The following is a 72,089-nucleotide window of genomic DNA, read 5'->3' on the forward strand; positions in this document are numbered from 1 at the left end:
TAGGAAGTTTGAATATCACTCCTCCTTTTAAACCTCACAACAAGTATGTATTTGTGTCTGACAACTTGCTTTGTCTTCACTGTGGCAAAAATGGGCATTTAAAGGCAGAGTGTGCTAGCTAGAGAAATTCTCATGAAAGGCTCTCTAATTATGATGAAAAGAAAAAATTATCAAAAGAGAGACCTGGTTCTCCAAAACCTGTTTCAAGTGATAGATTTTCAAAGAAAAAATCTGTCTCTGCTCCAAGGTCCTTTGTCAGAAAGTTTCAAAAACTGCCCTATTGAACTAGATTCAATCTGATCAATCCTTTGTCTGCCTTCTGGGAACTCAAATTGAAATGGGTTCCCAAGCTAAACAAGTGATTCTTGATGCAGGTGAGTGAGAGGAGCAGCAGTCAATGTTGGTATATGGATAGTGGATGCTCTAAACATATGACTAGTGACATCAAAAATTTCCTCTCACTCAAGACACTTCAGGGAGGAGGTGTCTCTTTTGGTGATGGAAAGAAGGGGTACATTTTGGGAGTTGGTAAAGTGGGAAGGTCTCTTGAAGAGTCAGTTGACAATGTGTATCATGTGGATGGGTTGAAGTACAGTCTCTTGAGTGTGTCTCAAATTTGTGAAAAAGGAAATGAAGTCAAGTTCACTTCTGAGAAGTGCACTGTGGTCAGTCTAACCACATAGAAAGTGATTCTCACTGCTCTCAGAAGTAAAAACATGTATGTGGCAAACTTAGAAACGTCTCATGGAGATGATCTGACATGTCTTAGCGCTCAAAATGAAAACGCTGATCTTTGGCATCGCAGGCTGGGGCATGTGAGCTCATCTTTGTTGAATAAACTGATTTCTAAGGACCTGGTCCAAGGTCTGCCAAAGTTGAAGTTTGCTGAAAATAAAATATGTGAAGCTTGTGTCAAAGGAAAACAAATCAGATCATCCTTTAAACCAAAGAAGCAAGTGACCTCATAAAGAGTTTTGGAGCTGTTACACATGGACTTATGTGGACCTCTGCAGGCTCAAAGCAGAAACGGCAAGAAATACATTCTGGTGATAGTTGATGATTACTCAATATATACATGGACAAGATTCCTAAGATCAAAAGTATTTACACCTGAAGAATTGGGTGTATTCTTCAAAATGATTCAAACTAAATTGAATCAAGTGATTTGTGGGATTAAATCGGATCATGGAACTGAGTTTGAGAACTCAAATCTGGATCATTTTTGCATGGAGAATGGTACTAGCCATAACTTCTCTGCTCCAAGAACTCCTCAACAAAACGGAGTGGTGGAAAGAAAAAACAGAACCTTGGTGAACATTGCCAGAACTATGATTATTGAGTCAAATCTTCGTCAAAATTTCTGGGCTGAAGCTGTCAACACTGCATGTCATGTTACCAAGAGGTGTTTGATAAGAGCTGTTTTGAATAAGACCCCTATGAGCTGCTCAACAAAAGAAAGCCTATGCTGAGCTATCTTAGGGCATTTGGGTGTAGATGTTTTGTGCTGAACAATGGAAAGGATGATCTGGGAAAATTTGATTCTAGAAGTGATGAAGGAGTGTTTGTTGGACAATCTTCATCGAGTAAAGCATACAGAATATTCAACAAAAGAACTCAGTGCATTAAAGAAAGCATTCATGCTGTTTTTGATGAAGATGGAAACTTAAAAAGCAATGGATCAAATGATGAAGATGATGTGTCAAGCTGTTCAATTCACAGAAAATTGAAGGAAGTGAAGCTAATGCAGAACAACAATTGAAAAATGACTTTGATAATCAAAATCATATTTTACCTGAAAAGGCTGATGAAGTGGAAGAGTGTGATAAGGTACCTGGTACTACTCTGAATTCCAGTCAGAGTACATCAAACTCCCTAGAAAATGATGACACCCTTGATGTAGAAGAACATGCTGATTAGCTCAACCAGTCTGCTCTAAGACTAGGATGGAAACATAGTTCATCACATCCTCGTGATAATCTTATCTCTCCCTTGAACTCTGGAATTCATACTAGATCAAAAACAAGAAATCTAGTTGCATTTTCAGCATTCATATCATCTATTGAGCCCAAGAATGTGAAAGAGGCATTAAGTGATGCAGATTGGATCAACTCAATGCAAGAAGAACTTCATCAGTTTGAAAGAAGCAAAGTATGGTACCTGGTTCCTCGACTTGTAGGCAGAACAGTAATAGGAACCATATCGGTTTTCAGAAACAAGCTTGATGAAAATGGAGTGATTACTAGAAACAAATTCAGGTTGGTGGTTCAAGAATACAATCAAGAAGAAGGAATAGACTATGATGAGACTTTTGCACCTGTTGCCAAGATGGAGGCTATTAGAATTTTAATAGCCTTTGTTGCATTCATGTGATTCAAGTTGTATCAAATGGATGTCAAAAGTGCATTTCTGAATGGAGATCTAAATGAGGAGGTATTTGTCAAACAACCTCTTGGGTTTGAAGATGCTGAGCTATCGGATCATGTGTTCAGATTGAATAAGGCTCTGTATGGTCTGAAGCAAGCTCCTAGAGCAGGGTATGAAAGGCTGTCAAAGTTTCTACTGAAAAATGGTTTCAAAAGAGGAAAGATAGACAATACTCTGTTCTTATTAAAAAGAGAACAAGAATTACTTATTATTCAAGTATATGTGGATGATATAATTTTTGGAGCTACTTCAGAACATTTGTGTGAAGAATTCTCATCATTAATGGGAATGGAATTTGAAATGAGCATGATGGGTGAATTGACATTCTACCTTGGTTTACAAATCAAGCAATCATCAAATGGGATTTCAATCTGTCAGGAGAAGTACATCAAGGAGCTGCTGAAGAAATTCAATATGTTCGACTCCAAACCTATTGATACTCCCATGGGAACAAATTCCAAGCTTGTAGTAGAGGAATCTGATCCTCTTGTAAATCAAACCATGTATAGGGGAATCATTGGATCCTTTCTATATCTGATTGCTAGCAGGCCTGATATTGTCTATAGTGTTGGAATGTGTGCCAGATTTCAAGCATGTCCTTGTGACTCACACTTGTAGGCTGCAAAACGTATTCTTAGATACTTGAAGAAGACAAGGGACCTGGTTCTCTTCTATCCAACAGGTGACACCTTTGATCTAGTTGGCTTTGCAGATGCTGATTTTGCTGGTTATCAAGTTGACAGGAAGAGTACTTCTGGAATGGCTCATTTCCTTGGATCCTCACTCATTTCTTGGGGAACCAAGAAACAGAATTCAGTGGCACTTTCAACAGCTGAAGCTGAGTATGTAGCAACAGCTGCTTGTTGCTCCCAATTGTTATGGAGAAAGCAACACTTGGAAGATTTTGGCATAAACATCAAAGCTATTCCTCTTATGTGTGACAATACTAGTGCTGTTAGTATGGGAAAGAATCCAGTCCACCATAAGAGAACAAAGCATCTTGATGTTAGACATCACTTTTTGAGAGACAATGTTGAGAAGGGGAATATTGTGCTTACATATTGTCCAACGGAAGAGCAAATTGCAGACATCTTCACCAAGGCTCTCAGTAAAGATCAATTTGAGAGAAATCGACTGAAGTTGGGCATGATGATCTCTAAGTGATGTCCTTAGCATCCAACAGTTGAATTCCCCTGATGGCTAAAATTGCAGTGCAGGTATCCTTTGTGTGAATAAGTAAATATCTGGATTAAGATATTTTTTTGTACCTTTTGTAGGTATACTTTCAGGAAAGATTGTCTTAGCAAAGACATGACTAGAACATCTGGGGAATGAGGATAAAACTGTGTCATGGTACCTGGTGACTGTCCAGGTTAGCATTTATACGTTAATTTTAAACTGAAAATTATGACCGTTGATAATGCCACGTATCAGTCATCGATCATTCTGACCGTTAGTCCCATCGCTTATCCCTCAAGAGACACGTCAAATCACGGACCTGGCACCGTTTCAAGTCTTTTTAAACCCTCATTTCTTCTTTTTGAAATTCTCATCCGTCCTTTAACATTCTTTTTGTTTTAAGAGGGAATTCAGTAAAAGTTAAAAGACAAAATTTGTTCCTTCTTCTTCCTTCTTCTGTTCGAAAAGCTATTTTTTGTTCTCATTCTAGTTAAAAATGTCTGCTCCTTCTTCTACATTCAAACAAATGCTCTCTGCTCTTAGTGAAATAGAGCCCATTGCTTTCTACTCTCCTTCTGCTGTGGAGTCCAGATCCAGTGCTCCTTCAAGTTCTCAGAGAGATACACCTCACAATCCGTTCTACTCCATAGATCTGAACAACACTAGCTTGCCTACCAGACCTGGTCCTTCCCAAGAAATGCAGCCTGATAATCTTTTTGAAGGAGATTTGCCTAAGCATAAAGCGTCTGAGTCTAATATCTTGGAAGCAAGTGAAGAATTAGTTATTGAAAGTCTAGCTATGATGCGGGAAGAGGCGATGGCTGAGCAAACTGAAGCTTTGCAGAGGGAAGAGGTAAGAGACACTCAACACATTTTTGATAAAACTCCAGACATTGGAAGGTATCTTTCTTCCACCTCTTAAGACTCTGAAAGTGAGGAGGAAACCCTAAAATGGAAGGTTGAGCGAAGAGAGGGTGAAATGTCTAGGAAGGGAAAAGAGAAGGTTGTGGAAGAGGCCCCTAGGAGAAGACCCACTACTAGGTCTGTTGCTCAAAAATTGATGGCCGATGCCTTAAAGGCCAGTGCACGTTCTACGACTGCAATTAGAAGTGCCAGAACCTTTAAGGTATCAAACATCAAAATGCCTGAGTCTGATGTTGTTGAGTTGTCTGCTGAGGAAGTTGAAAATAAAAGTAAGAATTAAAGTTCAGGAAACAAAAAGGCAAAGGATTCGAAGAAGGTTGAAAAAGCAAAGCATAAAAAGAAAAGTTCTGCAGGAAAAAGAAAGAGATCACAGGGACCTGGTGCCCAAAACAGGAGTGATGAGAGCGTCAACATGCAGGAAGTTGTTGACAGCCTGAGAAAGCAAGCCATCTTGGCTGGGAGAGTCTTTGATATGGGAATAATCAATCTTCCCGGCATGGACTCTCTTCATGATATGGTAGAAATTCAATCATGGCTGCATTTGTTCAACAGAAAATCTCCTATTCTCTATGAAGAAGAAGTGCGCGAATTCTATTATAATATTAAATTCAAAGAAGATGGGAGTATTCTCACAAGGGTAAATGACATTGCTGTACATCTAGATGAGGGTCTGTTGAGCAAAATTCTCATGGTATCTAGAGAGGGGACGGGGTCTGTGACAGGAAAAACTTTCTCTACTGAGTTTGTATCCTTGGTTTCTAAGATACCCACAACCAAGGTTGCTGGGATTTTAAAGAAGGTAATGAAGAGCGAGTACCAGTTGGTGTTCGAATTTGTCAACAAAGTTCTCCTTCCTCGTACTAAAAAAGGACTTCAGCAACTTCTACTGACTTGTTTCTGATGGAGATGTTGTGCGGATTCGAAGTTCTGAATCTCCCAGGTCATATGCTTGAGCACATCTACAAAACCGTCATCGAGAGGAAAGAGGTTCATGGAATGGGATACAGATACTTTCTCACAGAAGTATTCATGTATTTTAAAATTCCTCTCAGTGTTGGCAAAGTTGGGACGGTGAAACAAACTGTTTCTGAGAGTACCCTGGTCGAGTGTGAGTGTATTGAAGGGAGAGGCAATCCCAAGAGCAAGATGGCTCAACTCATCGAAGATCAGGATCAACTCAAGCATGAGGTTGAGGAGCTCACTGTGCGTTTGAGTGGTAAAGAGGCCGAAATTTCCATACTCAAAGCAGAACTACTTACTGCACAGACTGAGGACCTGGTACTTCCGTGGTACAAACTCTGTAGAGAGAGAATGCTGAGTTAAAGGCTAAGATCACTGCCTTACAGGAGAAGGAGATTAAAGATAATGATGATGCCAATGCACGACTCACTCTCATCATCCAGTCCTTGTCTAATCAACATCCTCCTTCCTAGCCTGTTAAAAAACCTCCCCCGTGTCTTTCTCTTTGTGGCTTATCTTTGTGTTATTGGATTATCAGTTTGACTTTAATGTACTAAATGTTATTGTAGAATGCTTGTTAACTTATTCCTCTGTTGTTCTGGTTATAATCTATTGTGATACTTCTCTTTTACTGATTGATTCCAATCGAGCCTTGATCTTATTCAGTACTACTGTTGACATCATTGGTTTACTGCATATCTTTTTTATGATGCCAAAAGGGGCAAGTAACACTGGTAAGTAGCTAAATGAATATAGTGAGGGGGAACAAAGGGGAATACAGTGAGGGGGAACAAAGTGAGGGGGAATATATAGTGAGGGGGAACAAAGTTGTAGTGGTGTTTGAAACTATTGTTTGTAATCATCAAAAAGGGTGAAAATGTTATTTGCAGTTTTGATGATTCCACAAACTTAGGGACCTTGTAAAGGTACCAGGTTTCTTACTTGAGTGTTGAATATGAAACAAACTCAGGGACCTTGTAAAGGTACCAGGCTCTCAATGTGACGAGCCGGTTGACTGCCAGCTGGAGAAGGTACAGAAAGTAGGTGCACTCTTCCCAACGGCGTCAGAAAGTGGGACTTCTCCAACTAATGGCAAAGAGTTTAAGGAAAGTGACTTGTCCATATAAAAGGCACTTTCCTAAACATCACTAGTAGTTTTTGCAACTTGACAAAGAACTTTTCAACAACTCTTGCAAAGGCTATTACAAAACAAAGCGGCAGAATTATTCTAACAACAGCAGAAATCCCTGGAGCATTCAATGTAGTTGTTTAAGAATATATTCTCTTGGTCTTACATTGCTATTCCTGAAACTATAAAGGAATCAGTGAGTAGTGTTGAAATTCTAATTTGTCTAGGTGTGATAGCTTAGTGGGTAGATTTATTGCTACTTAGGCTTGTTAAGCAATAGAGATTATTTCTTGAACGTGAGATTAAAAATTCTTATCACATTTGTTGTAATCGTGTTTCAATTTTGCTTCAGAAGATTAGTGAAAACGATTGAAAATCCTGTGAGACAGGTCGTGGTTTTACTCCCTTAAGCAAGGAGGTTTCCACGTAAAATTGCTGTGTTGTTTAAACAGCATTTAACTTTTTGTTTATACTTATTAGTGTTTCAAGGGACCTGGTCCATTGACTGATAAGTGAAGGCACATATTCTATCATTTATCATATACATATCATATACCATCATAAACATATTCATACATAAGAACATCCTCCTAAGACTTCCCTCAAGGCTAACTAGCACAATTTTTAGGTAGAATCCATACCCTTACCTAGACTACGCTAAACCCCTAAGGTTATCTTAGGTAGAGTTCATTCCTTTATTTAATTTTATCTTTTGGGAACATGTTGTCCTAACCGAAATAGACCACATGAACTAATGTGGAATCTGGTCTCATGGAACCCTACACCAAAAGAAGGCGGACTACTTTCTAAGGTAGTGCCAAAACATAAACATTGCAACTACGTGGATCCACTAGGTACTATTCCTATGGGGGAAACATAGTTCAAGAACTAGGAGATATAGTTGGGACCCTCTTTATGCTACATGCATTGTAGTCTCCAATCTCAAGAGTACATTAGTGATCCTACCTTCCGTATGTGGGAAGGGACACTCCTCAGTCTAGTTCACTCTGTGCTACGCTAGAGTCCCTTTTGAAATGTCATTAATGTCTTTATTAATCATCATAGCTTGTTGTAGGTCATGGGGTCTAAACCTTTTATAGACATTATAATCATCTTAGCTAATTAAGAATTTCTTTACTATTGTCCTTTCGTTACAATTCATATAGGTGAAATTAGGACATTAACATTTTCATATCATGATAAGGCACATTGGTAAATCATTAACCATACTTATAACATTTACATCTTAGACAACACCTCATAAACCATAGTCAAGACATTTCAGTTAAGCATAATACCACCCTATCAATCCTAATACAAGGCATACTCCAATATAACATCATGACTTAATGACAATAAACCATAATTTGAAGTAAAGGATAGGGATCATAAGACTTACCAAGTTTTCTTCATAATTCATGATCATGGTCTTACCATCAACCCTTAATTCAACACAATGAGGGTATAACATCATCATAATTAAATGACCAACATGATAACAAGGCTAAAAGAATCACTACATCACAATTCAATGCTAGTTCATAACTTAAGAAAACATACTTAGGTCAAAGTCATAACATACTTCATAACCTAGATCACTTCCCAAGCACTAGAACGATAGGTGGTATATAAATCACCCTAATTCATTCATCATTAGTACAATAACATCATATAGTATTAATTCAACTAATAACCAAGTCAATTGAACCAATATAACACAATTCATTTCAAGATCATCAGACTAGGTTAAGGGGTAAAGGTCATCTTCTATAAAGAGACCAAACCATCAACATATATAATAATTAAGTTATAATACATGTTAATCTATTAATAATATCCAAAATAAATCATAAACAAATCACTTCACAAAATCAAATTTGTATTGGATGAAAACCCACTTAAAATCCAACTTTTGAAAATAATTTGATGGAACCCTTTGAGGAAAGAGGTCTCAAAGTGGAAAGAGATACCATACCTTTATAATTGATGAATATTGATGGAGTAAATTGACCCTTTCCATCCCTTTAATCTACCTGTAGCTTGGTCTTGAATGGGGGTTTCTTTGGGAGAGAGAAAGAAGAGAGAAGGAAGAGAGTTTTGGGTTTGGGAATTATGAGCTTTATGTTAGACTAATTAGGTTAGGGAGTTTATATAGGGTGTTAAATAAGTTAATTATACCTACCTAATCCCCTAAATAATTAATTAATTAATTAATTTTAACCAACTTAAAACGTGCAGAAAACTTTGTCCCTCACAGACGACACCACGATCAACGGATCGTGGGTCAATCGTCGACCAGCCCCTCCTTCCGCGCTGCACATCCGTTGGTAAGTCCATAGTGTGGTCTAAATGGACCATTAGCCAAAATGGATAAGTTTTGGTCGAAGAATGGCATCGACGGCTCGTCTATCAACCTAGGCCTCATCGTTTCCCTTCGTAGGTGCACACTGCCCAGGCAGTCTTTGACCCCATTATGCAAGGGTCCTCCTCAAGGGCCCTTTTTTGGTCCCTCAGAAGTCATGCCTGGATGTTTCGACTTTGAATCAACTTAAATAAATCTTATACACCCCCTCAGCAATTTTCATCTTTTTTTCGACTCTGAAAAGCTAGTCATATAGGCTAAGGCACGCTAGTACCTCCTTGAACTAGTTTCCGAACGTCATGGACATTCTTGAACGTTTTGGTTTCTAGACTTCATAAATGACTTATATTCATTAAATATAGACCTTAAAACAGTGTCTAGACCTTATGACACTTATGTTACGCTCTGGAACACGTCTTGGAGTTTTGAAGTGTTACGTGAACTACCATACCTTATTAAGAGAAACCAACTAAATTTGGTGAAGAAACCACTCAAAATCTTTAATACTAGCTCTACCTTAAGTACAAGCTCAAATGGAGTCTCTAGAGATTTTTCCTTGGGTGAGGGGTTTTGATTTTGAAAAGTGAAGTCTAATTTAGGGTTTATGGTTATAAAATAACTTAAAGTACCTAATAACCCCAAAAACAACCGTCTACTAGTTAATTAGGACGTCGGGTGAATTTCCCAATTCACCCCTTACTTGGGCGAATTACACGCAGAATTACAGGCCCAAACGACCAACCCCATCTACTAGGCATCGTCTTATCGACAGTCCTTCTTGGTTGGTGTCATTTGGATCAGAGGTCCCTTATTTGGGGTCCAAGCTCTCACAACTATGTGTGAAGCCACAACCCCATTTGACGGGGCGTCACTTGATGAATAACCTTTTGTTTGTGGCCTTGGTTTGGGGCTGCTTATTCCAACTTAATGCCAACATTTGGGTCCTTCTGAAGGACCCTTAAGGTGGTTCTTGAGGAATCGTACCCGGAAGTTTCAACCCTAAACACGACTCAATAGGTGCTAAGGTCCCTTCCTATCAATTTGAATAACAAAAAACACATAAAACATGCAAAGGTACACTAGCACACATAAGACTAGTTTCCAAACATATTGGTCATTCTTTGACGTTTGACTCCCAAACTCTTTAAAACTTACATGTGAAGTTATTCTTCATCATTTTAGCACATCATTAACTTATGAAACACATGGAAAGATCTATTTTAACCTAGTTCATTTTGAGGGTCGTTACATTTCCCCCACTTAGAAAAACATTCATCCTCGAATGACACTAAACACTTTCAAGGACTCATCTAGAAACTCACAGCACACACTCATCATGAATAAAACATCATATTTAATGCACTAAAATTACAAGGAACACCACCTTCACATCATTATTCACTCTAAGCAACACAAGAAAATTGGAACTTTTTCCACAATTAAAAGTACACACACACTTCATCATCTTTTTTTGCATTTTTGGAGGAACTACCTTCTCCAACATTCGAAATTCTCATCATATCATTATAAATCTCAACATATAATAATTTTAAATCACACATTGACATCTAGACATAGTGACTCATAAGGAAATTAAGCAATTATCATTAGGTGCACATTGGCATGATAAATATAGATTAACTACCAATCTTCCCATGTAGCTATGATATAACCAAAATCATGCAAAACATCGTGCCACAAAAGGTATTCATAACATGAGGAGAAACGCAACTCATACTCATATTGAAGAATCCAAAATATAACCAAACTACTAAGAATTTGGTCTCAAGCTTGAGTAAGAATAGAAGGGAAAGATAAGGATATCAACTACCTTACTACTCAACTCATTCTCCCTAACATATGGTTAACTCATCTAATGAACAAATCAAACAAACCATAAGGTACTATGACTCACCAAGGCCCTTATTGCAAATTAGCTCCTTTGCACATTCTTATGAATACTTGTTAAGACCCTTACAAAGCATCTTGAAGGTCTCATACTTCATAACCCACTATACCTCTCATATGGTGGGAACTCATACAAACTTAACGTGTGAACATCAAGACTACCAATAAACCTTACTAGCAAAGCATATAATCCTCCACTTAGGACTTAAGCTTAGACAGAATCTCTTGACATCACCTCATTCAACTCTTAGGCACCACATCACCCACACTCATGTAGTAAAAATCCCTCTTTTTCTTTCTACCTATTCAATTAGTTTCATCTTGGAACCAAATCTAGCTATATGAATTCTACCATTTAGTAGCATAACCTCACAATTACCTTTGTAGGTAAGCACACTATTTCTCCTTCTTAGGGATAAGCCTACACAAGAACTTCAATGCAACACAAAGACATCATGAAGAATTTCTCATAATAAAGGGAAACTTTCAAATCTTACTATCTTCCACATTTTCAAACACCCCTCAAATCTACACCATAACTTTATACTGTCATTACACATAACTATATGGTAACTCATTGTCCCCCAAAAAGACTTAATTCAACCATTATTACACTTATCAAACTAGAAATACTTCACAACAAAACTTCCTAATGCAATACCTCCTATCTCATAGATCTCACATAGCCCAAAATAGTGTCAACTCACAAATTCTTCCAAATCCACCTTCACATATGCACATCTTGTCACAAAACAAAAATAAGCATCAAGACTCACTTTTGTCCCTCAATTCTTGAGACATGATCCAATCAAGCAATCATATCTTGAAGACCACCGAACAAGGAAATAAGAAAAATATCTCATGGAGTTAAGCTCTATGGCACGACACAAGAGTAATGAAGAAAGAAAAACTTCTATCGTCCAATAGCCTGTTGCTAATAGATGTGTCGTGACTCACACCGATGAAAAAGACTCTACTAGACATGTCTTGTGAGTCTTTGGACCCTAAAATATGTCACAAAACTTTATTCTCTAATATAAAGTTTGTAACGGCCCAAGGGTACACCCTTGAAGTTACATGGCGTACTTGCCTCTTAGCTATTATTAATTATTGAGGTATGAAAAGTATCGCAGAATTAAAGCTTTTCACAACATATCTAAATGAAAGTCTTTCATACAACAAAAGGAAAGAAGTCTAATTATCACAAGCAACCTTAGACACGACTTAACATATATGGTCACAGACCATTACTTTGAGAGAAATATACTATGTCTTATAGAAGTCCTTAATGAAATAAACTAAAAAAAACATGTTTCATGTCCTCGAACATATGAGGATATACAAATCTTGGGAGAAATCTATATTCGAAGCTTCACCTTCTAAGAACTTTCAATAGTCAGAAAAAGCGCGGATGACACTTGTCCTGATTGATTGTTTTGAAGTGAAGGGCTTTTTCCTAATAATGAGTACAACTTCACTTGCTTCCCAGCTATATTTTTAGAAAAATAGAAGAATACGAGTTAGTACAAATATTATACTAAGTATGACAATATGCAAAAACATGCTTAAAGAGGACATTTTAGTGGAAACATACTTTTCATGCTATTTTTATAAAATAATCATGAATCAAGTGTACAAGATAGTACATATGTCATCTTTTATTATATAAGGTAAAACATCCATGATCTTCAGTATTTAGTCACATTTATGAAGTAATCCATTTATAATTTGATTTTCCTATCCAAACCTATGCTAAGACTCACCTAGGGAAAATATGAACAGACTGCCCGTACAACCTCTTCAATACACACCTAAGTGACCCTTAAAACTACTAAAAATAACCATACTTCATTCCTACTCAACAAGTAAACATTCCTTACTAAAGGTACTAGAGGAACCATACATGAATTTATGAACTTCACATAAAGACCATCCTCTAAAACAACCCCCAAGTCACAATCAAGCAATATGAATGTAGCATCCCATACTACTACTCCCACCTTAGTGCTCCTTAGGAATTACATAGGCTAGGAACATCATATTCAATCACTTTAATTTCATTCATAATGTTAGACATAAGATCAACATGCTTCATTGACATTAGACTTAAAATCGACTTACTTCATTAACATTATATAGCAACCCATTCATACATATTTATATAAGGACACACCAAGCCTCCATACAAATGTCTATTTGTGCAATGTATAGATTACATATCATTCAACCACCTACCCTAAGTAGTACACCCTTAAGTAGAATTAGTTTATTACCTTCATTTTTGGGGCTTGCTTTAACCGACATAGACCATTAGAGCTTCACCTGGTATCCCGGTATGAACCCCTATCGGATGAGGGATCCCTACATGCCTAAGGTAGGGTCACTCTTTTAGCCTTTACATTGATCTCCAATATCTAGACCTATGAGGGCGCATAGTTAAAAGATAAGGACATTGTTTCCAAGAACCCGAACTCAACTGATGAAGAGCACTTATCTCAAGAGGTACATTGGATACAACATCTTTACACACAAAGAGCATCAAACCCTTATTCAAATACTCTCGGTGCTAAGCATAACTCCCCTATGGATTCTTACAAATTCATTACAATCATTAGGTATAGGTTACGAGATTGTTACTAACAACTACATCTTAAATCACGGTGATTACCCATCTCTAGAGGTTACATTTTAATACTACAACTCAACTCACGAAGAATATCCAACCTCCAACCGTTCTTTGGAAAGCTCTTAGGGAATAGTGAGGTTCCTACTAAGCATTTCATCTTAACTCACGAAGAGTGTCCACCATCTGGAGGCCGGAGTAGGAAAAGGTACCTCTGCAGGTATCATCTCATAATCAATCTCTGTGGATTCGCCCAGCGCAGCTGCTCTCATCAAGTCTTCCTCCTCCCATGTTTTCTCTTCTTCTATACGCCGTATATCTTTTGATGATGGAGGAGTGACCTAAATTTCACTCTTCTTGTCCCAAGGGACCGCAGCACGCCGACACAACTCTATAGCCAAGATTAAGAAATGAATGGGCGTTTGTCACGATTTGGCCCACATGACCATCTTTTGCTTAATAATGATTCCCTGTTGAGCCAGTTCTTTGCTATGGTTGGTTATAGACAGACTGCATTTGCATGACAGAAAATGGAAACATGATGGAGTTGGCGATGAATATGAACCAGCACCCTGCAGGTACATCAAAATAATTCTTCTCCATCTGGGTTCTCGTATCAATCAACTTACGGGTGGTACAAAAATAAAGGGGGCAAGCCAGCCCTTTAGGTCATCCAGATATTAAGATGTCGAGAAACCCTTATACTCCTAATTAATTCACGTGGCTCTGTCAAGCAATGCATTTATGTGGTCATTGTTGCAGCCCATTCCTTTTCCCGTACCACTATAGACTTCAACAGCCTGAACGTACTGGCCTTCTTCTTCGCCTAAGGAATTGGATCACCATAAGCAAAATATAACTCAGGGACACAATTGGCGATATATGGACCTTAGGGCATTGTGAAAATATCAAATCAATGATATCGGAGTGTGTCCCACAGTAGAGAGTATCTTCCCTCTAACCCCTCTGTGGACACAATTTCTCATCTAGAATAATCCTCAATCCCTTGGATTTTAGTGTAGTGATTAGTCGAAAAGAGGAACCTAAACTTGTGCAGTAGGAACCAAAGTCAATGCAGAAGAGGGCACTGCATGAGCAACATGGGGAGTGGCTTCTAAAACTCTATCCAAATCCTGGCGAGACTTGTAGAGAATTGTCATCGAGCTTGTAGAATACAACCTAGGAGCCAAATGAATCCCCATAACTTTCGGAATCGTGCTTTGGTCTCTCATCTTCAGGCGCCCTTCCCATGCCTTTTCCTCCCTTATGAAGTGTTCTCTTCCCATTTTTAGGAGGGTTAGATTCCCCTCATTTATAGTTATGCCCCATGCTCTTTTGTAGTGGAATGACCCAAGAGTATACCGTAGAAGTTACACGGCATATTAGACCTCTCGGAGGCCTTATACAAGCTCTTATACATCTTTCATCGCATATATATGAAAAGTAGGGGGAATTAAAACTTTTCAACTCAATTTTCAAATTCTTTATAGAAATATAGGAAAGACTAAGGCTCTTTCATAAGTCATCTAAGACAAACATAATATCCTAGGGTCACGACCCATATATAAATATTAAAAGATAGCTATAGTCTATTACAATGTCTTTTGAAAAAGGAAACTAATCATAATCTATGTCCTTGAACCTATGAGGACATACCAAGTATTCTTGAGAGAATTCTAATCACAAGCTTCACCTCTACTAGAATCCTCTCTTGTCACCTACACTTGTAGAAATAGAACAACACATGGAATTTGCACATTGAATGTACTAAGTAGGTTAACATGCAAGAAACCCATGCTAAAATAGACATTTATTTTAAGATATGCTTTCATGCTCTTTTGATATAACTGTGATAAAACAAGTGTAAGGACATCATCAAGTCAATATCACATATAATACATGCCCAAGTAATCCATAATATGACCATAATTATTTAGAACCCATTAAAGCATCTAGACCCCCTACTTAAGGCTATCCTAAGACTCATTTAAGTAAGACAAAAAGAGAACGCTCATACATCTTCTTCAAGCATACCTAACTAATACTTGTGACTACCTAAAGTAAGAATATTCTATACATCACAATAACAAATATTTCTATATTCCTTAAGCAACCAATTTTTATCATTTAGCCTCTCAACATATGCAAGACATGAACTTTCCTTTTCAACACATTCAATAAAGTCAACAATATTCATTTAAAGCCATTTAATAAAAAAGTAATCAAGTAAAAGCCTTCACCTAATTGTCTTGGAGGTCATAGGAAACCAACTTAGCATCTTCCAAGCCTACTCATGTAATGTATAGATAGCATCCCATTCCACCACACAAACGTTGTAGAACTTATCTAATAACTAAAATTTACATACCATATGATGAGAATAGACATTAACCGACATATACCGTACTAGCAAGGTATGAAATCCGAAGTCAACCCTACTCGAAGGAGGGTGTTCTACTTGGCAAGTTAGAACTAGTACACATCCCATGTTTGCACGTGGTTAAGGAATATCAAGGGATCCTTTTTACTCTAGTCTCATCTTAAGTAGAGATACTACCATAATATTTTTCACCCGGTTCTTAGCCTTAATTCTCGTAGAGTAATCATTCCTTAGGTGTAATAGAAAATGTACCATCAGTAAGACATACCAACTCATAATACATTTTCTTCACAAGGATGGGTCCACTAGGGCTAAAAACCAAGGACTATTAGGATAGAGCTTATGAATTACTTAGAAATGGTTTCATGCCATTCCAGACAACCTACCTCTAAGTCCATCATTCAACTCAAGAAGGCACCATTACGGTTTTGCACTTCAAGGCTTTGATTAACCTTCTTTTCCTTATTCAAGGTTACAGATTCTTGACCTTCTTTTCATATTCAAGGTACTCATTCTTAACCTTGGTTCATATTCAAGGTCCTATATAATTCATCCTTAAAAGGTCACCATCTTAGGTCTACTGATTCTAGACTTTAATTCAATATTCATTCATACACATAGATGACAAAGACGCCTAAGCCCACTAAGTCAAGAGTTCACATTCACATATCTTTCATGTATCAAGTAGAGGGACCTAAGTCTACCAATCAAGACACATATTATCATATCATGTATAGAATGACATTCATGTACCATATAGGGACAACATATGCTACCTAAAAAGATACCTATTACCACATAGAGACTCATCATAGTCTATCATACTCACAAATAACCATTTAGAGGAATCATACTTTGACCCCACACATGCAGATACACAATGTCATCCTTCACATTGATCATCTATACAACTTATTACATAGTAATAGAACAATTCACATAATAATGCCGACAAGGCCATGCACATAACAAGTAAAACAATTACGCACCGCAACCATAAGTGGATAATACCAATCAATGCTATTCAATATCTATTCTATACAAAATAGATGAATTAAGTAAACTCACCACCTTCCATATACATCATCACCATTCCTTAGCCCGTTTCAACAAATTCATATTACAAAAGCTTTTACCAATAGAAATGTACAATACTGAACCAATATTCAATCCATATAAGTGATCCAACAATATACAAGATAGATATCATCATTATAAGGCAACCTATAAACAATTTTATCATGATCAATACATAATTCAATAGAATAATACAATCTACACATGAATTCTATAATATTTAGTCATGATTTATTCACCCACTTTAGAGCTTAAATTGGAAATTCAAGGAATACATGCGTTCATGGAAATTTTGATTTGAAAACTACCAATTAACATCAATTACTTCATGAATCATTGATTTAAACCTTTTCATGCAAGAACCCATGCTTAGAATTCAAAATACGATTTCTATGTTTTTGAATATAAAAAGACTTTGGAATTGGCTTCTTGAATAAATAGAGAATCAAGGATGAAATAACAATACCTTAATTTAAGAAAATCCACGAAATCGGGTTGAAAAACTTCGTGAATTTAGTCATGTTACTTGGAGTTTCAAATCTTCAACAATGGATGTTTTCATAGAAGGAATTTGAGAGATTTTGTTTTGGGTTAAGGGTTTTGTTTTTATTGGTGAATTTGGGGTTAAAATGACTCTATTACCGTTTCTAAATTATCTCCAATGTACCAAAAAGACCCCTACACTTATTGCACCTTTTAACAAAGTCTAAATTGACTTAAAAACAATGCGACCAAAATCTAGGACATGGATGCTCTTTGCGGGGACACTTCAAGTTCTTGGTTCTGTTATTATTTTAAAGACAGAATGGTTCTTGTTTGACCGGGGTCGCAGGGCAAAATTTTTTACCTTTAAATGTGCACCACACAATGCGCCACCATCTCCACAAACAGGCTGCCCGACAGCTTTCTTGGCCAACGTTTGGGTCCTCCTTGGGGACCCTTAGGATGGTCCTCGAGGAGTCATACTCGTACATTTTAACCCTTTACATATCAGTCTATGTGTAGTAACCATCGATACACAATTTCATCCTTTTACAATAACCCTTTACATATCAGTCTAGTTTTCGGACGTCTTGGTCGTCCTTGGACGGTTCACTTCCAAACTTTTCAAACTGACTTCAAAAGCGATTAATCATGTCTTTAACACCTTATTAACTCATAAAACACATGATATGCTCTAATTTTAACATAGTTCTTTTTGAGGGGTGTAACAATCTTCCCCACTTTGACACCATTCGTGCTCGAATGGCATTTCAAGCACTTTAAACACTTACAATACTTTTAAGAGATAAGGATTCAAGACTATCAGCTCATAACCATACCACATCATATACAATACACATAGTTAGGAGGAACGTCACTCCACCTACAAAATAGACTCAAAACACAAAAAGAAAGTAGGAATATCATCATCGACAACTTATGATGCAATAAGACTCTACATTTTCATATTATATATGAGGAACTTCCTTCTTCACATATCATCATGCTTATCTACAACATTTTCGTGCACAAAATGCCAACTTTTCATTAAAGCAGAATTATGCAACATTTTCATGTACTTGAATGTAAAGCATACTTACAAGTTCACATTTGTAACATTTAAGCAATTCATTATCAAGGTATGACAATACAAGACACAAAATCATGTAAGATAATTTACCATAAAACCATAAACTCATGAAACGATTTCACAATGTAAGGAGATCAATGTAATTTATTTTCACTTAAACTCCTAAACACATGCAACATGCTACTAAAAGTTCTAACTCTCAAGCTTGAATAGAATAGAAGAGAAGAGACAACAATCCATAAAACAACTATTCATCATACTCCCCCAATTATAAGGAACCCATATAACTCAAAAGAGAATACTATAACTTACCGGTACCTTAATCAGGATTCACATTTGTTCCCTTATCTATTTGGAAGTGATAAAAGTGATTCTTCTTATTCTAGAGGCAATAGTAGGACAATCTATCACCTTGTGATCATCCTTTCCACAATATTAGCACCCACTAGTACCGGCTAGGCACTTTCCAAACTACTTCTTCCAACAAAGGAAACAAGTAGGCTTAACACTTTGAGGACCACTACCTATTTCATGCTTGACCTTAAGAGCGCTAGGACCATCTTGATTTGGAGCCCTCTTCTTAAACCTAGGTTGGTTTTGCTCATCGAATCTACCCTCTTCAAATTTCTTGAAATCGTACTAAGATTGGACTCTTCAACGAAGCATACACCATAAGTCTACATAGGTGCACGCCATTATAGAGCATATCGGTACGACACCCTTCTTTCACAAGGTCGAAAACACCGGTAATAAACCTACTCATCTCATCCTTAGGGTTAGACACCAAAAATGGGGTATACTCAGACAATAGGGTAAATTTCAAGGAATACTCCTCAACACTCATGTTACCTTGCCTAAGGTTTATAAAACCCTAAACATTCACCTCTCTCTTCACACAGGGAAAGTACTTTCCTAAGATGCTTCCTTAAACTCTTCCCATTCTATAGGACCTAATTCAACCGGTCTATTTCTTTCCATTGTTTGTACAACACTTGCGAAACTTCCTTCAATTTGTATGAAGCTAAAACCGCCTTTTCTCTAGATTCACCCCTATAGAACTTAACACCTTATAAACAACATCTAGAATACTTATGATCATCTCCCACCTTAGAACCAACGAGTATAGGAGGATTAATCCTCACAAAATCCCTCAATCTAGAGGTCATAGTGATCTCAAGAGAATTCATCCTATACCAACATCTATATTCACTTGAGTTGTCATGGCTCGGGCTATTGTAAGAAGAGCTCTTCTAATCTCCCCATTAGGTATCTCCAGGGGATCTACTGGAATCTCATTCCCTTGATAAACTATAGGGGCTTGTTAATATTTAGGATCTTGTTTACCTTGTGGAGCTTGTCTATCTTGGGGAACTTGAACACCTCAGGGAGGAACTCCCTCAATTACCACTTCCTCATCAACTTTTCTTGCGTTTGTCCTTCTCGTGTTCATTTCCTATAAACACAAAAGAGTAGATTTGGAAAGGGTACTTATGACCTCAAATCTATGGAATGACATAAAAATAATGAAGAAAGGGAAACTCTATCGCCCAGTGTTGCAACTCACACCAATGAACAAGACTCTACTAGACGTGACTTTGAATCCTATGGACTACTTCATAAATTTTTTCTCTAATACAATGTATGCAATGAACTAAGGGTATACCCTAGAAGCTACACGGAGTATTCGACCTTTCAGAGGTCTTATACAATCCCTTAGACATCTTTAATCGCATAGATATGAAGAGTAGTGAGAAATTAAAACTTTTCATCACAATAGTCAAAATATTTAAAGAAATATAGAAAAGCCTAAGTCTCTTTCATAAGCCATATTAGACAAATAAAATATGTTAGGGTAACGGTCCTTACATCAATTTGAATGTTTGATATAGTCTATTACAATGTCTTTTGAAAAAGGAAACTAAACATAAACTACGTCCTCAAATCTATTAGGGCATACCAAGTCTTCATGAGAGAATGCTAATCCCAAGCTTCACATCTACTAGGGTCCTCACTTTCCACCTAAACTTGCAAAAACATAACAACATATGGAACTAGCACATTAAATGTACTAAGTAGGTTAACATGCAAAAAAATCATGCTAAAAAGGACAATTACTTTAATATATTTCTTTCATGCTCTTATGATATAAATGTCATGAAACATGTATAAGAACATCATCAAGTAAATATCACATATAAAACATACCCAAGTAATCCACAATAGGACCATAATCATCTAGAACCTATTCAAGCATCTAGACCCACTACTAATGGTTATCCTAAGACTCACTTTAGTAAGACAAAAATATACTGGCCATATACCCTCTTTAAGCACACCAAGTAATCCTTGAGACTACCTAAAGTAAGAATATTCGTTACATCACACTAACACATAGTTCCATATTCCTTAAATAACTCTTTTCCATCATTAGACTCTCCACTTATGCAAGACATATATTTTCCTTTTCAATATTTTCCATAAGTCAACAATATTCATTTAAATCCATTTAAGACACAAATGATCAAGTAAAGGACTTCACATAATTGTCTTGGAGGAGCTAGGGAAGTCACCTAGTATCTTCATAAGCCTAATTGTGAAATTTATAGATAGCGTCCCATTGCACTACCCACACTTTGTAGAACTTATCCAATAACTAGAGTGTACATCCCATATGATGAGAATAGACAATAACCGACATCGACCATCCTAGCTATGTATGGATTCCGAAGTATACCCCTATGTGAGGAGGCTGTAATATGCAACTTTTACTTGTAAGGGTCTTCAAAGCTAAAAAGTTACTCATATCTTTACTTGCTCCATATAAAAGAGTAAAACTCTCGTTTTATAAGTTAGCCAGGTTAAAGTGAGAAAAATATTGTGGGGTAAAGGAAATAGTTGTCCAGATTTTTTTTATCACATATGTTTGGACATTTTGATGTGTCACAAAGTCCAACCCTTTAGTTATATTACCTGGATGTAATTTATGAAAGGTCTTTCCCCTTAAAAGACCTAATGGTTTCATTTTACATTTTGGATATATAGTTCTCATCTACGATAACATTGGTATGTTGCATGAAACTTATATATCTTCTAGACAGTGCGACCAGTTCTGGGTGAGTAGCAGTTAGTTTATTGTTGAAGAATATTGTGCTCATGTCAATTTGATCTCTTTTAAATGGATGACGAAACAAGTTCTAGGTGAGTAGCAGTCAGTCTATTATTGAAGAATATTATGCTCAAGTCAATTTGATCTCATTGAAGTGGATGATGAAGATGTTTTGAACTTTTGCAGAAGTTTCAATACATTATGCTTGATTTTGTGAAATATATTCATTGCTAAAGTATATTGAACTATTGTTCGAGTACTTTGTGAACTATTGTGTACACATACATAACATATTTCTTTATAAATATGTGTAAGTATACAAGACCTACTATATTTTGAAATTTATTGAAAATCTACATATTTTAGTTACATATTGTATGTTTCTTGAAGTTTATTTGAAATAAACTTCGATTTAATTACTATATTATTTTGTGCTTTAGGTCACTTGCATATATGATTGTGTGATCATATATGTAATATATGCAATTCAAAAGTGTTGTTGTCGGACGTCTTATGTTAACATTACACTTTATAAGTGTTTCTCTAGATGAGATATAAAGTCACACTTTATAAGTGTTGCTCTACATGAGATATAAAGTTACACATTGTAACTGTTAATCTAGATGACATATCAAAGGCAACAATTTTGAAGTGTGACCACTGCAGAGGCAACACTTTTAAGTGTAGTATAGTAAAAAAAAGGTGTTGCTAATGCATCACAATAGAGAGTGCCCTTATACGTCTTTGGATATGATTTATAAGTGTAGCCAAAGACGGAGACATTTAAAAAGTGTTGCCTAATGTCAAAGGTTACGTTTCTTTAGGCAACCCCCTAAAAAGTGTTTCTTAAAGTCCAATACTGTAGCCATATATAAAAGTTCACACTTTTTGCTCATTTAGGCTACACTTTAGTGGGGTGGCCGTAGGCCTAAAATAGTGTAGTGATGGCCTCCCATTTGAGGAATTTCACTAGGATGAATCCCCCTACTTTCTATGGGGCCATAGTTGAGGAAGACCACCAAGAGTTCATTAATGAAATCTACAAGATTTATATGCTATGGGTTTGAATACTAGTGAGAGAGACGAGTTAGACACTTACCAACTCAAATATATGGCCCAAACTTGGTGCGTCCAATGGAGAGACAATAGGCCTTAAAGGGGTGGACCGGTGCCATAGGACATTTTCGAGAAGGCTTTTCATGATTGGTTCTTTCCTATGGAGAAGAGGGAAGTCATAGTTGAAGAATTAATCAACCTTCATCAAAAAGGAGCTATGAGTGTACTTGACTAATCTTTCAAACTTACTAAATTCTCAAAGTATGCTCCTTTTTTGGTTTCCAACCCTAGGGATGAAATGAGCCGCTTTGTGATATGAGTGTCAGATGACTTGAAATAAAAATGTCGCTCGGTTATGCAACATGATAATATTAACATTGATCGTCTCATGGTTCATGTTCAACAAGTGTAAGAGACAAGGGTTAAGAGAAAGAGTAGAGATGCTGAGAGAGCAAAGTCTTTTGATGGTGAATCTTCAAAGGTTAGGATTGATATCCAAGATAAGCCTAGGTTCAAGAAGATGTTCTATAATCAAGTTCCTTCCAGGTTCCCTATGACTCGTGATGACAGGGTTTCAAACCCTAAGTCTCAAAAGGGAAGGGGTACTAGTTCAACAACCAAAAAGCCAACTTGAGGAAAGTGTGGCAAGAAGCATTATGACGATTGCCTCGTTGGGATGGACAATCGCTTTGGTTGTGGGAAGATGGACACAAAGGTGAAGGATTTCCCAAATTTGAAGGGTCTAGAAAAGGGTAGTGGTCAAGCTCAAGCAAGTGGTTCTACTGTTGATGCTCCGAAGAAGAACCACTTTTATGCTCTGCGCTCTGGAGGTGAGCAAGAGAAATCTCCTGATGTAATGACCGGTATGTCGAACGTATTTTCTAATGATATATGTGCTTTACTTGATCCCTGTGCTACTTTGTAATTTGTTACACCTTTAGTAGCTAAAATGTTTGACATTTTACCCGATATCTTGAGCGAACCTTTGTTGGTGTCTACTCGGGTGGTGATTTAGTTGTTGCAAAAAGAGTATATAGAAATTATCCTATAATGTTTCCCAATAGAGTTACTCAAGTTGAACTAGTAGAAATTGATATGTTTGATTTGGATGTCATTTTGGGTAAGGACTGGTTGCATGCTTGTTTTGCTTCAATAGATCGTAGAACGAGGGTGGTGAAGTTTAACTTTCCAAATGAGACAATTTTAGAGTTAAAGGGGGAAATTCTATTACTAGAGGTTGTATAATTTCTTTTTTGAAGCTTGTAAGATGATCTCTAAAGGGTTTTTATACCATATAGTAAGCGTATAACACCTCCAAAAATTAATTAGGTGAAACTAGGTCCTAATGTGTGTGACATAAAGTCTTGAAGTCGTAAGATGGTGAAAAATGATGTTTGAGGCAGTGTTTCGTGATTTTGGTTAAGTTAGAAGTCAAACGTCAAGGGATGACCAAGACGTTCGACGACTAGTTACCTATGTGCCTTAAATAATTTCATGTGATTATGTGTGAGTAATGAGTTTATAAGGTAATTATATGGTTGATAGTATTGTTTAGAGTCAGAATGTTAGGTTTGGTAAGGTTTGGAGGTCAAACGTCCAAGAACTTCCGGTGACGTTCGAAAGATAGCCTTAAGACGTCCTTGTGTGTTTTGATGTGTTTTAGCATGTTAAGTGGCTTGTTTGATGTTGAACTTGTTTAGAGATGTTCCTAATACTTATACGTACGTGTTTAGAAGTTTAAGGTTTGGGTAAGACTCCACCTAGGACCCACAAGGGGCCCTAGAGGGAGGACCACATCTTGGAGCTCAACACTACGGGCAGTGGCAATCAATTGCCCCAAACGACGGCCAGTCGACAAGACGACGGCCCGTCGATGGATGGAGTTGATGGAGACATGTATTCTTCAGGTTGAGGATCTTCAGAAGCTACAAACGAGCCCCATCGATGGGGCATGGTCTCACCCACGGACCGTCAATGCTAGGGCGTCGATGATGCTGAAAAATATGGCTGCTTTGTATTACGACTTTGGGGTTTTTCGGAAATTCACCCCAAGTCTTATAAAATATGAGGACGATTATTTTAGGAGTATTTGGGTATTTTAAGAGTATTTAAGTTATCAAAATTTCATTTAAACCATAGCACCTTGATCAAAACTCCTTTCCTCCCAAACTTTCATCCAACACCTCCATGAGAGCTCAAAGTGAAGATAGAGCTTGAATATGGATCTTCAATGGAGTTTATTCTACAATTATCATTAGATTTTATAATAAGGTATGGTATTTCTTAATCTAAAGCTTTCTATAACCTTAGATTCAATTTCAAAGATTATTTTCAAATATTTAAAAAAGATGGAAAAGTCCAATTTCTACTCTAAGTCTTGGGTTCTTGCATGAAACGTTTTCAAACCTTAAGATATGATATTATTGATGTATAATAGATGTTTTCCAATGAAATTCTCCACGAAACCTTTACCTTCTCAAATCTCTCAATTTGACTAAAATATGGGTTGTGTTATCATGCTTTGATATTAATGAGTTCATGTGTAGATTGTTATGGCTCTAGATTTATGTATAGATGATGATTGTATGGTTTATAGGATGTTTCAATTTGATCAACTCAGTATTTTATATTCTTAGATCCATTGAATATTAAGCTTATTGAATTGATATTGACATATTTTATTAAAATTCTAGTGTAGTTTCCTATCGGCTACTCATGATGTAAGAATTGTATTCAACAGATGTCTAATTTGTCTTAGACTGATAAATCTATATTGAATTTACCTAGATTCATTGAGTATTATAATTTATGTATTGAATTGAGGTTCATGGCCATGTGTAAGGGCCTTATGGTATTGAATTGGACGATTTAGCTTCCGATTGAAGTGGTCAGAATTAATGGGTGGTATGCGGCCCTAATTATGTATAGATTTTTTATTGCAATTATTATTGATATGGTACACTTATGGTGGCGGTTCTATGTGAATGATATGGTCTTGTCGACGTTACTTTATGTATTATGATAATTATGGCCTTGTCGGCACCACTTAAAGTATTATGATGATTTGTGTAGTTGATTTATGTGAAGTATGAACATATCTATCTAAATATGATCAATTTTAATATATATGTTCTGCTATTGATATTAGGTGATCATGTTAGACTATGACTATGTCTTTGTATGTGTAGTCTTAGATTTCATGCATGATTGTTCCTACTTGAATATGAGTGTATGATTGTTATATTGATGATGTTACAGTAATATATAGGATAACATAAGGATGATAAGGTTCATTACTAAGTGCTTTCAGACTGATATGCTATATGAAATAAAGTAAAGTATATTGTGTCTTGTTTTGATAGACTTGTGTCCCTTACTTGATACATGTATGAATGATATGTGAATATGAGATGTCTTGAATAGGTAAGATTAGTGAACCCTTGTCATGTATGAATGAATGATATGTGAGACCTTAAATGATGATAAGAAGGTCATGTACGTGGAACCTTAAGCCTAGTGGTAAGGTTATGTTATGAACTTCGAGTCAAGAGCCGTAATGGTATTATTCATGTATTGAATGATGAACTTAGGGTTGATTGACTGGAATGACATCATATCATTCTTAGGAAAGTTATGATGAGCTATGTTAGTTGCCATTGAAAGGTAGACCTAGTGGACCTCTTTGGTAGGGTGAATGTGATTGGGTTATGAACAAGATATGGAACTTCTTCATGTGATCCTTTAATGTCAATTAATCTATGAGAAGAAAGGATAGCACCAAGTAAGTGTGTTATGGAAAGTAGTTCTACATGAGAAGGAGACTAGAGTACAATGTATCTCTACATGAGAATGAGACTAGAGTGCATAAAATCCCTTCATATTCCTTAACCATGTGCCTACATGGGATGTGTTCTAGTTATATCCTTAGCAAGTAAAACACCCTCATCAGAGTAGGTTAGAACTCCGGATTCCATGTTTATCAATCATGGTATATATCGGTTATTTCCTATTCTCATCATATGGTATACCTACTAGCATTAGAGAAGTTCTATAAATTTTAGGCGGTGCTATGAGACGCTATCTAGAAATTGCATAATAAGCTTTTAAGGTGTTAGTTAGAGTCCCTAGGTCATGTCCAAGACCATTACTTGAATGGCCTTATATGATGAATGAGTCTTACATGAACTAATAAATGTAATGAATTTAGTTAATAAAACATATAAAATGAATAAGTACTTATCTAGAGTAGTTATGTGTTGTCTATTTAAACTGTGAAGGGGAACAAGAATGGTTACTTCGTATCTTACCTAGATTAGTCCTATGAATGACTTTAATTAGGGAAGATGGTTGACTGTGTAGACATGATCTAAGCTTTAGGTAGTCTTAAGGAATATTTAGATAATCTGAATAAGGTCAATCATGGACGTTATTTTATTGATTTACTTAACTTGATTCCCTAATGACAACGTTGACCCAAAAGAATGTGAAATTTGAGTGGTCGGAGGTATTTGAAAAGAGATTCCAAGTGTTGAAGAATAGGCTTACCTCCACTCAGATATTGACCCTATCGGAGGGTACAAAGGGTTTCATGGTATATTGTGATGCATCCCGAGTTGGGTTAGGGTTTGTTCTTATGTAACACGGAAAACATATAGCCTATGCTTCTAGGAAACTCAAAGTTCATGAGAAGAATAATCCGACTCATGACCTTGATTTAGCGGGCGTGGTGTTTGCCTTGAAAATATGGAGGCATTATATCTATAGTGTTCATGTTGATGTTTATACGGACCATAAAAGTCTTCAATATGTATTCACTCAAAAGGAGTTGAATCTTCGGAGAAGGAGAGGGTTAGAGTTAGTGAAAGACTATAACATAAGTGTTCTCTATCACCATGGCAAGGCTAATTTGGTAGCGTACTCTCAAAGTTGTTTGTCCATGGGAAGTGTGTCTCATGTGGAATAAGCCTAGAGAAACCTAGTGAAAGATGTTCGTAGGTTGGCTCGTTTAGGTGTTCAGATTGAAGATTCTCCTGTAGTGGTACATCATAACTCCGAGTCCTCTTTGGTGGTTGAGGTGAATTCTAAGCAGCACCTTCATCCATTATTGATGTAGTTTAAAGAATTGGTTCTTGGAAAGATGAATGAGTCATTCTCCCAAGGGTATATGGTATTCTTAGGTATGAAGGGAGAATATGTGTGCCTAATGTGGATGATTTGAGGAGTAGGATTCTTGAGCAAGCTCATGGAGCCCGTTACTTTATTCATCATGGTTCTACAAAGATGTATCATGATCTTAGAGATGTGTTTTGGTGGGATGGACTAAAAAGAGGATATTGCAAAGTTTGTTGCAAAGTGTTCCAATTGTCTACAGTGAAAGCCGAGCACCAAAAGCCGAGTGGTCTACTAGAAGAAATCTAAATTCCTACTTGGATGTGGGTAGATATTAACATGGATTTCGTAGTTGGTTTACCTCGAAGTGCGAAGCAATATGACTCTATATGTGTGGTGGTGGATAGAATGACGAAATCCGCTCATTTTATTCCCGTTAAGTCTACTTATTCGGTGGAAGATTATGCAATAATCTGTATTGACAAGATAGTAAGTCTTCAAGGGATTCCTTTGTCCGTCATATCGAATAGGGGTGCTCAATTTACATCTAGGTTTTGGAGATCATTTCAAAAAGGTTTGGGTACTCCAGTAAATCTAAGAACCCCTTTTTATCCTCAAACGGATGGTCAAGTGGAGCGGACTATTCAAACTTTTGAAAATATGCTTATAGCTTGCATCATTGAATTAAAGGGAAATTGCGATGAACATTTTCTTTTGGTTGAGTTCTCGTATAATAATAGTTATCAATTCATCCATATTTTTTTGTCCTTGTGAAGCTTTGTATGGTAGGAGGTGTAAGTCTCCTATTGGGTTGTTTGAGGTAGGCAAGTCATTGCTTCTTTATCCCATTGTGATCTAGAAGACCTTAGAAAAATTATAAATCATAACGAACCGGTTGCAAACAGCCTATAGTCAGCAAAAGCCTTATATCGATCATACAAGAAGAAATGTGGAGTTTGAGGAAGGTGATAAAGTGTACTTTAAAAGTTCACCAATGAAAGGAGTGGTTAGATTTGGAAAGAAAGGGAAGTTGAGTCCTCGTTATGTGGTTCCCTATGAAGTCTTGCTAAGGGTTGGTAACGTTGCTTATGAGTTGAAGCTCCCTAGTGAACTATCTTCAGCTCATCCGATTTCTATGTTTCTATGCTTAAGAAGTGTATTGGTGATCCCGAGTCTATTCTTCCTATTGATGGTGTTAGTGTAAAAGAGAACCTCTTTTATGAGGAGTTTCTGGTTGAAATCCTTGATCATTAAGTGACGAGGTTGAGGAACAAAGAGGTCACCTACGTAAAAGTGTTATGGAGAAACAACCTAGTTGAGGGAGCAACATGGGAGGCCGAGGCCAACATGACGTCCCGTTATCCTCATCATTTCCTAATGAAGGTTAGTTGTTCTTACTAATAATGAAATCAATGACTAAATTTTAATTTTCTTTGATCTTTGGTGAAGTTTTGCAAAAAATATTCCTGTTACAGTGAATTACAATGAAGTTGTGCATATAGGGTTGCAAATTTGACATTCTTCTTGTTTTGAGTTATGTGGTGCATTTTGACACGGTGAGTCTCTATGAAATGATATTGAGCATGTTGGTAAGTAGTTTTTTGGCATAATTGACTCATATATGGTATGTTGAGCTCATGTTGTTGTGAGAAGGAAATTCCTCATAATATGATTTTGAGCCTTATGTGTGGTTATTGAAGTTTTGAATTGCTATGAGTAAATACGATGATTAATGTTTTAAATCTTGTTATAATGTATTGTTGTTGGTTGGGCTACTAGTCTTGAGTCTATTCCTTCCTTCCAAATTTTTTTTGTGTCATTCAGGGACGAATGTTCCTAAATGGGGGATAATGTATCACTCGTAAAGTCTAATACATGTTCTAGAGCCTAACATAGGTGTCAAAAGGTTTAGACACTGTTCTAAGGTCATAAATAATGAAAACTTATAATTTAGGGAGTTCCGAAATAAAAACGTCAAAGAACGTCCATGACGTCTGAAAACTAGCTCAAGAGGTGCTAGTGTGCCATAGCCTATTTGACAAAATTTTAGAAGTTGGAAATTGATTAAATTAAGTTCAAAGGTGTATAACAGTATTAGAGTTAGTTCATAGTCGAAACGCCTGGGTACGACTCCCCAAGGACCAGCCAAAGGCCCTTGAGGAGGACCCTTACAATTAGGCAAAAGCTGCCAAAAAGCAGTGTCCAATGACGGTTGTAGGCAACACTCAATTTCCAATCGCCGGGACGTCGATATCCACTGTAGATGGTAACTCAGAAAAGTTTGAGAAGGGCCTATTTTTGACAGCCTCAGTCACAAACGACTGACCAACAGGAAGGTTGGTCCCTTGGCCGTCATTTGACAAACGGAGCATTGATCGTGGTCTCGTATGAGAAGATTCTCTTTAGCTGCACGTTTTTAAGTTAGAAAAATTAATTAATTAGGTGGTTAATTAATTAGTTATGGGTTAAGCGAGGTCTAAACAAGTTAGTTAACCATCTATATAAAGACCCTAACCTCATTAACATAACCAAAACCCTCATAATTTCCTAAACCAAATTGCTCTTCCTTCTCTCTTCTTTCTCTCTCCCAAGTAGAAGAAAACCACAGAAGGTCAAATTCAAGTGGTTATAGGGCTGCTAAAGATCAAATTTTATCCATCAAACTTCATCAATCAATAAGGTATGTGATTTCTTTCGTCTTTTAGATCTCTTTTCCCAAAGGGTTCTTTTAAATTGATTTCAAAAAGCTGAAATTCAAGTGGGTTTTATTCCAATATGAAACTGATCTTTTGAGTTGATTTGCTTATGATTTCTTATGGATATTATGAGTATATTATCATGTATTATAACTCTGTTGTGTTACTTCTTGATTTATTCGTCTAAATGGTAGAAGATGACCTATTCCGCTTAGACCTAGGTTGTGATCTTGAATTGAACTATCTAGTATTGATGTAATTTGCTTGGTAATGTGTGAATTACTATCCTATGATGTTATTATGTCAATTTATGTATAGATTGAGATATGTTGTAATCCTATCATGCAAGTTCTTGAGTAGTTGACCTAGGTGGTGAAGTACATCATGAATTCGACCTAATTCTTTACCCTTGGGCTATGAACTCGTGATGAATTGTTGTGTAGTGTATCAATTGACTTCATTGTCATGTTGGTTACGATTATATGATTAGTTACTTCATTATTGGCTTGAATTAGATGGTTGATGGTAAGACCATGAAGGTAACTTGTGAAGGAGATTGGGGTAAGTGTTGTGATCTTAACTCTTTACTTCAATAATGGTTACTTGTGATTAAGTCATGGTGCTGAATTGAAGTATGCCTTATGTTACGATTGATAGGGTTGGTATGTTGTTTAATTGAAATGTCTTGTTTATGGTATGTGAGGTGTTGGCTAAGATGTAAATGTTATAAAGATGGTGATAAGTTATCAATGTGCCTTATTATGATGTGATATGTAAATGTGCTCACCTCACATGTATGAATTGTAATGAAAGGAAAGTACTCATGAAATTCTTATTGAGCTATGATGATTATATAACGGATATACCCTATGACCTAAATTAAGCTATGATTGTTAATAAAGGCTTAAAGACATTTCTAAACGGGACTCTAACCTAGCACGAGGTGAACTAGAGTAAGGAGTGTCCCTTCGCATATAGCGAAGGTAGGTTCACTAATGTACTCATGAGATTGTAGACTATAATGCATATAGGATAAAGAGGGTCCAAACTATATCTCCTAGTTCTTGAACAATGTTACCTTCCATAGTGCTAGCTAGTGGAATCCACGTAATTGCTATGTTCATGTTATGGTTCTACCTTGACAAGTAATCCGCCTTCTTTCGGTGTAGGGTTTCATGAAACCGGATTCCACATTAGCTCATGTGGTATATGTATGTTAAGGCAAGATGTTCACAAAAGATAAAATGAAGTAATGGAATGAACTCTAACTAAGATGACCTAAGGGGTTTAGCCTAGTCTAGGTAGGGGTATGTGACTCTAGCTATACATTGCACTAGTTAGCCTTGAGGGGATTCTTTGAAGGATGTTATTATGTATGTGCTTGCTTATAAAATGTAAATGATATGCATATGGTGATGTTACATGTTAATGACACTGTGATGTTAGTTATTCTTACGAACATGTGTTTGGTCTCTATTGCTAAAGTATGATATTATGTACTCTTAATTATATGCCATATGAAGTTGGACATTGGTTATGGTTCTTTTTAGGTTTACTTGATTAAGTAAGGTTATGGGGCTTTGCTTAGTCCTTACAGCAGTGGACTGAATGAGGATTCATAAGTTATGATCTTGCTTTGTTATAATGTGATGAACTTTTATTCATGTTTGTTGATGTTATGACTTGATGATAGAGTTGTATTTGATTATGGATTCAAGTATGTTGATATGCATGTGGCTTGATTAAGTTATGGTTTTTGGTCTACTAGAATACATGGTATTGACTTAATGAATATGTATTATTGACTTGTATTGGTTCTTGAATGTGCATAAATATTTTAAAGTAAAAAATCATGCTTTATTGAAATGTCCCTTTTAAGCATGATATTATATAATATGTGCATATGGTCTCATACTTAGTACATATGATGTGCTAACCTCATTTCTCCCTTTTTCCAACATTTTAGGTTTCAGTCGTTGAAGGGCGTGTGAAGACTTTTGAAGAAGACTTGGAATTCTCACTCATCCAAGTTGGGTAGGTCCTCATTTTCCGAGGGTAGTGCCACTATCAAGCTATTGATGTTATTCTAGTTATAAGACTTTTAGTTCTTTCCCTTTCATTTGATTACTAGATATTATATAACCTATATGTTTCTTTATTACATTGATGTATGGGCTATGCTCAGTTATTATACTATTGTTGATATGGTTATGAGATGACACATCCATTTTGAGACCAAGTTATATCTTTTATGTATGTATGTGCAATAAAAGTATAAGACTATGTAATCATCTTATACGAAAGGTCTATGTATCTCGATATGAATATATTATGTGTATGCGAGAGGTCTATATGTTAACCTTATGATATGTAGAAATTTTTAAATTTTCATCATTTTAACATATGAATGCAATAATGTAAAATAAGAGGCTAGACTTAGTCCTCTCCGAGGACGAGGACGCCGGTTACGTCTAAGGGTTGCTCCTAGGATGTGACACACTCGCTTCATAGCCTTTATTCTCATAGAGTAATCATTCCATTGGTGTATTAGATAAGGTACCATCACTTGGCCTTAAACAATCATAGTACTTTTTCTTCCCAAGAATGGGTCCACTAGGCTGCCAACCAAGGACTATTAGGATAGCACTTATTACTTCCTTAGAGTTGGATTCTTGCCGTTCAAGCCAACTACCTCTAATTCCATCATTCCACTCAAGAAGGCACCATTACAGTTTAACACTTCAAGGCTTATATTAACCTTATTTTCCTTATTTAAGGTAACACATTCTTGACCTTCTTTTCATATTCAAGGTCCTCATTCTTAACCTTCTTTTAATATTCAAGTTCCTATATTTTTCATCTTTAGAAGGGCACCATCTTATGGCTACCAATCCTAGACTTTTATTCATCATTCATTCATACGCATACACATACATGACAAAAAGGCCTAAGCCTACTAAGTCAAAATTAACATTCACATATCTTTCATGTATCAAGTATAGGGAACAAAGTCTACCAATCAAGAAAAGTATTATCATATCGTGTATACAATAACAGTCAAGTACCATGCAGAGAAAACTTAGTCTACCTAACAAGATCACCTATCAACACATAGAGAATCATCATAGTCTATCATATTCACATATAACCATTTAGAGGAAGCATACATTCACCCTACACATGAACATACACAATGTCATCCTTCACATTGATCATCTATACAAACTATAAGATAATAATAGAAAAATTCACATAATAATGAAGACAAGGCCATGTTCATAGAAAGTATAACAATTAAGAACCTCCACCAAAAGTAGAAAATACCAATCAATACAATTAAATATCAATTCTATACAAAATACAGGAATAAGGTCAACACTCCACCTTCTATTCATCATCATCACAATCCCTTAGCCTCTTGAACCAATTAATATCAATGATCTAACAATATACAATATTGATATCATTATTATAAGGAAGCCTATAAACAATTCTGTCATGATCTATATATAATTCAATATCCCAATACAATCTACACATGAATTCTATAATATCAAGCCATGATAAATTCACCCAGTTTACAGCCAAAGTTATGAATACAAGGAATACATAGGTTAATGGAAGTTTTGATATTAAAACCACCAATTAACATAAATTACTTCATAATACATTGATTTAAACCTTTTCATGCAGGAAACCATGCTTAGAATTAAAAATTGAATTACTATATTTTTAAACATCTTAAAAAGCCTTGGAATTGGCTCCTTGGATGAGATAAGAATCAAGGATGAAATCATCATTCCCTAATTTAAGAAAGCCACAAAATATGGCTGAAAAACTTGGAGAATTTGGTCTTCTTCCATGGAGCTTCAAAGCTTCAACGATGGATGTTTTGGAGAGATGAAATTTGAGAGCAAGTGTTTTAAGTTAATGGTTTTGTTTTGTTTTTAGAATTAGGGGTTAAAGTTACTCTATTGCCGTTTTTATATAATCCACAAAGTATCCAAAATACCCTTATACTTATTGGACCTTCTAATTAAGTCAAATTTAACTGAAAAACAACCGACCAAATCTGATACATGGTTGCGTGTCGCAGGGACAATTCCAAATCGTGGATCTGGAATTAATTTGGAGACAGAATGATTTTTGTTGGCCCTGGCGTCGCAGGGAAAACTTGTTGCCCTTTAAGTGTGGGTTGTGCGACGCACCACCACCTCCACAAATAGGCTGCCTGGAAGCTTTCTTGGCCAACATTTGAGTCCTCTTTTGGGACCCTTAGGGTGGTTCCCGAGGAGTCGTACTCGGACATTTTGACCCTTAACATATCAGTATATGTGTAGGAACCATAGATACTCCTTTTCACCCTCACACCATACCCCAAAACTCCATTACAAAAACCCTAATACAACACTAGTTCAAATAGACTAGTTTCCGGACGTCTTGGTTATCCTTGAACGTTTCACTTCCAAACTCTTCAAACTTACTTCTATTGTTCATGTTTTTAAAGCCTTCTTTAATCATAACATACATGATAGTATCTAATTTTAACCTAGTTTATTTTGATGGTTGTAACATGCAGGGCGGCATGTTCATGTTTGTTCTAGCCATATTTGTAAAGCGATTTGAAAAAAATTTAGAATCAGGTCAAGGATACTTAAAAATAACTGGTTGCAGACAGCCTCGTCAAACCGGTCAAGGAGTCATCAGATAACTTAGGCAACCTAAATAAGTCTTAACAAAAGGATTGGCTAAATAAATTTCCAAAAAATTGGCATGTCGGCGATGGGAAGGACCTTTCGGCAAATCTCCAAAGTCATTCGGCGGGAAAAGATTAGCCCGCCAAATATTAGAATGTGTTTTAGGGGTTAGGGGCACATAAAGGGTAATCAAGGAATATTTTCTGTGAATCGCTAAGTTTACTCGGCGAGCTCAAGATTCTCGCCAAAAGAACCAAAATCACTTAAAGCATCAAACTAAAGGCGATCTATGGGGCTTGACGAAGCACCGAGTTGTTCGACGAGCTTGACCCACAACGCCAAACCGCCCAACGTGCCATTTCCACCCCCCCCCCATTTTTTGAACTCAAACATGCATCCCTGGGAAACTAAATCAAACAAAACATATTCTCAATTAAGCTCAGACCTACTAGAATCATGCCACGAGGGTACTTAAACATCCCCTAATTTGTCCAATATTTGCCATTTAACGACTTTGTTCCTTAGGAATGACATCAAAAGGTCCATCCTCTGGCAAAGCATATCATTTTGCACAGTATTAGATTACTTATACTTCACCCGACTAGACCCAATAGCAAAATAGCACAAATCCACAATTTATGATCAGTTTTAAAGCATAAAATTGGGAAATTAACAATTCATGCAATCGAGGCATGATATAAAAACTAATGTAGTCAAATATTTACGCTTTCAGATAGGCTCAAAACACATCAACACAATTTTACTCATTGCATTTGATAGAAATTGCTAATTTAGAGGTTCGGGCTCAGAAAATTAACTTTTAAAGCCTAATATATGAATCTACAAAGCTAAGTTGCATCATATTAATCTTCGAATACATAATAAACTACCGTAAAGAAAGAAAATTCAAAAATATTTGTAAGATATAGTGCGGATCTGATTGTATGAAGTTAAAAAGTGAGGAAATGTGAAAGACTTTTAATGTTTAAACCTTTGTCCTTTGAAAACCATTTAGTCTGTACACTTTATGGGGTATTTTTTTTCATGCAGAACCACTCGGCGACATGCTGAGTAGCTACTTCCCTTGTTTAGTGTTGCAGAACCTTTAGTTAATATGGGGTCAGAACAATAGACAGTGTCAGGCTCGTCAACCTATTTGACGAATCTCTAAATTTTCTATGACCCCGCCAAGTCTTACACACTTCTTCCTCATGATTTCTTGAATCCAACGGTTGTCCACGTCAGACTCGCCGACTTGATTTTAAGCTCGCCAACATACGTATTTCAAACACATCGCAGTTTTTCACATGCACAATCACCACACATTATTCTAAAATTTAAAAAGTAAAGCAATAAAAATTGAGTTTTCTCTCATAAAGTGCCTTAGTTAACGTCGTGGCACGACACAAGTCCCTGCTTAAACATCATTCTTGGGGTTTTCCATAGAATAACTAGGTGATCTCCCTTAATATTTCAAGTTTAAATGAAAAGAAATTTGACCCTTTTGGGTCTCCAAGTGCTTTATAGAGAAGAAATAAGAGGTCACCGTCTAGTTAAGGTTGGATATGTCTTCCTTCATCTCCTTATAAAAATTTTATCGAACCCTTCAACCTTGTTGAGATACGATAAAGCATATCCTGAGCCCAAACTCTTTCCTTCTGAGTGGAATATTAATCTCGTCACTCTCTATCACGATCTCTCGAGCCATTATCTCTAGACCAACCTTGGTTACCAAACTTGAATTTGGGTAGTTTACACAATAACCACCTCCTTGATTGTCTAGGTAGTTCACTTCCTCATTGTACCTTCAAATTTTGCTTTATTGGGATTTACACAACCAACATTGATAGGGTTAACATTCCTAGTACCAACACCCGATGACATTTGTGGACAATATATCAAGGGTCATCATCTTTTTCATGTTTTGTTCCCTATATTAGTATTTCTCAAGGTGCTTCTTTGTGAATTTTAAAGTGATACGGGATATCTATTCTTCACGAGTGTAACACACACTGTCAATTTTGGTCATACAATGCAAGAGTTGGTCTGCTATAATGTAAGGTTGTTGCATTAAACTTCCCGGAGAAAGTTTATCAGCCACTCCCTTGTTCACCAAATCAAGGCTCCTGTAAAAAATATTGCAGAAGAATGTTGTCGGACAATCCATGATTTAGGAATCACAACACTATCTTCTTGTACCTCACCCAAGTCTCATGAATCAACTCACCCTCCTAACGCTTGAAGCTTAGAATGTTCTCCTAAAGGACCATCATCTTTGAGAGACGGAAAAATTAAACTTGAAATATGGTGAAAAGATCTCCCATGAAGTGATAAAATATATTGGTAAATCTTCCAACCACTTGCACGCTTATCCAATTAGAGAGAATGTCATCAACCACAACCAGACTTATTTTTAGGAAATGTTTTTGAAAGCGAACGGGCTACAAAAATCAAATAAAATTTAATGTGCTGATGACGGTCTACATTAGCAAGCCCACCAAACAAAAAATTGAGCTAAATGAACTGCAACATGGTACTTGTGATGTGAAACACAACATTTCCTTCGATAGTAGGTAAACGAAACACCCCAACATCACACATTTTGACTGGGTCATTGTTGTTTATGTCACATATATTATTTTAACTTATTGAGTCATTTGGATGACCCACTCGGGTAGCTTTACAACAATTGACACTTAACTTTTCTGTTCTAAAAAACAACACAATAACCAAAACAAAAAGTAAGTAGATTCAACTAAAACTAACAAGAATAAAACTCAACTTCATCAGAAGAATCTCAAACCACTACACTCCTCGACAATAGTGCAATTTTTATTGGATAATGTTATAAAGACATTTCATCTAGTTCTATGCACCAACGCTCGTTAATCAGTGTAAAACACTACTGAATGAGTTGGAGTCGAATCTCACAGGGACCGGTACGTGTTTAAAATTCAATAAGGAAGTATGAACATGCTCAAATCAGTCATATGAACAATAATTATCGAATAAGAACATCATTCAAATCAGTGGTAAAATAAATATCAAATGGGGGGGGGTTTGGTTTGTATGAATTATCAACAAAAAACAATGGAAAATATATAAAGAACAACTCTAATAAAACGAGTTCCTAGGATGTGATTTGATTATAGGCTTATATAGACAAATGTGCAATTAAAACAATTATAATAAGCTAGATAGTAGGGAGTAAGCTAGGCTATGGAGGAGGTAAGCTTTCTTTCAAACAATTAACCTCGAATAAAGTCGATTTTTCTCGAACATCAATAATCATGACAAATAAGAACAACCCACACCTTAGTCCATTCGCTGTCTAGAGCTAAATGTGTGGTATTGAGTTTACTATTCACACTCTCGAGATCAACCCAAGTCAAGCCAATACCCACTTTCTATTAATTAAGAACCTTAGTTCTAAAACCTCTCTTTAGAGCGACCTAAGATCAAAAAGCTAGAACTTGCATTTTATACTACAATTCTTAAATTAAACCACAATTTGTTATGAAACTATATGAAATTAGAAAAAGAAGAAAGTAGGAAAAAGAGAAAAAACTTCTTATTTCTCTTGAAGTATATTTAGGATTCATAGATCTTTCACAAATCTTATTTACAATGAAGGAAAACCCTTTATTTATAGGAAAAACCTTACTTGGTCCCCAAGTAGGATTCCTAACCATATCCTACAAGGACTCCACATGATTAGACATTCACTATAATACAAATTGTTTATAACACTCCCCCTAAAAATGTCGGTAGATTATGTGCCTCGTTAAAACCTTACGAGATAAAACCTAGTAGGAAAAAAATCTAGTGAAGGAAAAAGAGTACACATATCTAATAATACGCATTATGGAAGCCTCATTAAAAACCTTACAAGGAAAACCCATTGGGACAAAACCTTGTGAGGGAAAAAGAGTACATCGCGTATTAACTCCCCCTTATGAGAAAATCAATTCAGAGACTATAATCTTCGTTTTCCAAGCTTGTGCACCATCTTCTTGAAAGTTGTAGTTGATAGAGACTTGGGTAATAAATCAACAATAATGTTACTTGAACATACCTCTTGCATGTTGATATCACCATTCTTGGGAGCTTATGAGTGTAGAAATACCTTGACGAAATATGCTTTCTTCTATCTCCTTTTATAAATCTTTCCTTCAGGGTCAAAGATTTCTGCAAGTTCCTTACTTCAACTTCTTTAAGCAAATAATCTATTGCCAAGAGTTTCAATTCTAGTCATCAACTTGCATAATATGCTCTACACATTTTGAATCTATTTAATCCTTACGCAGATGATAAACAAGTTTTCCAAAAACTTGTATATGCTTTAGATTTTAAACCTATTGGATATTTAATTATGTCAAGTAACAACATTCAAATTAGATGTATTACATCTTCTAGTGCCTAGATTGCCAGTCAAATAAGCTTTACGCTTACCAAGATACATCATTCCACTTTTCACTTGATAATCATTTCTATACAAGCATGCTTTAATAGATGTAGAATTCATATCCTCATAATCTTTTACAATATTGCGCGCTATTGTATTAAAGATATCGTCAACGATATATCATTTTGCATTGATTCACAATACGACAAACTTATTGAGATCTCATCACTTCATTATTTTTAGGTAGCTACCCCTCTAATGAGGTTTCATAAAGTGTTATGTCGTAAGCTCTCCAAGAGCACATTGTCTCCTTATTATGATCATTTTGATTCTTTGATCCTCCCCTTTTTCAAGGATTATTTTATTTAGAATTGATTAGTCTATCATGCTTCATGCTTCATGCATGTCATAGACTTTATCCTTAAGGGACATTCAATAGATGTATTTACAACTCTTGTGTTGCTTCTAATCTCCCTCTTATGTTAGACAAACTAACATATATCTCAATCTTTTGGATAATCTATCTTTGTGCATCATAATATATTCATTAATCATATATTGCACATCAAAATTATCAGATGAAAACTATTTGGTCCCTGACCATAAACCAATTAACAGAAAAATTGATCATAACTTATTGGTTTGATTCATACAATTATGTTTGTATGTAATATCATATTTCATATCAACATATGAAACTTTATTTTCATAAACAATGATTTTACTATTTTTGACATTTAGTATCACATCATCTGAAATATTTATCAATATTATCAAGATAAATTTTCTTGATTACATATTCCGAAATTGTGTTCTTAACTCAATTATTTTTGCACAAACAATTTTGTGAATGTCAAACTACATGTTGACAACAAAAACACATGTGATTATCTTATAGATGCATCTTTTTATCATATCACATGATAGGTGAACGGGCCCATATTCACCTTTTATACTTTTCAGAATTTAGGGATTTAGTGCCAACTTTAGTTGATCCAATCAACTTTATCACGAGAACAAACAACGTAAAGAATTCTTGAAGAATCTTCTAATTTTTCAATGTATGTCCATTACTCAGTATGCACAAATTTGGGATGACCAAATTATTCATGCCAACTAATAAAATTATTAGTACTCGTAAACTCCAAGTTTACTATGTCATGTGCCTTTTGCTTTAGTAAATTTCTGATTTACTATTATATGAGTAAATTTAAATTTTATTACTCCAAGAGTAATTTTTAGATTTATTTTTTCTCAATTACTTTACCCTTTAGGTGAATCGTGATTCCATCATTGAATGAACTAATCTGAAGAAAATTGTGCATGTAAACATATTATTTGTGCCAACATTTTTGCAAACATAAAGTTGCGAGATAATAATAGGCACACATGAGACCATATAGAAGAAACATTTATTATGACCATTAAATCTAAACAATCCACTAGGTGGATGACTAGGTCCACAAATATTTGTATACGTTCCTAGAACGCAGAGAATTCAATTTCAACTTTCGTTTATGATGGTCTCACAATTACCTTGCCTTGCTAACAATCATTACAAGAAAATTCACGTCTAGAATGGTGGCTTATCACCTCATTCACTCTAAAGAATGGATTTGTATTTTTACCATTTATCAAAGGCTCTCATTCTTCATGAATGGAACACAATCATCTAAGTACATCAAATTTTGATAACTTAGTACCACATTCCATATTCATGTGCATCATTTAATCAATTGTCTTCTTTTAGATATTTATGCACTGCTACATTCACTTTGGGGAATGGATCTGCTTTAACGAGATATATTTTATGACTAATTTTATCACAAACTCATTATTTTCCTTAGTCATCATAATATCATCAATATGGTGCATTGAGACTCAAACCCAACGTCTTATGTCATAAATCAATGAGGGACTTGAATCCAACATCTTTCATCACAATGCATCAAGACTTCTGATGTCTTACCCTCTGGGTGAGATTGGACGTAAATCCATCGTCTTATTCTTTTGGTGCGATAAAACTTAAATTTATCGTCTTACCCACAATGAGGCTCAACCTCAAGCCGTCAAAATAATTTAATTTTATCACTTTGATGATCATTAATATGATCGTACATTATAATTACACACAATTGAGATTATTGAATTCTTATAATCGACATTAGTAGTTAATAAATATAGCAATAGATCACATACCTCTTATAAAGGTTGAAAACATACCTTTCACTAAATTGTGCTATTAAAATAAATTATGAAATTCTCTTCCCAATCGATTAAAATTAAACGTATAAAGAGTCAACAAGTCTCTTTAAATACTTACTTTAGATAGTATTTCCAGATTTGTCACATATATAATTATAACATAAAGATAAATCATATCTTGAAGATATAAGAATCTTATTGCATAACTTATGCAAGATCTCTTTTGCACTTTTCCCGTCTTCTTCATAATTCTTTAAGAATAGAACAATCGTGCTGATAACGTGTTATGAAACTATATGAAATTAGAAGAAGAAGAAAGTAGGAAAAAGAGAAAAAACTTCTCATTTCTCTAGAAGTATATTTAGGATTCATAGCTCTTTCACAAATCTTATTTACAATGAAGGAAAACCCTTTATTTATAGGAAAAACCTTACTTGGTCCCCAAGTAGGATTCCTAAGCATATCCTACAAGGACTCCACATGATTAGACATTCACTATAATACAAATTGTTTATAACACAATTAATGATTAAACTCACTTATAAATAGCATTTAAGCTAAAAATTATCAATAACGAAAAACTAAATAAGTGCATAATTACATAATTACATCGCATTAACTATGGTTTTAGATAGACATCATATAAGTAAAAAAAGTTACCAAATTTATTGTCCATCAATTGGGTAAGTGTAGACTCATCCTTACAATTCTCCAAGTTGAAGAGTCTCAAATACCCAGTTTCAATTAATAAAAAGGGAAAAATTTCAATTTATCAAAACATAGGAAATGTTAGAGAAAACTGTCTCCAGAGTTGAGGAATAAAACTCAACGAAGATTACCAATTAATAAAATTGTGATGTCTAAACTAAACTTTCAAAACTATATTTTTAGTGATCGAGAATGTGTTGCAAAGAGCCACTTAGTGAAGAAAGTCGAGCTTGCCGAACCAAAAGGCGAGCCACCCTTAGGTTATTTTCATCGCTCTTCTACGTTGACATTCATCATCCTTACGTTTTGTAACATTGGGAGATCTCCAACCACATCACAGAACTACTCGGTGATCCTTCAACAACTCTTTTCTTACACAAATATTGTTTTTTTCTTCAGGGCTGGCACACATGAATTTTAGGTGGTCAAGTGTCCATTCGGAAACTTTTCAATCGAACTTTGTGAACATTAGGCACGTTTTTATTCTTTCTTTGAGATCGCTTTGTTCCTTTTCATCAAATTAGTGTCCCTTATTTATTCCTCAATCCATATACCTAGAAATCAAGGGTTTTATATAAGTTATTTGCACACAATAAGCATTTGATGATACTAAATCTATATAAGTAAATCCTAAATGATTCCAAAACTCAGGATCATTATTGAGCTGGCACCATCGATGTCGCGACTTTAGGTACGTCTTCCCAGGTCATTAAACATAATGAAGGTTACGGGGTTGAGAACCATCTTGAGGACAATAAATTGTCTACCGATGAAATAGTAGAAAGATATCAAGAAGTGTGGAACACTATAAAGATACATAAGTTTTAGATTTATAAAGCTTTTAATTTTCTTGATGCAAATCTTCTACTAAACAGTTACTCAAACCGAGGGTTAACTTGGGAGCTAGCGATGGCTCTTGTGTCTGACCACATCTAGGTGTAGGCTCGAAGAGTGACAATATGACACGTCATTGCCATTTGACAAGTATGATCGTAAAACAAACAATGAAGATAATGGGAATGTTGACCATGATAATAAGAAAACAAACTTTTAAATTGTGTTTTTTAAATACATTAAAAAGATAGACTATGCATTATTTTAATATAATGCAAATGATAGGGATTTTCAGCAAAACTAAATTGCAAGACACTAACAACAATTATTTTAGCTAATTCTTTATGATATCTTTCTCTACTATATGTGTAATCTGTAGTAGGTCCTGAAATATTAGAAGGATTTAGGTGTGATTGGACAATGGTAGAGCCCCCTACTCCTAAAAATGTATCTTGAAGTGAGTATTATGTTTGATAGCTTTGGCTATAGTTGTGGCTTGCAAACATTCATTTTTGCAACATCCCATGAAATGATTATGTAAATGTTTTTTGATCCACCCCATTTTCCCACAATTTAATGATTCATAACATGTTTACATTTTTTGAAAAGTAGCCTAAGTTTTATCCTTACTTTGAGTTATCAATTTCCATAAAACATATTTTTTAACATGTTCAATGATAACACTCAAATTAGCCTAAAACAATTTGAAGACTAAGTGATCGTCATCAATAAAAACAACCAACTAAGCTAGCGTTTGGCTATCGATTTTCAAATATTCTTGGCAAATATTAATTGAGTTAAAATATGGGTGAAATTTCACCGTGTGTTTGGCCATAGTCTTTGTCTAATATATTTCAACCTTTTTAGAGAAATTTAATTTATACCAATAAGATTTAAAAGCTATAAGTGTTACAGGTTAATTGGATGTTCTTTGCAACAATAACAAACAATGTCCATGACACTAGAGCAATGTGGTAGATTGGAGTGATTACAACAAGCATCATTACATACATCGTGAAGTAGATAAAGCACATGACTTTGTTACCTTGATCCAATTTTTCATCATTTTTATCAATAATCATATCATCATTTAATCAATAACCATAATATCAATTTTTCATCATTTTCATCAATAACCATATCATCGATTTTTCATCATTTTCATCAATAACCATATCATCACTACTTTGGAGTTCACGTAAAAAAATAATGTAATACAACACAACAACTACTATAAAGGGTGTTTTTGTTAAATATAGAAATTTGGGATAAAATTTATAATTACAAAAGATTCCAAATAATAAAATTTTTCCAAATACTAGATAAAACTAGTATTGGACATTTGGGATATTTGCAAAAAATATTTACCAAATGATGATAAATTGTATGAACAAACATTATTTGCCAACTTTTTTTTCCAAATATTATTTGGGAAATCTATGGCCTAATGGGCCCCTAAGAGTCAGGTTGAATATCAGAAGGAATTGTATAATGATAAGAACTCAACTTGAAATTTAATAATACAAACTTTTTATTGTAGCATAATAAGACGAACGGGTTGATGATTCCACCAAATTTACTAAATTATTTGGAGTATCACAAGCTACAATTACACTAAAATTCATAAGTTCAAGCAATTAAGAAATATATAGGGATACGGGTTTTAAATCGATGTCACATAGGGGTAATTGTATTTCACAATAGTTGTAAACAATCATAGATATAAATTATGGTTTACCGTGGATTTGTGGTACTTTTAATGATTTAAACATTGAGTTTGTATGTGTATTAAGGATATTTTTGTACAAGTGATGGTCGTTTGATTATAATTTGTAGGAAAATCTATTTTGGAGTAGTTGGGATAAAAAGAGTTGAAGCAATAAAAGTTTTGTTGTTTGACGAGTCACCTAACGATCCAAAAATATTCCCACGAGCCATAAGATTGATTTATAGAATGAAGTGGTGCATATTGGGCGAAATGCAAAATTCCAGAAGCTAATGATGATCTGTAGTAAGTTTTACGAGTTGTACAATTAAGTCGTAGAAATTTTCTAAAACTTGAGATCCAGTACTTGGTTGATGCGATATCATGATGTTCACACTAACTATTACGAATCGTAGAACATAAACCATAGAAAAGTTTAGAAGAAAAGTTGTAGCAGTTGTTTGATGGTTAGTTCCTACAAACAATAGGAGTTTGTATGAGCGGTAGGAGTTCCGAAAAACGGTAGGAATTCTTACAAATCCTAGGAACAATACATACGAATGGTTGCCCAAATTAATTATTACTAGATTTCTTTTTCCTGCTTTATTTTGGATTTGATGTATATAAGCATTAGTTATAATTTATTGTTTTGGGGTTGTTGAACAATTTTAGACTTTTACTTTTGGCTTTGGTAATTAACTTACGAAACATTTTGTGCATTTTATTCTTGAGGTGTTGATTTATTAAATAGCTTCTTGTTCATCAATTCAGGATTCTAATTTTCATCTACTCTAATTGTAAACTGATTATTTAAGGTGGTTATGTTATTAGGTGCTGTTTTTAGGTGTAGTTGTTACCTGTGTTCGTTGGTTATGGTAATATTCACATTAGCTACCAAAAAGAATTGTGAACAACAACACATGATGTCACTACCAAAGAGCACCGCCTAGTCGTAACCGGTGTACTCCAACTCAAAGAGGTCTTGTACAAGCCTCATGGATCATTCATTGCATAATATACTTATAATATAGAAGAATTTAAATCTTTCTTCACACACGAAGAATACATTCATTAAATAAACGAGCAGAAGACTTTTAAACTTTATACAATATGTGTCATAACCATCTAACATTTTTAGAGTACAAAATACAGACTAAGCCCATACAAGACTTTTAAATAAAGACTAAAAAGACCATAAAAGGAACACGTGGTGTCTTGTCCTCGAATATATGAGGACTCACAAAAACATCATCTTCAATCATCTTAGGAACCTCCATTACCCATTGCATACCAAACCTCTAATCCCCACACATTAGTCAGAAGGGGAAAACAAGGTGTTAGGAAAATTAAGTACGGACTATCTAAACCATGCAAAAAGGAACATTTAGCATAGAAAGATGATTTCATGACATTTTGATAAAAACATTCATCATAAGTGTTTAATAGACATAATAGAAGTCAATACCAACTAACAATAAAGTCCCAAATAATCCACAAGATACAACCATAGCCATTAAGAACCAATTTTAGCATTTAGACCATCTACATAAAGTTATCCTAAGATCCATCTAAGTAAGACATGAAGAAGCCACCCATAAAACCCTTTCATACACACCTAGGTGATCCTCAAGACTACCCCAGGTAAGGATATTTCCTTTCAATGACAACCCAATGATTCAATATTCACATGGTAGACATAATCAACTAGCATAAACATATAGCAATTATTTCCATATACATCAAGTCAACCTTTCATCATTTAGACTCTTTGCCTAAGTCGACTCTAAGACCCACACAAGTAATACATGAATGCCTCCTATACAAACTTTTCAAGCACACCTATGTGTTCTTGAAAGCCACTCTACATAACAAAATTTGTATTCAACATATCATCGTTAAGAGGACATGCATTACTTAAGTCATTTTGAAGTCAATCATACAAATAGGGGCCTTCACATAATGGTCTTTGAAGAGCTAGAGAACTCATATCATAGAACCTATCCAATAACTAGATTTCACATCTCACATGATGACAATATGCATTAACCGACATAGACCATACTAGATAGGTGTGGAATCCGACGTCATAAAGCCCCATGTCGTGGAGTTTGTTCTTCTTTCCAAGGGCAGAACTAGTACACATCCCAAGTAGGTACATGATATAGAGAATATCAAAATGCTTACTGTAGTATCATACTTCAAGTATAGCTCCCACCCTAAGCATATCCACTCGGTGCATTGCGACGGTTCTCATAGAGTAAGTTCATTCATATGTGTATCAGATAAGGTACCATTACTAAGTCTACAAAATCGTAATACCATTAAGAATAAGGGATCCATAAGGGTCTACTGGTCAAGTTTCATTAGGATACCTCATTCATGAAACGGGTACTATGATAGGATTATCAAATTTAAAACTCATTATTAACCTTCTTTTCATATTTAATGTTTAACAGTTTTTTAGGATTCTATACTCTTCAAGAAGGGGTACTATTGTTAGGTCTACCTGTTCAAGACCTACTTTAGAATACCTCTTTTATCATTCATGGGAGGGAACCAGCCTTAGTTCTACCTATACTAGACTTTCATTCATTCATTCACTGTCAAGAAAGGAGGCCTAAGACTAACTTTCATGCATCAAGGAGAAGGCACCTAAGTCTACCAAGAAAAAGAGTTCATAATCAAGAAGCCTTCATGTATCAAGAAGAGGCAGCTAAGTCTACCAATCCAAGACATTCAACACCATATAATAACCATTCACAATCCATCATCATTACACTAAATTACATGGACATCACATAAGCATTTTTACCTTATACTTTATGATGTACCATCACCCTATAAAAGATCACATTAACTTCATACAACTTACTTCACATTATACCTTCATATATTCCATAAGATGATAATATCATGCGTACAAGGCAAGAACCCTAGAGAAAATGTAGAAAATGTACTTTCTCATAAACATTGTAATCTTTAAAAAGCATTTTAAAATTGGCTGTAGGGTGATGTAGAACCCTAGATAAGAACTCCCATACCTTAATATATGAAATTCCTTGAATATTGAAGACTCCATTGAAATCAACAACCTTATCTCCATCATGATATTGAGCTTCCATAGGTTTTTTGTGAGAACTTAAGGGAGGGAAGGGTTTTTATTTAGGGAAAAGTGAATAATGAATTATAATTGAGGGTTTAAATGTTTTAAAACACATAAAATACCTAAATAAACATCAAATAAGAAACCCTATATTTCTAAATTCGGCACGTTTGCCGAATTAACTTCAGGTTTGCATGTTCTTTCCACACCCACCAGAGCACGGACCGTAGTCTATTTCACACCCGTCATTGGTGTCCATGGTTTGGGACTGAGGGTCAAAACTTGAAGGCCTTGATAGGAATAGTTCACGCCCAAAATTGACAAGCCGTTGGTGGTTTGACGTGTCGTGGTTTGGTGTCGTGTTTCACGCTACACAGGCAGCTTGGTGGTTTTCCCTTGGGGTCTTGGTGTCTTGGGGTTTTGACTTAGGGTCCTCCTCAAGGACAACTTATGGTTGTCCTTGGGGATTAGTACCTTGATGTATAAACCCTACACACCTGAGCCACTGGTTGGGACAAAACAAACCATCAAAAAATCTTCAACACACCACACTAGAACTCATGAACTCAAAGGACTAGTCTCCAAACATTTTTGTTTTCCCTTGCCGTCTGAACTCAAACACAAACAAACTGACTTTTAAACTTATTTTAAAGCATTATACTAGATTAAATACAATATTCGTTACACATGCGATGGTAAATCCACAAATAGTGTTGTGGGGACCATGAGTTATTAACAAAGTAGACCTAATAACTAAGTAATTTTTCAATAGTGTTTATGCATGTATTGTTGATTTCTTTTTTTTTTAATTCTATTAAATAGTGTGAAACGTTAGCAATCACCTAATTCTTAGTTCCTGACCAAGGAATTAATGAAAAAGAAAATAGATTAAACAACATAGATTTAATATTGATAATTCACTATCTAATATCCTAACCTTAACATGTGTGGGCTAATCTGGTGTCGAGGATGACCAATTACTTATGATATACCTAGTTTTTTGTACTATGCATGTAAAATGCTACATAAGGGTTACCATTAGAAGGTTTAATATGGTAACAACTTGTGGGGAACACATATTCCCCTATTTCATCTTTTATTGATGTTAAAAAACTGTGTATCTGGTTTACTTGGTTAATTGTTATTAAAACCAATCAATTAATATTTGTTCTAACAAAACCCCCCATTTTATGGTGATAATCCGACTAAAAGTACAAACATCAGTAAGTTGGTCTAAACCTAGACTATATTATTCATGGGTGACCCTAACCTCTATTAGGTTCTTTCTTTGAACAATTAATTGAAGCAATAAAAACATGAACAATTAATTGAAGAAACTTTAAGAAAACAATAAAATAAGTAAATAACAACATCCATTAGCTAATAAGTGCATTCAACTACATAATCACACCCAATGTAAAGGGGTTTTAGCCAAGCATCGTAAAAATAAGAAATCATCACCAACAAAGTTTTCCATCTGATTTGCTAACGATCTGCAATTCCCAAATGCTGGAATTTAAGATAAAAACCTCACCTTCTATAATTCTCTACTAAAATTGTAAAGACAATGTTCTAAAATGTAAACATTCAATAACCCAGAGGTAAACATTGTGGGAATTCCTTTTGTTATTTTAAAATTGCATTTATGTGTTCCTAGAATTTTAGCACAAAATCAACTCGGTGAAGTAAGTTAGCTTTTTCGACCAATTCGGCATAATTCGGCAATGTTCCGAGTTGCTCATGTTCTTAACTTTTCGGCTGAGCCTTTCATCAAATAGTTCTGTAACATTCACGAGAAAGATCATCATAGCCAATGTCTTCATCGAGTTGTCAAATTTCTTGTTTGCTCGCAACGATTTTTGTGCATGGGATGGCATGTTGTAAATTTATGAGAGCTGAAGGTCAACTCGGCGACTCACTGAGTGGCTTAGGCGAATTCTAACTTTTGTTTGCTTCAACTTTTTCAGCTTTTTTTCTCCTTGTTGCCTGATGATGTCCTTGCCTTACTCTTGATTCTTCATTGCTGCATATCAACATTTTAAAATCAGGTATGAGTAAAAAATAGGCATTGAGGACACTAAATCCTTGAATAATAAGTGCTAAATGAGTTGAAAAACACCCCTAACTTAAAATTTTGCTTGTCCTCAAGTAAAACACAAGATCATAAAGGACAAAAGGGATGTCTACAAATAATGCTACTTAAGACTTAACATGTATGCAAGTGAGGTTCAATCTACACATGCAGTGTACAATTGTTCACTAGGAGTCTTAAACTATCACTATCTATCATCAAATAGAGTTCAAGCTCACAATTATAACTTCAAATGCAAATCCATATTTGCGCGAGAGAATTTAAATGCCCTAACATCATGAATGATTGCATTCAAGCCCACAAAATAATTATAGTTCAAGGAATCAAAATAAACTCTCACACTCTCAATGATAAAAACTTGCATGATTTTATCCATAGGATTGCCCGTATTTTTTTAACAACTCATCATTTGGCTCATACAAAATCAACAAGGTCTTTCAAGGTTTGTAAATGGGTTGAGGGTAACGGTATGATCATTTTTAATTAGTGACCTTTACCTTCATGAGGCATTTCTTGAATTTCACTTATTCTCCTTTGCTGTCATTATACTTATCTATTCAACCCAACCTTTAATTAAAAAATATTGTATCGCTTATAAGATACCCTATTCTGTCCATCAGTCCAGAAATTATGCAATTTTCATTTTCAATCCTATTCTCTTGACTTTTATTCTTTCTATCATTCATAAAGAGGCATTCCGTCGTTTTCCTCTTTTTCAACACAAATATGTAAGACTGAATTTGACAAACTTCTTGCTCAATTTCATTCATTATTTTACCACACCCTTAACTTTGATTTTTGTCCTAAGTTGGCTACTCAAACAAATCAAGGCTTCATAAAGGTTTTTGGTGGGGGAGAAAATGGCCAATGTTTTTCATTTTTAATCTGAAGAAAAGTTTAGGCTCATTGGTGCCAAGCTAGATTCACACTCTCACAAGGTGTTCACAAAGGTGTATAATAACAATTTGTTTTAACTCTAAAAAATTTATGCATGAGGCCATTTCTTTCATTCACCAATGCTAGTCAATTTCTAGGAGTAACCGAACACATATTTCAAGAAAGCCTCACCACACAAGGCATATAACACAATCATCGGTCATGACTCTACAAGATAAGCTCGCATGTTAAGATCATTACAAGACTCACTTCGACAATCGACTAGTCACAGTGAGATGCTAAGAGTTTACTTATGAGTTATACAACTCAAATTCACCTCACTGGAATTGCAGAAATATATCTTTCAATTAAGTGTACTATTAAAGTCAGCAGTATGATCACAACCGACACATAAATGTGCAAGAAAACATTGATAACATTCACCAATCATGATTCCCATTTATAAAACTCAAGATTATGATTCATAAAAAAACACTTATAGAAAAATCTGACATATAATAAAATAAATTAAATGCAACCAAAAGGATATAAAGATACCGTCAACCCACCAAAAATGTGAAACAATGCCATTAATGTAGAAAAAAACATCATGCGTCAAAAATAAAGAAAGACATGAAATGAGTCAAGATCGCCCTATCACACTATGGCTGAGGCGAATGTTGCGCATCCGAGATGCTCCCAATCCAGGCATCAGTGTCCAGCTCTCCTCCAACCGTGGGTAGTAATTTACTAGGACCAATCATTGAATTGTCAGCCTTTGTAGATGGTTGTACCAAATTACCTTCCACGACATCCAAGTCCTAACACACAACCCCTTTGCAAATGCCTAACTTCTTCTCATTAGTCTCAGGCACACTAGATAGATGGATCTCAAAATATCAGGTACATCTGAACTGGACCCTCAGGAACGAAAACTCCACCACAAAAATACAAATGTCAATGGACTTCAGCTCGTCTACATCACATTGGAGTCTAACAATATAAATGTGCAAGGTTGTCAAATTAGCTATCTGGCAATCACTTCGCTCACATGTCTCCACCCTAGCAGTCAGTGCATCTAAAGCTCGGTCATAGGAAATAATAAAAATCATGTACAAGTGCGCCCTCAATACATCGCTCAACCATGGAGGGGATAACTACCTCAACTCTTAAATCATGAACAACAACCGAGTGGGCGAGATGTTCGATTTTATAAATAATTGCCTGACTCACTGGAGGAGTGGAGGTAGTAGTAACAATAGTAGAAGTTGTAAGGGAAAAGAAGTTAGGAATATATGTCGTATCATTGGCCATGGTAGGGGTAGTAGTGTTCGTCTCTGTGGTTTCTACATAGGCAGTTGGAGATGTATCCACCAGTGTTGCCCTCCTTCTTTCAGACTTGTCCTTCATATTCTTTACCTTGTCCTTCAGTTTTTAGTAGAAGAGGTACGATTAACCTCAACATTGATCTTGTAAACGAATAGAAGTCAAACGGGATTACATATATCACTGAGGAGGACTTGAAAAGATAATGAGGTCTGACTCTTTTTAGACCTTATCTCCTTCTCCTGTACAATAATTGAACCCAATTTAAGCCTCTCTTAATAAACAATGGACCCTATAAGTACGAACTTTTGGTGCTAAAGTACGGATTCACTCTGGAACGACATAAAGATGTTGCTAATAAAACTTTACCAGTAACAAGCAATGACATGAATGTCCCTCTTATCAATTAGGACCCTCCCTCTGTCCTTGGAGGTGACACCTCAGACACTAATGGCCACCCCTCAAAGTTGTCTAATGACTTGGTCTTGAGCATAGTGGTCAAGGTGTGGGTTACTTGGACCGTGAAAGCTAGCAACTCATTAATACTTGTTTTCCTTCACTAGACTTTCTTTCAATTTAAGTGAAAAAACTCTTGCGGTGGTGATGATCATCCTTCTTCTGCCTTTTCGGGAGTTACCGACATAAAACACTCAGACCCATGTAGGAACGTAAGGACTCAGGTCATTGTGAACTGCTCAAATTTGTGGAAGTCGAGCGTGTCGCACACAGATGGATATTTGTCAACAACCCCCTCGGTGGACAAATGATAAAATTTATAATTATAAAAATGGTTTATATATAATGTATATTGTATGTCTACTATCTCCATTTTTTTCAATCCTGGGCAGGAGCTCGCACATTATGATGCCTTGCGGAATCGAACTCACAACCTTAAGGTTGTAAGTGGACAGTGTTTACCATCAAACCAACTCTCTCTTATCGTTCATTTTGTTTTATTTTATAATTCATTCACTTCTTTCAAACTTAACTTTTATAGAAACAATATATTATATGATTATTATACTACACAAATGAATGAAATGTACCACCCACAATTCGTTCAAATTTAAATTACATTTTAATTAAATGTTTACTTTTTACTTATCTTTCAATATATTCAGTACGATTTTGTCGATTTTTTTATTTATTTCTGTAAATTTTAAAAATTATTCAGTACAATAATAAATTTAGTTAAAATTAAACATTTGATTTTATTAAAAAAATGAAAAATCGGTTTAAGTTGAACGTCGATACAAATAACTATAGTACTTCATCATAATATATTTGGATTCTCATTAGTTCATTTCTTTTATTTGTTCTTTCGTTTTTTAGTTTATTTCAATTTTCACACTGATGGGAAAATTTAATAGAAATTCATGAAATATATTGCTCTTTTGCAAAGTATAAGTCTGTAAGTTGATGTTATCTCTGTATAGTTACTCTACGTACATTAATTACTATTAACTATATACATATCTATAGACATAAGCAAATATATCGACTTAATCTATGTAGTTCACCACTCACAAATCAATAGACATGCGCAAAAATTAGCACTAAGATTTGACAAATCATTTTTTTATCGTGCTAAGCAATGGAAGTGTATCAAATAAAAAAAACAAAAAGTGCTACACCAATAAATATTAGTGATATAGTGGTAGAACCGTGCCCAATCACAATACTTATAACATTGTTGTATTTTTCAAGTGATGAATTTTATAATTGCGTAATTTAAGAAAATAAATGTAATGTAGTTTTTCCTTTTTACAAAATTGATCGAGTTAATTGATTTTAATATTTTCACTTGCCAGTTAACGAATGTCTCAGTCTACTTCTTACGAAACATTTTTGTTATTATTTTTGTAAGTTGTCACTTGTAATTATGAACAATTGAAACAAAAAGACTATATATACCTATGAATTTTTTCGTAGAAAATATTTTAATTATTCACTATAAATTTTAAGTCGTTACTATTTATAACCTTACATATTTTATGATTATTTTTTGTTGTGACTAAATCATATTTTGATTAGAGACCACAAAATATTTGTCACCAATTATTTATATTATCTGCGATGAGATAAATGTCATAATTAAATATAAATTTTCATAGCTAAAATTGATAATATTTAACTAGGAACTGTAATTTGTCGATATTGTAACAACATATTTTTTAAGATGATTTTTTTGTCCAAAATTTAATAAATTATAAGAAAAAAAAATATTTTTTCATGAATTAGATACATTATTGGTGAAGAAATAATGTGTCACTGATAACTTTAAATTTGTGACTAATACTACTTAACAAATGACACCAACTAATTTTTTTGGTGGGAAACATTAGTGAACAAAACTTCGCTATGAATTTTTTGTGTTTCGTCACTAAAAGTATGTGTCTCATATATTAAGCACCAAAAGTAAATTTTGTCACTAAAAGTGAATAATTAGTGACTAATTTGATGTCATAGTTTGTGATGAATTCCATAAGCGTAGTTATGAAATAATGTGTCACCTATAACTTTAAATTTGTGACTAACACTACTTAACAAAATGACGCCAAATAATTTTTTGGTGGGGAACTTTAGTGGACAAAAATTTGTTATGAATTCTTAGTTCATTAAAACTATGTGCCTCATATATTTAAGCACGAAAAGTAATTTTTGTCACTAAAAGTGAATAAGTAGTAACGAATTTGATGTCATAGCTATATATCATATTTATTGTAGTGAATACTGTTAGTTACTAATTTTCTTGTTTTTTTGAAGTCGGTTTAATTGAATGTTCATGTTTTAATGAAGGAACTGTAGTTGCAAATGAAATTCTAGCTTAGAACTCTATACTTGATTGACAAATATTTATTTGACTCGAATTATTAGTTTATAGTTGCATGTACTTCATTTTAAGCATATAGCTTGTGAAAGTGGGTTTGGTTGCATTCTAAAAAATCTAACTTTAAAAAATGGATTAATTAAGTAATTGGTTTTATTATATTGTTTCTTGTAATTGTTCGAAAGAACTTGCTTGAAATGTAATAGTTGATTGAGAAATCACTATTGGAATAAAAAACTAGCCTACTTGTTGAGATTCAATATCTTTGAGTAAATAACTGTCACCCATTACACAAATTTAACATTAAACTTATCACACTCCTAAAGACAAATATTTACTTGTTTACTTCCCATTTTATCTATCTTAAATTTTTGGTTACCCAAATCCCCCCTTTTTGGTACTTATCATCATAACTTTGTGATTTACTTAAATGTTGTCAAACCTATACTTCTACTAAAAATTAGGACACAATTTTACTTCTTAGTAAAATTTTCTAATGTATCACTCCCTATGGGCTAGACCACGACTCTTAGTTAAGTTCAAATTTGTTAGTGACTGCCTACACATAGAATTGGATGAAGTGTAATTTAGCGTTGTCAAAAATTGCATCGATCCCACCATCTTGATACCTATCCTCTTGGATGTATTTATTTTATTTTTTTATTTTATTCAGTGTTACAATATTAGTTATTTATTGATTCTATAATTTCTTGTAGGTATGAATTATCTCCTTGTATTGCTTGAAGGGGAATTATTATTGTTGAATGTTGGTGACGTTCTCTTCCACATTTTATTATTGGTATAGATCAATACGTATGAATTAAATAGTGCTCTTGATAGATCAATATGTTTGTGCAAGTCTAATGAGTCAAATTTGAGTTGCATAAGTCATGTTTGAACTCTTAGCACCTCATTGTGGCTAGTGGATTGTCGAAGTGAGTCTTGTAATGATCATTTTTATATCAACCTTAAATGAACTAGGCTTATATAGAGATTCACTAGTTATATAAGAGCAGTTAAATAGCTTAATTAATGTTTCTATGAGTTTTGAAGTCAATCCTATAAAGTCTAACGTCAAGCAACGACCAAGACGTTCGACACTAGTCAACTATGTGCTTATGTGTGTGTCATGAGTTTATAAGATATTAAAATGGTTATGTATAGTGTTTGAAGTCAGTACGTTGACTTTTGAAGATTTTAGAAGTCAAAAGTCCAAGAATGTCCGTGACGTTCGAAATTTACCCTTTGGACGTTCCTGCGTGTTCTAGTGTGCCTTTGCATATTTTACGTGTTTGTGTTAGTTCAAATTTATTGGAGATGTTCCAAAGACCTATCTAATCATGTATAGGGGGTTTAAAACCGGTAAATACTCCATATAGGACCCACAAGGGGACCTAGAGGAGGACCACAACTCAATGGGGCAAAACTGCTAGGTAGTGTCCAAACAACGACCCCAAGGGACGGCCAGTCCATAAAACGACGTCCCATCGATTGGGACTGCAGGGTATCCAAGACCTGAAGATTTTTGAAAGAAGTCTAAATTGAATTAGGTGAACTATATCCTAACATGGTTTTCATGATGGTCTAAGGTACTATATTAATATATAATATTGTATTAAGTCAATGTGGTAGAGTTTAGGTGATTTGGAAGTGAAACGTTAAGGGACGATTATGACGTTCGACGACTAAATCACCTATGTTCCTCATATGTGGTTATATGTGTTTATTTGTGATTAATGACGTTATATTTCCCTTAAATTATTTTTAATAGCATATATAGGCAGTGGGTCAAGTCTCGTAAAGTTTGGAGGTCAAACGTCCAAGAACGTCCATGGTGTTCGAAAGTGTTGCCTTGAAATGACCTTGTGTATCTAGGCAGTTTTCATCGAGTTCTACGCGTTCTTTTAGGGTGAAATTATTTTGAGAGGTGATAAAATCATATACGATCATGTTTTGGTTTGAAACGTCCGGGAAAACATCCACAAAGGCAATGGAAGGGTCCTTTAGGAAGCACCCAAAAGTTGGTGCCAAGACTGCCAAAGGCAGCCCAAAAGGACTGAGGCAATCGACGTCTCATTGGCCAGTAGACGCCCCGTCGATGGGTCCATTGGTGGAGACTTAGTCTTGGTAGATAAAAGAACCATGTGGAGTCTCTGAACCCAATGATGGAAGGACAGGATGATTCGTTTGTGGACAAACGGTCCGTCGGCTGCCAACCGTCGATAGAGTCTGTGTCCTGCGCAAGTTCTCTGCCAAGTGAGGGGTGAACTTGCAATTTCACCCCACTTTAAAATAACAGGATTGGAGGTTCCTAAGGGGTATTTTAGTTATTTTAAACATGTATATAAGTATTTAACACTTAAAATATTTTATTCCTCCAAATCAAAACCCCAAATCCCTTAGAAATTCCCTAGAACGCCATTGGAGTCAAAACTCAAGGAAGGGAATGGTTTGAAGAACTTAGTGGAGATTCTTAATCAAACATTAGCTTCATCAAGGTATGGATTTTGATCCTTGAAACTCTCTTCATCAAGGAGCCCAACTCTCAAGAAGTTTTCTAATGTATTCAACTTGAATTGTCAAATTTTATGATCTATTCCATGGGTTCTTGCATAAATGGTTTCTAAAAATTGAATAATGATCAAATTATTATTGTATTGATGATTTAAACCTAAAATATCCCATGAACCCATGAACTGGATGAACCCTAGTTTTGACTAAGTTATTTGTTACTTGATATTAATCTAATGTTGATGAATTCTAATGTAGTTTTATGTAGGCTATTTATTCATGTAATAATTATAGTAAATTGCTATATAGGTTGCATAAGGTTGATTTATATGTAGTAATTTGACCTAGTTTCATGAATATTCTTATAATTATGTTTAATTGTTTGTTATGGCCATGGGTAAGGGCCATGTGATATCAAATGTGGTGATTTGGCATTGGATTGAGGTGTTGAGGATTATGTGGTGTTAAAATGCTCTATTTCCTTTATATTTATGATTATTATACTTCAATTATGTTGTGATTGGTATGGTCCAGTTATAGTGGCGGTTTATATGCTTTACTTGCAATTGATGTGGCCTTGTCGACGTTATTTTATGTAATATTATGATCATGGCCTTGTCGCCAATCTACTTGAAGTAATGTGGCTATTTTTGTAATTGATTATGTTAAGTATGATACCATTTAGCTATGTTATAAGTAAGATGAAAGTATATATGTTGTTCTATTGATATTATTTAGGAAATCATGTTAGACTATGACTATGGCTTTGTGTGTATAGTCTTAGGGTTGATTTATGGTATTCCTATTTAACTATATAAATCTATAATGGTCATATTTATGTTGATGTGATAGTATATAGGATTACTTGAAGATGATAAGGGGTATTTCTATGTGCTTCTACATGTGTTATAAGTTAAAGTGAAGTATATACTCTCTTGTCTTGGTTGAGTAGTGTCCCTTTCTTTATGTATATATTAAAGGTCAATATGTGATGTCTTGACTTAGGATTATAAAGTCTCTTAGTCTCAAATGTATGAATGATATGTGACCAAAAATGAAGATAAGAGGGTCTCTTATGTGAAACCTTTAACCTAGTGGTAAGGTTATGAATGTTGAAGTTGTTAGCCGTAATCGTATCCTTCAAAGTAAAGGAATAATATACTTAAGGTTAATTAGATGGAATAACATCATATTATTCCTTAGGTAAGTCATCATGAGCTTCTTGTCACCATTTAGAGGTAGCCACAGTGGACCTTTCTTTGGTAGGGTAAATGTGATTGGGTTATGAACTTGATATGGAACCCTTTTATATGAACCTTATGTGTAAATTACTCTATGAGAACGAAGGCTAGAACTGAATCAGTATGGTAAGGGAAATAGTTCTAGTTAAAGAATGATACTAGAATACAAAGCATGCCCTACATATTCCTTAACCATGTGCCTAAATGGGATTTGTCTATGTTCTACCATTGGAAAGTAGAAAACCCCCATCGGAGAAGGTCAGAACTTCGGATTCCATGCTTTTCTGTCATGGTATATATCAGTTATTGCCTATTCATATTATATGGAATACCTATTAGCATTTGAGATGTTCTATGATGTTTAGGTTATGGTATGGGACGCTATCTAGACATTGCATAATAGGCATTGAAGGTGTTAGTTGGAGTCCCTATGTCTTGTCCAAGACCATTTCTTGAATATCCTTTATTTGTTTAATGTCATCAAAATGAAACAATGAATGTAACGACTTAAGTTGAGAAAGTACGTTTATTGAATAAGTACTTATCCAGAGTAGTTAAGGGTTATCTTGTTAATGTGTGAATGGTCATAGGAATGGTCACTTTGTATCTTACCTAGATGAGTCTTAGGAATTACTCTAGTTAGGGAAGATGTTGATTATGTGGGCATGATATAAACTTAGTTAGTCTTAAGAATTATTTAGGTAGCCTTGAAGAGGTCAATCATGGACGTTATCTTCTTGATTTACTTAAATAAGTATTTTTATAGCCTTTGGTAAGAGAATGTCATAACATCTAAAGGTTGATGTGTTTTATTTTAAATTCTGTATGTGTCTTATTATAATTATTTTTTAGGATCATTTATGTGTGATTAGAGAGGTTGTATAGGCGCCTCTCTTTGTGTTGCGTAAGTGAGTCTTACGATAGCTTTTAGTGTGAATATTACATGATATGAAGTGTCTAAAACCTTCACTCTAACAATGAGTTGAGCTCACTGTTAAGTTGGTTTTAATTATGTTCTAAGGTCTTATATTGATCTATAATATTGTATTAAGGCAGTGTGTAAGAGCTTAGGTGATTTGGAAGTGAAACGTCAAGAGACGACTAAGACGTTCAACGACTAAGTCACCAATGCGCCTCATATGTGGTTTTATGTGTTTGTATGTGATTAATGAGGTTATAAGGTCCATAAATGAGTTTTTATAGCATATATAGGCAGTGTGTCAAATTTCGTGAAGATTGGAGGTCAAATGTCCATGACGTTCAAAGTGTTGCCTTGAAATGACCTTGTGTATCTAGGCATGTTTTGTCGAGTTTTACATGTTCATTTTGGGTAAACTCCATGTGCGAGGTGCTAAACTAATATACGAGCATGTTTGGGTTTGAAACCTCTGGGAAAACATCCCCAAGGACCATCCAAGGGTCCTTGAGAAAGGATCCAAAAGTTGGTGCCAAGACTGTCCAAGGCAGCCCCTATCAACGGCTCGTGGGCCAGTTGACGTCCCGTCGATGGTTGCCTTTGGTTGATTCTTAGACTTGGGATAGAAGAGAACCATGTTGAGTCTCAGAAACCAATGACAGGACGGTCCGTTTGTGGGAAAATGGTCCTTCGACTGCCAACCGTCGATGGGGTCCGTGTTTTGCGCAGGTTGACTTACAAGTGAGGGTGAACTTGTAATTTCACCGAACTTCAAAATAAGATGTTTGGAGGTTACTAAGGGGTCTTTTTGTTATTTTAAACATGTATATAAATCTTTAACATTTAGAATATTTCATTCTTCCAAATAAAAACCTCAAATCCCTTACAAATTCCCTAGAACTCCATTGGAGTCAAAAATCAAGGAAGGGCTTTAATTGAAGAAATTAGTGAAGATTCTTCATCAAATTGAAGAATTAGATTCATCAAGGTATGTATTTTTATCCTTGAAACTCTCTTCATCAAGGATCCCAACTCTCAAGAAGTTCTCTAAAGTTTTCAAGTTGAATTGTCAAATTTTGTGATCTATTACATGGGTTCTTGCATAAATGGTTTCTAACATTGAATAATGATCGAATTGAAATTGTATTGATGATTTTAACATAAAATAACCCATGAAACCATGAATTGGTTGAACCCTAGTTTTTGACTAATTTATGGGTTACATGATGTTAATCTAATCTTGATGAATTCTAATGTAGTTTTATGTAGGCTATTGATTAATGTAATAATTATAGTAAATTTATATCTAGGTTGCATTAGATTGATGAATATGTAGTTATTTGACCTAGTTTCATGAATATTCTTATAATTATGTTTAATTGTTTGTTATGGCCATGGGTAAGGGCCTTGTGATATCAAATGTGGTGATTTGGCATTGGATTGAGGTGTTGAGGATTATGTGGTGTTAAAATGCCCTATTTCCTTTATTTTCATTATTATTATACTTCAATTAAGTTGTGATTGGTATGGTCCAGTTATGGTGGCGGTTTATATGCTTTACTTGCAATTGATGTGGCCTTGTCGACGTTATTTTATGTAATATTATGATCATGGCCTTGTCACCAAACTACTTGAAGTAATGTGGCTATTTTTGTGATTTATTATGTGAAGTATGATACCATCTAGCTGCATTATAAGTAAGGTGAAAGTACATGTGTTCTTTTGTTGATGTTATTTAGGAAATCATGGCTTTGTGTGTATAGTCTTAGCGTTGATGTACATTATTCCTATTTGACAATATAAATCTATGATGGTCATATTATGTTGATGTGATAGTATATAGGATTAATTTATGATTATATGGGTTATTTCTATGTTCTTCTAGAATGACATGTGTTATGAGTTAAAATGAAGTATATGGTGTCTTTTCTTAGTTGACTTGTGTCCCTTGCTTGATGTATGTATGAAAGTGAATATGTGATTTCTGAACTTAGGATGATAAATTATCTTAGTCTTGAATGTATGAATGACATGTAACCTTAAATGAAGATAAGAGGGTCTCTTTTATGTGAAATCTTTAAACTAGTCGTAAGGTTATGAATGTTGAAGTCGTTAGTCGTAATGGTATCCTTCAAAGTAAAGGAATGATATACTTAAGGTTAATTGGATGGAATGGGATCATATTGTTCCTTAGGTAAGTCATCATGAGCTTCTTCGCCATTCGGAGGTAGCCGTAGTGGACTTTTCTTTTGTAGAGTAATGTGATTGGGTTATGAACTTGATATGGAACCCTTTTATATGAACCTTAAGTGTAAATTAATCTATGAGAACTAAGGCTAGCACCTAGTGAGTATGGTAAGGGAAGTAGTTCTAGTTAAAGAATGAGACTAGATTACAAAGCATGCCCTTCATATTCCTTAACCATGTGCCTACATGGAATGTGTCTAAGTCTACCGTTGGCAAGTAGAACACCCTCATTGGAGTAGGTTAGATCTTTTAGTTCCATGGTTTTCTCTCATGGTGTGTGTCGGTTATTACCTATTCTCACCATATGGAAAACTTATTAGCATTTGAGAAGTTCTATGAAGTTTAGGTGGTGGTGAGGGACGCTATCTAGACATTGCACAATATGATTTGAAGGTGTTAGTTGGAATTCTTAGGTCTTGTCCAAGACCATTACTTCATTGTCCTTTATGTGTTGATTGTCTTCTAAATTACCTAATGAATATAATGACTTGAGTTAAGAAATTACGTTAATTTAATAATTACTTATCTATAGTAGTTAAGAGTTATCTAGTTAAGGTGTGAAGGGGGCATAGGAATGGTCACTTCGTATCTTACCTAGATGAGTCTTAAGATTGACTATAGTTAGGGAAGATGTTGATTATGTGGACATGATCTAAACTTAGGTTGTCTTAAGGATTATTAGGTAGTCTTGAAGATGTCAATCATGAACGTCATCTTCTTGATTTACTTAAGTAAGTCTTTCATAGCCTTTGGTAAAAGATTTTCATAGTATCCATATGTTGATGTGTTTGATGTCTTGTAAAGTGCGTATATGCCCTATTATAAGTATTCTTTAGGATCATTTAGGTATGATTAGGGAGGTTGTATGGGAAGTATCTCTTTATGTTACCTAAGTGAGTCTTAAGATAGCTTTTAATGGGATTATTACATGATATGAAGTGTGTTAGGAAGAAGTAGACAACGTAATTGTAACAGTGAAATCCTTCTCTGTACAGTGAGTTGAGCTCACTGTTAAGTTGGCTAAAAAATGTGATTAATTTCTTAATTGTTATCTTACGTGTTCCTAAGTTGTTAAATGTCATTTTTAATTTATTATAATATGATTTTTAAATGAAAAGATGCATATTTCTAATAAATGTCCATTTTCATGCATTTCATGCATTATGCTATACTTAGTACATGTGGTTGTACCAATTCATGCTTTTATCTATCTCTATAGTTGTTGGTAGGTGAAGAGCATTTGGGAAGGAATACTTAGACTGTTGCATCGTTCAAGTGGAGTCGAAGTGTGTCCTCAATTTATTCGAGGGAATAGATGTCTTTTTGGTTTCTTATTGAAAGTCATTATGAGCTTCTTGTCCCCATTGGGAGGTAGCCCTTGTGGAACTTTCTGTGGTAGGGTAAATATGATTGGGTTATGAAGTTGATATGGAACCCTTTTATATGAACCTTAAGTGTAACTTACTCTATGAGAACGAAGGCTAGCAGCGAGTGAGTATGGTTAGGGAAGTAGTTCTAGTTAAAGAATGAGACTAGATTACAAAGCACGCCCTTCATATTCCTTAACCATGTGCCAACATGGGATCTGTCTAAGTTCTACCATTGGCAAGTAGAATACCCTCATTGGAGTAGGTTAGAACTTTGGATTCCATGCTTTTATGTTATGGTCTATGTCGATTATGGCTTATTCTCCTCATATGGAGCACCTATTAGCTTTTGAGAAGTTCTATGAAGTTTAAGTGGTGGTATGAGACGCTATCTAGACATTGCATAATAGGCTTGAAGGTGTTAGTTGGAGCTCCTAGGTCTTCTCCAAGACCATTACTTTTTTGTCCTTTATATGTAATGAATATAATGAGTTAAGTTAAGAAAGTATGTTAATTGAATAAGTACTTATCTAAAGTAGTTAAGAGCTTTCTAGTTAAGGTGTGAAGGGGGCATATGAATGTTCACTTCGTATATTACCTAGATGAGTCCTAAGAATGACTTTAGTTAGGGAAGATGTTGATTATGTGGACATGATCTAAACTTAGGTAGTCTTAAGGATTATTTAGGTAGTCTTGAAAAGGTCAATCATGGACATTATATTCTTGATTTACTTAAGTAAGTCTTTTGATAGCCTTTGGTAAGAGAATGTCATAGTATATATATGTTGATGAGTTTGATGTCTTGTAAAGTATGTATGTGTATTATTATAAGTATTCTTGAGAATCATTTTGGTATGCTTAGGGTGGTTGTATGGGCGTCCTCTCTTTGTGTTGCTTAAGTGAGTCTTAGGATAGATTTTAGTGGGATGATTACATGATATGAAGTGTCTAAGGAAGAAGTTGACAACTTCAATGTAACAGTGAATTCCTTTACTGAACAGCGAGATGAGCCCACTGTTAAGTTGGCTAAAAATTGTGATTAATTGCTTAATTGTTATTTTATGTGTTCCTAAGTTGTGAAATTTTGTTCTTATGAAAATAAAATGATTTTTAAATGAAAAGATGCATATTTCTAATAAATGTTCATTTGAATGATTTTCATGCATTATGCCATACTTAGTACATGTGGTTGTACTAATCCATGCTTTTATCTATCTCGATAATTGTTGGTAGGTGAGGAGAATTTGGGAAGTAAGACTTGGACCGTAGCATCTTTCAAGAGAAGTCGAAGTATGTCCTCATTTGACTAGAGGGAATATATATCTTTTATGCTTCTTATTGAAATATTGTAATAGACTAAGTATTTCTATATTAGTATTGTGTATGGGTTGTGTCCCAAGCATTCTCTTGTCTTAAGTTTGATTATATTCATACTTAGTATTTCGTATGACTTTATATGAAAGAGTTTTTAAAGACGATTATATGTTATTCAGTGAAAAGTTTTAATTCAGCACTAGTTTTTATTATGCATATGTGATGAATGATAAAGGGCATGTGCAAGACCTTTGAGAGGCCAAGTACGCCAGTTGCAATACGGGATTGCCGCTAACTTTTATGGTGTAGTTTTGGGATGTGATCGTTTTTGAGTTACAGATCCAAACAACGGACCCCTTTGATGGGGCATCACTCAGACGACGGTCCTTCATTGGGTTGGTGTCGATGGGCACCTGCACTGCCTACAATATTCTGCCAAACTTATTGTGATTTGCAAAATTCACCCCAAGTCTTATACATAAGGAGGACGGTTGTTCTAGGTGTATTTGGGTATTTTAAGAGTATTTAAGTCATTAAACTCTAATTTTGACGCTAGCAACTAAATCAAAACCCTTCCCTCCAAAATTTTCACCAAAAACCTCCATTAGATCTCAACTCATGTTGGACCTTGGATGGTGGATTTCACTGGAGTTCTTCTTCATGTTTCTTTTTATTGCTTCTAATAAGGTATGAGAGTTCTTCATCTAAGGATTTATATCACCTTAGAGTCAATTTCAAAGTGATTTAAAAAATCTTCAAATATATGAAAAAGTCTGATTTCTACTCTAAGTCATGAGTTCTTCCATGAAACATTTTGAAATGTTAAGATATGATGTAATTGATGTATAATTATTGTTTTCCAATGAAAATCATCATGAACCCTTGACCGTCTGAAATATCTAAATTTGACTATAATGTGGGTGATTTGATTATTGCTTGATAGTAGTGAATTCATGAATAGATCGCTTTGGGATATTGATTTATGGATTGGTCATGCTATAACTTTATATAGGATGCTTTCAATTTATGATATTCATATTGTATATTGTTGGATTGTGGTTTGGAATTATGTTGATGGATTTTGGTAAGAGCCTTGGTGAAGTGATTGATTGAAATGGATAAGGAATGTTGATGATGATGATGGAAACGCGTTGAGTTGACTTGATCTCTCTATATTGAGTAGAATTGTTATAGAATTGTAATATATTGTTGTAATATCCCACTTATGGTAGCATTGTTTATGTGTTGAGTATGTGATGATCATGGCCTTGTCGACATTATTATGTAAATTATAGTAGTTTCATTTTAAGGCGTATATGAAGGTACAACATGAAGATGATTATGTGAAGTAATGTGATCTTGTATAATATGTTATGGCTTGTATGAACATGTGAATTGAAGTATGAGGTTATATAAGTGTGAATCTTGTAGAATGTGAAGATATGTAGTGAAGTACTATAGTAATGCTTATGTGCTCATGTATGAATAATTATGTTATAATTTTTCTTAATGTTATGGCATATGATAATGTTTTTTTATGAAGGTGTAGATGTGGTATCTTGTGTGGTAGACTTAGTTTCCCTACTTGGTACTTGAATGATATTAAATATATGATATGAGGAATGTTGTGTCTTGATTAGGTAGACCTAAGCTATCTTGATAATGCATAAAAATTATGTTAATATGTGATCTCTTGACTTGCTAGGCTTAAGCACCCTTTTCTTGTATGTGTATGACTGAATGATGAATGAATGTCTAGGATTGGTACACCTAAGATGGGGCCCTTATAAGTGTGAATGATATAGGCCCTTGAACATGTAAAGAAGGTCATGAATGTGAAACCTTGAATACTAAAAGAAGGTTATGCTATCCTTCAAGATGAAAGTCGTAATGATATCCTTCTTGAGTGAATAGGTTGACTGGAATGACATCAAACCATCTTTAAGAAAGACATAAGAATGATCTATCCTTATAGACGTTGAGTGGCAGCCTTTGTGGACCCATTCTTTGTAGGGTATTATGAGTTGGTACGACTAAGAAAAGGTACCTTCTAATATACCTCTATGTGAATGAACTTAAACTATGAGAACTAATATAACTTTATGTGAATGAACTTAATCTATGAGAACTAAGGCAAAGCACCGATAGATAGCTTGTGGTAGTATCTCTACGTGAGAATAAGACTGGAGTACAAAGAAGCCCTTGATATCCTAGAACCATGTGCAAACATGGGATGAGTCTTAGTTTTACCTTTGGAAAGTAGAACACCTTCCACGGTGTGAGTTCGTATGACACCAAATTCCATACAAAGCTAGTATGGTCTATGTCAGTTAATGCCTAATCTCAACATGTGGGATACATCCTAGTATTTGAAAAGTTCTACAATGTTTATGTAGTGGCATGGGATGCTATCTAGACATAACACGAGTAGTCTTTGAACATGCTAGGATATATGTTCCCTTGGTATTTTCCTAGACCATTTAATGAAGTCCTATAAATATATTGTCTTCTCTCAAAATGGTTTTAATGAAAAGGGTACTTATGTAGGATGGCTCAGAGGATTGCTTAGGTAAGCTTGAAGAAGGTGTATGGGAGGTCTCTTCATGTCATTCTTAGGTTAGTCTTAGACTAACCTTAGGTAGAGAGTTTAAAGTAGGTAAAGGTTTATATTATTTGATATGGATTATCTGATATGTGATGAATTCGAATAACTCCACTTTAAGTAGTCTTGAGGATAATCTAGCGGTGTGTTAAGGGTTTGTATGAGCGACCACTTCATATCTTACTTAGGGAGGTCATAGGAGAACTTTTAGTAGGGGGTCTATGTGCATACGTTCATGTTATTTATATTATATGGCTTATGTCTTATATGTGATTATGGAATGGCATTATATCTCTTATGATTTTATATTAAGGGTTTTATCAAAATGTCTTGAAAGCATGTTCTATTCTTAAAGTCCTTTTTTCATGGTTTTGTCTTGGATTCCATACTTAGTGCATTCAATGTGCTAACAACTACTTATCCAGTTTAAACTAAAGTTTAGGGAATTTGAAGTCTTGATATGCCAGGACTAATGGATGTGTTTCTAAGGGTTGAAGAGGAAGGATAGGTGAGTCCTCAAAGACTCAAGAACAAGACCCACATGTTCCTTTATGTCTTAGTCTTTTTTATATCTTGTGTGGACTTAGTCCCAAATGTTGTACATTCAAAGTATTAGATGGTTTAATGAGACATTTGAAATGATAAATGTTTTAAAAGTCTTCCGCTTGCGTATTAATGAAAGTATTATTTGTGTGTGAAGAAAGTTCTAAATTCTTACTTATTTTGGAGTATGTTGTGCAATGAATGGTACGAGTTATTTGTATGAGACTTCTTGAGTCTCATATTCGCGTGACGACTTGAGGATGCCATTTATTCTACGGTATACCCTTGGGTCGTTTCAAACTTGGTATCAGAGCAAGGTAAGGGAGTGTCTTAGACTGTCTCAAAAACCACATCTAGTAGAGTCTTGTTCATAATGTGAAGCGCGCCATATTTTTAATTAAGAGGCTATTGCGTGCTATGAAAATTTCACTTCTACATTCTTCAAATCGTGCCTAAGAACTTTGTTATGATGTCTTTACCTTGTTCTTTACGTGATTGTCCTTATATTGTGTCCTTTGAGGAGTGAAGGTTGAGGGAGAGAAAAAGTTGGGTGTGATTTTCTAGATGGGATTCTGAAATTTATGTTGATGACCTTAGGATGGTTGAGTTACCTAATGAGTATTTTTGATAGAACACATATTGAATAAGAGGTGTTTGAGGTGGGTTGAAAGAAATGATGTATAGTGAAATTAGAAACGGGAAGGATTGATATTTGAGATGGTTTGATGTTGTTTAGATCCGACTTTAGTAAGGAAGGAGATGATGTTTGAAAGAGAAAAGGTGAGCTTGTCCTAGTAGGGGGGTTATTTATCTAGATGGTTGTACTTTTGAAAGTCATTGGTTTTAATGAGATAAACTTGATGTTGTTGTTCAAGAAGTCTAGTATGTTGAACTGTTGGAGAAATGGTTTTAGTAAAGTTTAGGGTTCCATTAGGGAGTTACTCATAGTATGCTTATGTTAACCTTCGATTGGGTTTCTCTTAACTGGGGGAGTATGGTAAATAGTAATGTTTTGGGGAGTGAGATATCCTTATCTTTTCGTTATATATTTATTCAAGCCTAAAACCAAGAGTTCATAGCATCTTGGTTTATATTGGAGTCTTTTGTGAAAAACTGAGTTTCGAAATATTCTCCTATGATATGCATGTTTTATTTGAATTTTTATTAAATGAGAAAGTGAGCTTCATGCGTGATATATCCTCATGTTCATGTGCATCTCTAGTGTAGGCTGACTATTTGTTTCATGAGGATTAAAGATGAGCATGTCTTAATTGTTATATGAGATTGATTTTTTTAGCATGCCTAATGTGTTATTTAGAAGTTGCATGTGGAGCCTTTATGTGAAAATTGCTTAAATATTCCTTATTGAAAATGTTGCATAATTTTGCCTTGATAATAACATTCATGATGTGATATATGATATCTAAATGGTCATGATGTAACTTGGATAAAGAAGTTCCTCCAATAACACGAGAAATGGTAAAGAATGATGCATAAGGACTTGATAGATGTAGTTCTATTTGCTTGAATTGCATGAAATTGTTTGATGTATTTTATGTGGAGTGATGTTCCTCCTAGCTATGTGTTTTGTTTATAATTTGGTATGCTTGAAAGTGGCTTGTTTGCTTTGGTTGTTCTCCCTTTAAGTTTTTAAGTGTCATTCGAGGACGAATGTTTTCAAGTGGGGGAGAATGTAGTGACCATAAAATTAAATAGCATTATCTAGAGGTTCACTAGTGATATAAGGGTTATTAAATAGGTTAATTGATTTGTTTATGAGAAGTCAATCCAGTTAAATTTGAAGTCTAATGTCAAGGAACGACACAGGCGTTTGACGACTAGTCACCTATGTGCTTATATGTGTGTCATGAGTTTATAAGGTCTTAAAATTGTTAATTGTACTGTTTGAGTGAGTATGTTGAGTTTGTAAGTCAAATGTCCAAGAACATCCATGATGTTAGATAGCTAGCATTTAGACGTACTTGCGAGCTCTAGTGTGCCTATGCATGTTTTACGAGTTCATTAGAGTTTAAATTGATTAGAGATGTTCCTAAGACCTAGATTATCATATTTAGAGGTTTAAAGTCTGGATAAGACTCCATATATGACCCACAAGGGTCCCTATAAAATGACCCCAACTCAAAGGGGCAAAGCTGCAAGGCAGTGTCCAAATGATGGCCCTAAGGGAAGGCCAGTCACTCGAACGATGGCACGTCAACCTTGGGTGTTGATTGAGAAAGCAGGGCCTCCAAGACCAGCAATTTTTTGAGTTGAATAACCAAACGACGGACCTCTTTGATGGGGCGTTAGTGGGACGACGGTCCATTATTGGGTGGGCTTCAATAGGCACCTGCATTGCCTGCAATTTGCTTCCAAGCTTGGGGTGTTTTGGGAAATTCACCGCAAGTCTTATAAATTATGAGGACGGTTGTTTTAGGTGTATTTGGATATTTTTAGAGTATTTAATTCATTAAAATCTAATTAGACCCTAGAACCTAAATCAAAATCCTTCCCCGACAAAGTTTTTTCCAAAAACCTTTATGAGAGCTCAAGGTCAAGTTGGAGCTTGGATGATGGATTTTAAAGGATTTCTTCTTCAAGTTTCTTTGTATTGATTCTAATAAGGCATGATATCTCTTCATTTAAGGCTTTCTTTTCAAATGTTAAGATATGATATTACTGATGTATCTTTATGTTTTCCGATGAAAATCTCAATGAAGCTTGACTTTCTCAAATCTCTAAATTTGACTATATTGTGGGTGAAGTGATTATGGATTGATAGTGGTGTATTCATTTGTAAAATGTTTTGGTCTATTAATTTAAGTGTTGATCATGCTAGAATTGTATATAGGCTGCCTTCATATATTAATATTGTACATTGTTGGATTGTTTGTTTGGAATTGTTATGATGGGTATTTATAAGATTCTTTGGGGGATCATCACCTCCTCCCACATTAGGTACTTGATCACCTTGTTCACCTTGAGAAACTTGCTCAACTTCCTCAACTTGAGGAGGAATCTCCTCTTGCACCGCATTCTCCTCAACTCTCTTAGCCGGTGTACTCCTCGTATTCATCTTCCTAGAAACACAAGGAAAACCATAATAGTTTTACTCTACGGCACAACATGGGATTAGAAAAGAAGGGAAACTCTATCGTCATATAGCCTCCCGCCCATACATGTGTCGCGACTCACACAAATAATCAAGACTCTACTAGACGTGACTTGATTAGAATTTTCAATTCCAAATACTACTTTCACAAACCTATGCTCTGATACAAAGCTTGTCACATCCCGAAACGACACCCTTTAAGTTAGAGGGAATATCGGATTGCAATCGGCGTACGTGACCTCTAGGAGGTCTTCTACAAGCCCTTACATATCATTCATCAGTGGAAAGTCGTGTGAAATTAAATCTTTTCACAAAACATATCACAGTCTTTAAAAACTCTTTCATATAAAGCAATAGGAAATACTAATTCTCTATCTCATCATCTTAAGACACAAGAACACTTGGGACACGGTCCATACTTCAAAATACAGAAATACTTAGTCTATTACAATACTTCAATGAAAACGCAAAAGACAAATATGCCCTCGAGTCAATTCATAACATAGTTCGACTTCTCTTGAAAGATGCTATGGTCCAAGTCTTCGTTTCCCAAATGCTCTTCACCTACCAATGACTATAGAGATAGATAAAAGCATGGAGTTAGTACAACCACATATACTAAGTAGGACATTATGCATAAAAATCATGAAAACGGACATTTATTGAAAATAGGCATCTTTTATTTAAAATATCATAATATAATAAGAAGAACAACATTTATCAACTTAGAATCACATAAGGAAACATTAAAACTAAATATCACAGTTTAAAAATCACTTTACACTGAGTCGATTCAATTAAGACACCTTATAGCATGTAATTATCCCACTAAAAGTTAACCTAAGATTCACTTAAGTCACATAAAAAGAGACCACCCATACGAATTCCCTAAGCATACATAAATGACCCTCAAGAACACATATAATGAGTCACATAAACACTTCAAGGC

The sequence above is a fragment of the Solanum pennellii genome, chromosome 11 (assembly GCF_001406875.1).
Source record: "Solanum pennellii chromosome 11, SPENNV200".
NCBI lineage: Eukaryota > Viridiplantae > Streptophyta > Magnoliopsida > Solanales > Solanaceae > Solanum > Solanum pennellii.